Consider the following 51,705-nt stretch of genomic DNA (forward strand, 5'->3'; position numbering starts at 1 on the left):
TACAATCTGTGACATGTAAGTGTGCAATCTGTGAGACTCAGTCCTCTCTCATAACTCATCTATGGATATTCCTATTGGTGGAAATATGAATAACTTCATATCTCACATGTTTCATTCAGAACTATGAAGATTACTGGAACTCAGTCAGAAGTTGTTAAAGCCTTATCAAATTCTAAGAGGTATCATTTACTGGGCATTTATTCTTCATAGACTGGTTATAGTAATAAAAAGTTCAACCTTTGCTTAGTCAGGTTATTTTTTGTTTCTTTGTTTGTTTTTTAAAACTTACTGGTTGTTGCTTATCCTCTTCCAGCAGCCAATTGTTTGGGTCCTTGTCTTTGTAGCCTGCTGTCTGCTATCTTCTAGAGATCTTCACAAATGAAATGAACGCATAACTTCACTATATATTACAAAGAACTTATACAAGTAATGCCACAAAGCCTTGTTATTAATGAATAATTATTAAACATTATTGCACAATTTTGCTGAAATATTTTGACCCCCTTACTTTGCATTTAACAAGCAAGTAAGGCTTAGCTTTTGGACAAATCTAGAACAACCAGCTACCTGCAGGCAGTCAGTAACGTCACAGGCCGGGGGTCACGTGATCAGTCAGCTGGTCTTCAGCCAGTGAGCCTGACACGCTACTGTTTACAAATCAGCGGAGCCCCAGTGAGCAGAATGAGGCTTCCTGCGTGATCCGAACAGGTACGTGAATAAAAACTGCTAACGCATTGCTTTTTGGTGCTAGTTCCTGAGCGTGTGACGCAACATTGTCTCGTTTAAAGCAGAAGCTGTGTGTGTGTTGGAAGTAATAACAGGGCCCCGAGTTGGCTCGCTAGGCTAATGTCATATTAGCCTTCCTGCTTCCTGTCGCTTCAACTCTTCAATTCAATCAACATGAAGAGCTTCAGCTGCCAGAGTAAGTTTAGTTCATATTTAGCTTTGCTAGCCGACGGACGACACAAGCTAGCTTAGCTGCTGTTTGGCGTGTTATTTTGCTTTTTTAAGCCCCCTCTGCTTCGATAATCTTCCTGGCAGCCTCCATTCGTGCTGCATCCCAGACGGACCTTGTGTACGTTTTGCTTCAATTTGGACATACCTTGTCATTGATGTAAGTTACGATGTCAAAAAAATGTGGGGAAAACAGCTAATCGTGGGTTTGCTAAGTGGAGGACTAACTATGGGTGAAAGATTCAGTGACGAGTTCAGGGCAGTGCAGAGGTTTGGTAACGGCTAACACCACCTGCCTGTGTAGTTTCGTGTGGTTTCACACATACTTCTCCACACTGCCAAGATGAAGTTCAGTACAAATGTCCGTGTGGGAATCTTTCTGTAGGATACTGTGGACTGCAGAAAGGCCTTTTGGACTGGAAAGGGAGACCCAGGGCTAGAAAGGAGCGAGACCCGGGAACACAACGCCTGCTAATAATATTGGAGGAAATGTTCAGTACTTGCTGACTTGAGTGTTTCTGTGAATTCAGAGTTTCGTTCCCTTTAGTGCAATGCTTCCTAGCTGTTGTTGTTGTTTTTATTTTTTTTGTTTAACTTGTGATCTTTTATATGAGGTTACATGTAAATGTCACTGAGTAGTCCAGGCAAGATGTCCCCTTAGTTTTATCTGAATAGCTTTATCAGCCAAAAGGCACTTTAGAAATGCCCATTTTTAAATTTACCTTGCGACTCTTTGTGGATGTCCTCTTCCCCCATGTTACTAACGAGTTGTCCATTTCAGTACAGACAGATGTCTGTCAGATTTTATCTTTGGTAATTAAATCTTTCAGGACCCAACAAGTTCTTGGAATTTTGGTAAACTAAGGTTTCAGGCATGTTCTCAGTCTCTTGCAGAGCATGTGACCATAAAGGCTCTTGAGCTCTCACTGTGTGCTGAAGTAGAGGCATGTGAGTTTGTTTAGCTGGGGTGTTTCACAGTTGCTAAACTACAATCAGCCGTTTTGACTGAAGCTGCCAGTGACAGTTCCTACTAGCGCTGTTTGCTGGATCCTCTTTGAATATTCATCCTGTAAAAGCAGTTTCCCCCCACATGAAACTGCTGAGACTCTTGTGGATCAGCTGTTACTGTTTATTAGTACTTAAAAAAAAAAATCTGAATTTGAATGCAAAATGATAAAAAGCATATCCCCGAGCGGAGAGAAGAACTGTAGTTGCAGTTCAGTCAGATGTCTTCAAATGGAAATACTGCAGGCAGTTCAGCAAAACGTTTAATACAACTGACTAATCTGGGTTTCCTTTCCAGCTTCTTTAGCCTTTTGAACTTGTGTGTGTGTGTATATATATATATATATATATATATATATATATATATATATATATATATATATATATATATATATATATATATGTATATGTATATGTATATATATATATATATATATATATATATATATATATATATATATATATATATATATATATTAGACATCGGTCTGCAGAGTCAGCTTTACATCTTGAAGTTGCCACACAGCACCAAGCTCCTGGGTTTGAATCCAACCCAGTTGGCCTTTATAGAGTTTTCATGTTCTCCCCATCTCTCTGTGGGTTGTTTCCAGATACTCTGCCTTCTTCCCCCATAAATTAACCTAATTAATTTGGTTAACTAGTTAACATAGTTATTAAGTCAATTAACTAAGATCAATAAACTGGCAATCTGTTTAAGGTGTTAGGGTAATATGTCTCTGATTACCATTGCTAGCTTTGATCTTGTGTCTTATAGGGACAACCAGAAATCTTGTAAACCTTTTTTAAATTAAAACAAAAAAACAAACAAAAAAAAAAAGCAGCTTGGATGCTGCAACCATAGATGGTATAAAAGCGTACCATGAGGTCATCGATCAACTTCTGGGTTCTGGGTCCCTCTCACTGTTTTTCTTTTTCTTTTTTAAATTTACATGAAACACTTCATGTGTAACACCGAGGAGCCCTGCTCTCAAAAACTGACGTAGATGTAACACTGTCTGCAAAGCTGCATTTAAGAAATAAGCGCTTAAAGTTTTTAAAACCTATTTAGAGCCATGCCCGTACAGAACATGTTATCACCGGGTTGGTTGGTTGTGGTCAGTAGACTGTCTCTTTTGCAGTAATTTGCTCTTCGTTGTTTGGCTGTTATCAAGTTAGAGCCGTTTTCCCATAGATTTCTACAGCACCAAAAGTGTTTTTGTGACCACAGATATCGCCATCTGGTGGTCTGAAGTTTGAATGCAGGTTGAAGGCCCTTCAGAAGTTACGTCTGTCTTTTTAATTGTCCGTCACTGAAACGCAAACTCAGGAATCACTCATTGTTCTGGTTCTAATTTTAATTTAAACATGTTTAACTCTGGGGATTCATTAACACTTCACAGCTCTCTGAAAGACAACCCATGTGCTTCATAGAACAGTTGCTTTGCTGTTGCCCAACTATCAAAGCAGACAGGCTTTCCCTGGAGGACGGTAGTAAAGAGACCATCTAAAGTGAGGCATTTCACACAGCTGGTAAAAGGAGGTTCTGCAGAAGTGTACAGTATGGTATGAAAACATGCCAAGATGTGGAAATGTGTTCTAGCAGACCCCAAAGATAAAATCATGAACCTATAATTGAGCATACTGTGGGCTCTATTTAAAATGTGATGCTTCTTGGCTTAGATCAAATGGGAAGTGTTAGTCTGTGGTTTTTAAGCTCACTTTCAGACCGAATGTGTGTGATGGGAAATGAAAAGTGAACTGTTATGTTTCACGCGTTGTGGAAGACTATTAAGGATTGAGGTTTAGAGTGAGGCTGTATGCTTAATTTTGAAATCATTTCAGTGTGCTTCCCACAGTCCCGGGCATCAGCATAGCTCCTTTGAAATCCCATCTTGGGTAAGAACTTAAAGAAGCCAAATCCTAAAAAAATCTGCAAAACTAACACAGGATGATGTCACCGCTACAGTTTGAGTTTAGCTTTGCAAGCTTTTGTTAGCGATTCCCAGTAAGTGATCTTCTACCTCCGAACAGATGGACTCGCTGTTATTTGCCTGTTGATTTATTTATGCATTTCATTATGTATTGATTTGATTATTTCATGAAAGATTCGTGCTTTGAATTATTGAGGTGTCTCCAGGTGCCGTGGATTAAATTATGCAGAAGCTAATTTGCCTTGATTATTATGTAGTAAAGTTGGGATGTCATTTTACGTTCGACTCCGGGAAAAAGTAATGAAAGCAGCAGAAGGCTAAGAGAAGAGTCGCTTCAGGCAAGGCTGTGCTAACACGGCGAGGCCTCAAGACGAACACCCGCGTCATCTTTCACTCGCTCGGAAAGGCTTGCAGAGACACGCACATAAGATATGCCTATGCAAAGAACAAGTAGGGATGAGTGATCTTTAAAGTTTAGAGTCACTTTTTACTTTTGGAAAGAAGAGACAAAGCGACGAATGTGACTACAAGACTGTAGGGAAAAGAATTTTCAAAGTACTTTGCATGAGTAATTTTGGTCACAGTGATCATATGAATTAATATTCTATGCAAGATGACTACCGCTTGTATTTGTATTCACTCAGGAGAATTTAAATCTTTCATGCCAATCTTTGAAAGCAGAAGATGCTATTATTGGAAACACCTATTCACACCATTCTTCTGGAGGGGGGTTTGTTTTTTCCCATAGTTGTGGACTGGTGCCGATTATTTGATAGGATAATGTCCTTTTTAGGAGAGCGGGGGGGGCACACAGATTTAAGGAGAGCATTAGTCTTCGAGTAGAACAGATGTTCCCCGTGAAAACAGCCGCATACATTATGCATATAAAATAATTTCTATTTTGATGGCATGTGTAGCTAATTTATCAAGCAGTGTTTCATTCACATGGTTAATTGGTTTAAGAGATGCCTTTGTTGTGTTATTTCCACAATTATTAAATCGAAAGAAAACACAATGCTTTGTGGGCACGTGCTATTCTGTAGGCCTGCGCATTAGGCTAAACATATTCATAAACATGGAATAATCCCAAGCCGGATAAAGAACGAAGGCAGGATTGGTTAACCTAGATTGTGATGTCTCATGGAAAAAGTAAACTTCTCTCAGAAGTTGGCAGCGAGTACTTGGCTCACGATTTACCTGGTCGGGATATTAATAGTGGGGTTTTTTTCTTTGTGTTTTTTTGGAATTTATTTATTTATTTTTAATGAATCCATCTTTCTGTTCTGGTAAACCACTCAGTGTGGCATTAAATCATTGGGAAGTTTTTCTATTCATCTTCTCTTTTTAAGATGAATCAATTAATGTATTTGTATGTGAAAAATGAACATTGGGGGGGAACAAAGGAAAAGCTTCTCCTAACTTCTTCAAATTGTTTTCTTTGTATTATGTGTTTGGTCGTTAATACAAAGCTTAATTTACAGTGAAAACAGAGAAAAACAGTATTACATTATTATCACACGGAGATTAATTTGTGGTGTGATCAAAGAGGAAGGCACGGTGCCTATTAAAATTAGAGTCATATCCATCATCGCCTTGAAGGTTGTCTCTTTGTGAATCTCAGCACCACGTCCAACATTCCTCCTGCATTTGGATCGCTCCCCGGAAGTCCCGTCCTGACCGCTCGCCAGAGCTGATTTTTGTTTCAGAAACACTGCTGTCCGTGAGCCACGCGAAGACAAGTTTCTTCACATTAAACATCAGTAATTAATGCATTAATTTGCCTTCTTAATGACCTCATTAGCTTCACCAGTTATGTTCAATGTATCACAAAGAGCACCGTGGAACATCAGGCAGCTCAAGTGCTTCTTGTTAATTTCAGCCATTCTTCACTGACTGTAATCAATGTCAGTGTTTTATTTTATGTTAAGTTGAAAATAATAGATTTGAAGGGAGAAGATGCCGTAGCCCTTTGTGCGATTGTCACAGTGTAGGAAAAAAACCTAAAAATACAACCCTGCTTTTTTTTTTTTTTTTTTTTTTTTTTTAATTTTCTTTTTTTAAGCATTGCTTGAAACATTGACTTTTTCCTGACATACTACATTAATTTACTATATAAAGCATATTTCAGTAGTTTTACTTGCTAAAAATCAGTATCAAACTCCATCCATCCATCCATTCGCTTCCGCTTATCCTTTTCAGGGTCGCGGGGGGCGCTGGAGCCTATCCCAGCTGTCATAGGGCGAGAGGCGGGGTACACCCTGGACAGGTTGCCAGTCTGTCGCAGGGCCAACACACAGGGACAGACAACCATTCGCACTCGCACATTCACACCTAGTGGCAATTTGGATTTTCCAATTAACCTATCCCCACAAGCTGCATGTCTTTGGACGGTGGGAGGAAGCCGGAGTACCCGGAGGGAACCCACGCAAACACGGGGAGAACATGCAAACTCCACACAGAAAGACCCTGGCCTGATGTTGGAATTGAACTCAGGACCTTCTTGCTGTGCGACAACAGTGCTAACCACCGTGCCACCGTGCTGCCTGAAAATCAAACTCAAAAAAGCTAATTTTGATCAAGTCGCTTCTTCATGAAAATACCTTTTGAGAAATAAATTGTTGGATTTATTCATCGCTATGAAATGCATCTGCAGTCACTTTAGTCTAGGTCTTTAGTGCTGGGTATTTCTACAAAGCATTTCTTTTATCAATGTCTTTTAATTTTCTTCCTATGCTGCCTACTTCTGCTCTACTGTATTATATTTCACTGAGTCATTTTTGGCCCGTTAGCAGCTTTGTCCTTCATTTCCCCTTTATTATCAGTCCTTCTCCCTCTACTTGCAGAAACGATCCTTTCCTTCTGAGTCTCAACTGACGAGAAACACAAAGCTGTGACAGTAAGTACCGAGATCAAATGGTGTGCTTGGAGAAAGTTTGCTGATTGCGGTGGACTGATTTGCCAGCACTGTTATATAAAAAAGAGGTCAGAGGCTACAATGTTCATGAAAAGTTGGCAAAGTCAGAAAAGGTTCTGAAGGTGAAACTGAAGCTCTGTGTCCCTGATAAAAGAAATAAGTTTAGTTTGTGCTTTAACACCAGGACTTTTTGGGAGATCGTGTTCAGTTATCTTTCTTGTTTATATCTTTCTCTTTTTTGCTTTTACCTGCTACCTCATTCTCCAGGTCCAGCTGGGTCGCAGTCATGCAGCATCCCAATTTTGAGACCCGCCATCCACTCCAGAGTGAAGATCATCAGGAGACAGGTTTTGACGCGCTCCAGAGTTTCAACAAGAATGAAAACAGTATGTCAACTTTCAGTTAAGACTTCCAAACCTTTGTTATAGATAACACCTGTAACCATTCCCCCTTCCTTGGACCAAGACCCACATCATAATATACCAATGCTGCAGTCTTTTTGGGACTAACAGGCTCACAACAATGGAGATGATAAGTTTAGGTTCATTCTGGAGATGATTAAAAAGAAAATTTTGAGCTGACTGAAGTGTGAGTCACAGATGTGGCTTGCGACACCCCCCAGGCTGAGTGTGTTTTTTATGTTAACGTGTGACTGAAAGAAAACCTTGGTGGCTGGCATGTTGTGGAACTGATGAATATTCATACTGAGCGTCCCTGTGGAGCGATCCACTCCTGTAACTAATGCTGATAGACAGCTCTCCAACTTGAATGCATGTTCACCTGCAGGCCAAATTAGACTTATTACGGCCAATAAAGAAGAAACCGAGTATGTTACTTTACTTCCTTTAATCACCTTCTCTGCTCCCCTTATTGCTCTACTGCGTGCCTTGTAAAAGAATAACTGATGGGTTATTGTGATGCAGTAAAATTGTCTAAGTATGCATTTTTGTTGCTCTCTCATTGCCTCGTCTAAAAAATATATATAAATAAATACAAATTGATTTCTGCTTTGACGCCCTAGCACTTGTTGTTTACATCTCCCCCTTGTGGCTGTGTCTGTTCTCAGTAGGAGGATCTCTTGACAGCAGCACTTCGGAGTCTCATTCGACCTTTCTCTCATATAGGTGAGTTATTCCATTAATATCCCTTCATGGTGGTATCATGAACTCGTGGCCCACTTCTCTTAGCTTCTTATCTTGTTTGTTTACTGCTTGATGACACAAGTTGCCCAAGTTGAGTTGAAGCTGGTAAATCCCCTGATGCTTTGCCTCCACCACCCCCTCCCCAATGCAGGAAAGAATGGGACGACTTGTTTCTCAACAGTAATTACCTGGCCAGGATCCGGCAGGCAGGCATCAATGGACGGCTGAGGAGCAGCCGCTTTCGGAGTGTGTGCTGGAAGGTAACTGCCAGTTGGATCAAGCGGTCCTATCGAGTTTGATTAAGGGGGCTTTGGCAAATTCCCTGCCACAGAAAAGGGAAGTTCTGGTGGCTTACAGACTTTTTTTCCTCAGTGGATATAACAGCACGGCGTAGTTCTGATAGGGCTGATTTTTCTACATGTTAGTGATTTCTCAAAGATGAACTGTTGCATGGACTGATATGTGCATTGCATGTCTATAGCTGTACCTGGAGGTTCTTCCAGAGGATAAAGAGCAGTGGATAAACAAGACGAAGGAGCTCCGGGCCCAGTATGAAAAGATCAAGGAGATGGTGAGAGCACCCATCTGTGGCCAGTGTTTTTCTAAGATTGTTGTAACTAATTGTTGTGCATTATTGTTGTTTTGTTTTTGTTTTTTTTCTGTCACAGCACATTACCAACCCCCGCAAGGCCGCAGGCCAGCAGGACCTTGTGGTGAACAACCCACTGTCCCAGGATGAGGGGGTGAGTTTTCTCCACAAATGTTTGTGACATGTGACACTTTGACACTTTGTGACCTTCTAATAATTATTGATACTGTCAATGACGTATTGGTTTTTAACATATAGATTCACACATACTGTCATTGTAATGACAACAATCTCTTCCCTTGATTTTCTGAATGTAATTTTTTTTTTCTGTCACATCCAGAGTTTGTGGAATAAGTTCTTCCAGGATAAAGAGCTAAAGGGAATGGTCAAGCAGGATGTGTTGAGAACGTAAGTACCTCTGTTACTATTTGCTTATTTATTTCTTGTTTTCTGTTATTAACATGGCAGGAAAAAAAATCCATGCTCTTTTTGTATTTGGTTTAGATTCCCTGAGATCCGATACTTCCAGGATGAAGATGTGAGGACCAAGCTGACTGATATTCTCTTCTGTTATGCCAGAGAAAATGAGCAGTTACTGTACAAACAGGTAACGTTCAACAAGCTCACACAGAACAAAATGCCTTTGTAACCTAAGCATTACAAGTGTCTGTAACAGGTGCCAGCCTGTGAATAGATGGCGAGCGTAGCATCTTTTTTACAAACTGGAAGTGACACGTGGCTGAGCAGTGGCTAACAATATCTAAATTAAAGCTGTCATGACGGATTAGAAACCTCGTGCATCACTATTAAAGAAAGACTGACCACAAATGAACTGTATTTGTTTCCTCTCCCTTCTGCCTTTATGCATCTTACATTCTCTCTGCCTCTGTCTGCTTTTCTGTCTGTAGGGGATGCACGAGTTGCTGGCTCCCATAGTGTTTGTGCTGCACTGTGACCATCAAGCCTTTCAGCATGCCAGTGAGACGGCCAGTCCCAGGTCAGTTTGCATTTCACTGAAAAGCCATTAACACCTTCAGACCTGCTTCTCTGATGACAACATATTTTTGTATTTATTTGTCCAATGATTAAATTGAAAGATTCTTACTTTTTTTTTCAGTGAGGAGATGAAGTGTCTGTTAGACCCAGTGTACCTCGAGCACGATGCCTAGTGAGTATCAGCCGATCAAAAGGGTTCAGAATAAGAAATGTTTAAATCTCACTACATTTATCTTTGCCTCTCTCTGTAGTGCCATGTTCTCGCAGCTAATGGAGACAGCAGAGCCGTGGTTCTCCAGCTTTGAAAGGGAAGTGAGGAAGGTCGGTTCTAATTTGAAAAACTACTTTTGACACTGAAATTGATTGTGGATTGTAACACAATACCAGCTGATTGCACTGTCATGAAGACATGACATTATATTAACGCTCAAATACAATGTTGAAGAGCTCAGTCCTGGTTAATTTGACCACTCAGGTGGTTACCATGGTAGCAGCAATAGCATTTTTATTACTATAGTGAACATAGGACGAGAGGCTTCGTTGTCAGAAATGCAGACGAGCAGCTGGATCTGTTTGATGTACCCAAACGATTTGTGGCACAAGTGCAGGAACACACAGAACCCATGATTATCACTGACTGTCAGTCAAATTGTTACTTAAAACACTTCATGTTTTGAACTTTTTTTATTAGCTTTTTATCTTTTTCCACTCCAAATTAAGCAGACTGTAGAGGCTCTTCAAAGCTCTTAGAGACAAATTTGCAATATAATACAGTCACATATATCTAATCAGCCAATGACATGCCAGCAACTTGGTGCAATTAGGTTTGCAGACATTGTCAAGCTGACCTGCTGAATTTCAAACGGAGAATCAGAATGAGAAAGAAAGGGGATTTCAGTGACTTAGAACATGATGTCAAATGGGCTGGTTTGTGTTTCAGAAACGGCTGCTCTGCTGGGATTTTCCCACATGCCCATCTCTAGAGTTTATGGAGAATAGTCTGAAAAAGAGAAAATACCCAGTGAGCAGCATTTCTCTGGGCAATAATTTCTTGTTGACATCAGACATCAGAAGAGAATGGCCAGACTGCTTTCAGCTGATGGGAGGGGAACTGTAGCCTGGTTCGACAAGTCTCAATTTATGCTGCAACATTCAGATGGTATGCTCTTTCAAGTTGGTGTAAACAACTTGCAAACATGAATCTAATCCTACCATCTAAGAACAGTTTAGTTTGGGGAATTTTTGTGGGGAATTAGTTTTTTGGGGGTTTTTTTGTTGTTGCCTTTGGGCCACTGTCATTGCGAGCATCACTTAAAGTCCACAGCCTACCTCAGTATGGGCACAATGTGCCGATCTTCAGACGACTGCTTCCAGCAGCATAAGACATCATGTGACCTCAGCCCATCTCAAACTGATGTCATGGCCATGACAATGACTTCACTGTACTCAAATGCCCTCCAGTCACCAGATATCCTCCTAACCTGTCAATATGAATTAAAAGATCTAATAATTAAACTCCACCTTATTGAATTAAATAAAGTAAAGCAAGTATACTTAACAAAACTCAGAATAGCATATCCTCCCAAAAGGACACTGCAGCTCCTCATTGTTGTTGATGTTCCTCATTTATGTTTGCATGAAGATATTTGAGTTGTGATGGAACAATCTGCTTCCCCAGGGTAAAGAAGAAATGCTGACCACCATCCCATTCGCTCGACCCCAGGATGCAGGGCCATCTGTTGCCATAGTAACCAAAGTCAACCGCATCCAGGACCAGCTGGTGAAGAAGCACGATATCGAGCTGCACATGCATCTCAATCGGCTGGAGATCGCCCCGCAGATCTACGGGATGTCAGTATTTACATCTTTGGGCAGTCTGACTTTTTTTTTTTTTTTTTCCTGATCCACTGCTGGACACAAATGCAGTAAAGCTTTTTTTCTGTGTCTTTAGCCGGTGGGTTCGTCTGCTGTTTGGCCGGGAATTTCCTCTTCAGGACCTGCTGGTGGTGTGGGATGCTCTTTTTGCTGATTGTATCACTCTGGACCTTGTGGACTACATCTTTGTGGCCATGCTGCTCTATATCCGAGATGCTCGTACGCACCATTTATTACTTAAATAATTCAATAATGCCATGTGTTGTCTTTGTAGCGTGTAATTTCGTAAGACATACATAAGTGGAAGACTGTCTAACTAAATGAGCCGGAGTAAATCACAGAGTTATATTGCTTTGGACTACAATTGATCTTTTCATATACATAGCATAGACTGCAGTTCTGCTTGTATAAGTGCTACTGTTATGCCAATGAGCCAAGATAATGTAACACAATGTAATTTCAGTCTGCAGTTAATGAAGCTTGTCCATTCGCACTTTTTTTTTTTTTTAATATATGAAAATAAGTCTGCAGCTTCTTTTTTTTTTATTCTTATATTTTGTGGACTCTTTTTGTTTAGCTTTGTTTTTCTTGGAATGCAGAGTCTAGTCTGTGACAAATAAGTCAAATAGAAAACACTAAGGAAGTGAGACTACAGCTTGAAACACTCTTGGAGATTCACACTTGATTAAAGCAAAGCACAAGCTGTTACCAGATTTTTTTTTTTTTTTTTTTTATTTTAAGATTCTTCTTAAATCTGTTTTTCTTTTTTTAGTAATTGCTAGCAACTTCCAGACATGCCTGGGCCTCCTAATGCACTACCCCCCAATAGGAGACATCAACTCTCTGCTGCAAAAGGCTCTGTTCCTTCGAGATCCCAAAGTAAGTTATTATACCAGCGTAATTAACTAGAAAAATAATACATGTTGGTTTTGCTGATAGAATTAACAATTGGTGATGTAAGTCTCTATAAAAGTGCTGATGTGTGTTATGCGCTCATGTGTCTCTTTCACTGTCTAACTGGTCACATGTTAAAATGGGGAAGAGAGAAAGAGACTCATGATCAAAATCAGAACAAACTTACAGTTAAACAAGCTCTCTTCTAGCAGCTTTTATCAAGTACTTACTGTAAAGGCGATGCCTCACTCAAAACAAGTTGCCTTTTGTCCCCATTACAGAGGAAGTAGAAGTTTTGCAGAAGTGAAAGACTCATATGCACAGTGGGCTAAAATCCTCGAGCAACACACTTTTAGCAAGGACCAAAAAACTTTTTGTGGTGTTGTTGTACTCTCAGAAAGCACTTGGGTGTAAAAAGTGAAGTTAAAATTGGCAGAAAGTATTTTAGTTTCTCATGCTTGACAGGTTACATGTTAATTTAAGGGCACTTACAGTAAATACAGGAAACGCAGGTGTAGTCAATGAAGCGGTCACTGCAGTTAATGACAAGTAGTCGTAGCACAAATATAAGTGCATTTTAATCTTTGTGTGTAACAAATGGGCCTCTGTGTTTATGTTTGTATGTTTCATGTACAAATAAAACGCATTAATCTTAAACTAGCAACCCTTGCATATCAGAGTTTATGGTTGGGTTAGTTAATGTTCAGCTCAGCAGTGCATGTTTGATGGTCTTTGCAACAGCACTTCACTTGTTCCACATTTTGTCATGTTTACAACCTTATTTAAAATGGATTAAATTCATTTTTCACCTCAATATCCTAAACACAATATCCTCTAATGGCAAAGGGGAAAACATTTGCTTCAAATTCTTGCAAATTTATTAAAAACAAACATACAACATGTATATAAACAGTCACAGCCTTTGCTTAATATTTTGCTGAAGTACAGTTGTCAGCAATTACAGGCTCAAGTCATTTTTAGAATGGTGGTTTATTTTTGGACAGTTTCTCTCATTCTTCATTGCAGAAGCTTTCAAGGTCATGGTGGGGAGCACTGGTACTCAGCCATTTTCAGATCTCTCCAGAATGTTAAGTCGGTTCAAGTCTAGGTTCTGGCTGGAACATTAACAAAGGAAAGAGACCACCCTTCCCCCGCCAGTCTGAGGTCTAAAGTGCTCTTGAGCAGGATATCATCAAGGATGTCTCTGTACATCACTGCATTCCTCTTTTCCTTGACCTTGAGTAGCCTCCCAGCTCCTGAAAAACATCCCAATAACATGATGCTGCCACCACAGTGCTTCATTATAGTGATAGTATTGGTCAGCTAATGAACAGTCCCTGATTTCTTCTAGACATGACTTTTGGCATTCAGGGCAAAGAGTTCAAGCTTGGTTTCATTAGGCCAGAGAACCTTTTTGTTTCTTATGGTCTGAGAGTCTTTCAGGTGTTTTTTTGCCAACTTCAGGTGGGCTGTCATGTGCCTTTTACTGAAGAGAGGCTTCTGTATGGCCGCTCTGTTACAGGCTTGACTAGTGGAGTGCGGCCAGTTATAGGAAGAGACCTTGTGGTTCCAAACTTCTTCAATTTACATAATGGAGGCCACTCTGCTTACTGTGACTTTCATTGCTGCAGAAACTGTACTCTTTCCCCAGATCTGTGCCTCAATACAATCCTGTCTCTGAGGTCTACAGACTTGGACTTCATGGCTTGGTTTGTGCTCTGAAATGGACTGTCAACTATGGGACCTCATATAGACAAATGTGGGCCTTTCCACACTATGTCCAATCAACGGAATTTACCACAGGTGGACTCTAGTGAAGTTGTAGAAACATCTGGCAGATGATCAGTGGAAATGGGATGTACCTGAGCTCAACTTTGATGATAAATGCAGTGGGGAAAAAAACTTCCAATGTAAAATTCCTGTCCTGAGTTTGATTACGAAAATCCTAAAATGGCACAATGATGCAACTGCAAGACAGTTAAAGTAAAAACAGAAGTACTTGTGCACTTGGTAAATGTGAAACTATGTGAAGTGCAAAACTCTGGTTTAGTTTGGAAATCTGAAAAAGACCTGATACATTTTTGCCAGGATTTCTCCAGCCCTGACCATACCTGTCATACGCTTGTTTCTTTCCTCCTGCGGTCTTTCTGATTTTTGCTCACTTAACCAGAGGTCTGCTGTGCTGTTACTTCTCCCATGCAGAACGTTTGTAGTCGTCCCGTTTTATTTGCATGTAAGCTCGACATTGTTGTGTGAACAAGTTAAATCAGCACAGAGTCTTTGACCTTAGCGAACACCTCACCTAAATTATCTTTTGTTCCTCGTCCAAATTCATTGACCTGTATACTGAACAACTCCACCAAACTTCTGTTCACCACTCTCCTGAGATGAAATTTCAGGAAGGTGTTGATCTGACATGACAGTGTTACCCCCAGGTGAACAGCCATGTCACACCAGGTCAACATCAGATTTATACCTGGAGGGTTCATCCCTAATAACAGTGCAAGAAGGGGCATGGTGGAGGTTTGTTGCTCATAAGTACTGACTCAGAAACATATTGACTAATTTATGTAGTCATGCATGTGCACATATTTTCGGTTGACTTGTTTACTCTGAGATTACTTGTTTGTTGTGCACAGCAGAGGTTTTTAATCTGTCTTCTTAAAGTTGTTAACAATAACAGTTTAAGCTTAAGTCATTGTTTTTGTAGAACAACCCACGACCTGTGAACTACCACTTCCAGCAGAACCTGGATTACTACAAAACAAAGGGAGCTGACCTGATGAACAAGACACGGTAAAATAAGGCACAGCCTTGTCTTTGAATGGACCTGACATTGCACACACATGGATATAAACATATGGGACATGCATGCATACATACATGCGTTTCCTCCCTTGAGATGCTCTGCCAGGTTTTTACTGCAGTCTCCTTCAGTCGCTGCTTGTTTGTGGGTCTCCATTTAATTTTGTATTTAATAACTGAAAGGTTATTAGGTTGTGATGAGGTGACTGTCTTGGTATTCTTTAGATCATTATCCATTTGCATTGTAAAGCGCCATCTGATCAGTCATGCTGCTTTTATTTGAATCTTATCTGAGAGCATCGCCCTGTGGTGAAGTTCAGACCAAAGAAAATGAAAATTTTGTCTTTGTCCAGAAAATTATGGACTCAACTGTATTACATACAATATAGGTTACATTAGTGGCTGTTGATAAAAATTGCTTTAGTTTAGTTATGTGCAAGTAATCCCAGTGAGCCAAAGGTTCAGACTGCTGTTTCAAACTACCCTCCCCTCTATTCTGGGCTCTATATGATGCCCATGACAGCTTGCAGAACTTTGAACCTTCACACATAAATGACAGATGGGTCCATTTGACTCGAACATGGCTACAGTTTTCAGTATTTATCATTATTTATATATTCACATTAAAAATGTGTCTATATGTATAAAATAATAAAATCGCTCCTGCACTGATCCTTATGTTTTATTAAAGCATAACCTTACCTTGTAAGTCCACTCGCCATTAGTCATTTTATTTCCTGCTTTCTATTCAGACATATATTCTTGCTCATGAGCACATTCTTTAGGTCAGTGAAATTGTATAAAAGTAATATAAAATAGGCAGTGTTTGTAGGCTCCCTTGTGTGCATGAGACAAGAATGCGGTCATTAAAAAAACCTCAGATGAGCTATTAGAGATCAGACCTCCACTCGGAGCATTAAAGTTTTATAGGGTCTAAAACTACATTAAGATCTGCAGACGTTAATATTAAGAACCAGATGTCAATTTATGTTATTGTGCCGGGTAATCCAAGTTTTAAATTCTAGGATAACTGTTTTGTATTCAAGAATTGAGCGCCAAAAAAACCCTCTCATGAGCCATTTTATAGCATTTGTTTTGTCTTTGAGACTTCTCAGGCTAATCCCACATTTCTGGAAGCAGGGTTTAATTTTTATATCTTATAAAATATAAACCTCTGGATACCTTGAAGGTAGAACATTTGTTAAATAATGCTAAAAGTAGTAGTTTTTAATTTTCTGCTAAAGATAAGATCAGGTGAAGTGTCTCATATCCTTTTCTTTCTAGCTCTGGCTCTACAAAAGCTGCTCCACTCAACATCAACAAGGTCTCCAGCAGTCTGCTCAACTTCGGCAGGAAGCTCATTGCTCCAGCCATGTCTGGTGCGTCTATTTCACCAATCAACAGCGAGGTACACTCCTCCTCTTCCTCCTCCTCGTCCACCTCCCCGGCCTCGGCCCCTACGCCCATCTTACCACACCCGCTGGCAGATCCGTCAGCTCCGACGCAGACCCAGGGCCAGGCCCAGACTCAGCACTATCGCCTGCTCAAGTCTGAAAGCATGCCTGTCCACCTGAGCAAAGGTGAGCACAAGTAGTCAAAACAGAAATGTTCCAGATTTGTGGCAGGACAGATGTGACATCACATCCTCCTTACCATCTACTAGTTGGTGTATCATGTACCCGGTGAATTACCCTTACACCCTTTTTAACACTGGTTGTTGAAGTTTGTTCAGCCTTTTGGTTTGTGTGGTTATGGCAGCATCAGCTTTGACTCTCCTGTCTGTTAGATGGAGTTTCAGGTGGAGTGTCTCAGGTCTCAGCCCAGACTCACAGTGACACACAAGGTAACTGCTGTCATGGCAACTGCTTGTGTGACATGCCCGCCCTTATTTGTCCGTGCTTTCATCACTGCCAGCCCATTTCTAAGCATCCTGCATGTTGTACGCCGTTTGCTCACCTGTCCCTGCTGTTGGTGTGCCAAATGTTACCATAAACAGACATGAGTGTGTGCTGCATGTGATTTTCAACTGTGACCACCAGAGGGAGATCACAGCTCGCTGCATTAGTGCAGATGTTGGCATAGGCATCACTAGTGAGCTGCGACATCTCTCATCAGTAGTGCTAAGACTGTGTCCTTTAAAAAAACCAAACAAAAAACCTGTCAGCAAATTTCTGTTGTTGCATCACTGTAGCTGTAAACCCCTATTTGTCCTCTGTGTGTGTGTGTGTGTGTGTGTGTGTGTGTGTGTGTGTGTGTGCCAGCTTGCTGTTTAGTCTGCAGTGACAAAGAAAAATGCAAAGAAATGGTTTATCTAATGACTCATTATAGACCAACAGATTTGCAGTCAATTAATAACTGCAAAAGTCTGTTATTAATTGATTACTTACATTTGCATTTAATTGCTGCATTAATGAGCATCATTCTCTGAGCAGCAGGGGCTGCGCCTCTCCAATCAGCTCCTGCTTTGCTCTGTGGTGGGAGTGCACTGCTGCAGATTTGCATTATCTAAAAACAGATGATGACATGAAAGCTAAAAACTCTAGGAAAGGAAATATAACAGACAGACTCATTAGCACTACTAGACACTTTTATTTATTTATTTTCTAGATGCACTTGGGGGAAAAATCATTTATCATTTAAAACACAATGTATGTCTTTTCTGATTGTGAATACATGAATTCACAATTTCTACATCTCATTCAGCACTGGGGAAAAAATCTGCAATTCCAGCTTCACCGTCCAGATTTCAGAGTCTTGTCTTGCACTTAGCTGTTTAATATCTCTCTAAATTACAGATATTTATGAGATTCGGCCTCCATAAATAGAGTTCTTCATAGAGTTTAAAGGAACAATAGTTTCTTTCATGTTTATTTCCTGTGCAGGTTGTTCTTCTGAAATTCAAATAAGGTGACGTCCATAGGTTTTCAATTTCCTAGTGTTACTAATCAAAATGTCTGTCTGTGCTTCTTAGGCCAAAGCTCGAGGACGGTCAGCTCCTCTACAAGCATAGAAAGCCTCTCCGGTGGCCGTGGTCAATCCACCGCCTCCCCGCCTCTTCCCCCATCCAGAGGGAGTGATGTCAGCACTTCATCCCCGCCCCTCTCCGCCACCAAGAAGGAGTCCTTCTTTAACATCACTCGCTCACGCTCCCACAGCAAGACTATGGGCAAGAAAGAGATGGTAAGTCTTTTTAATTTTCTCTCACAGCTTTAACCATAATCCCTTCTTTGTAGGGTTTCCTTCAGTTTCCAATTTTCTCTGTTTGTGTTTGTGGGATCAACAGGAAGAAGACCTGGAAGCCCAAGTCTCTTTCCTGCAGGGCCAGATCAACGACCTGGAGGCCATGAGCAAATACTGTGCTAAGATGATGAACACACACATCTGTAAGTTCAGCCACACATGGTTACATGGCTTAAAAAAAAAAACATTCAGTCTAATTCCACTCGTGTGTCAGCGTCTGCTGCAGGTTATATTTGTTTAAGTTAAATTTCTAATTTTGCTAAAAATTTACTGACAATAATAATACTGTTTATGTTTTCGAATTGTAATATAGTGAAGCAGCAGCTGTTTCGATTTTTGTGGCCGATCAGTGCCTGACCACTCATTGTTCCTCTAGGTAAAATCCAGGAAGTGATTCTCCAAGAACACCTCGAGAAAGAGGATGAGGTCCTGGTCTCACTGGCTGGACTCAAACAGGTGACTGTGTGAGCAGATGCTATAAGTGTATATTCATTTTTGTGATGTCCCTTTTATAATCATATTCACTAACTCATCTCTGCGGCCTCATTCTCCCTGTCAGATTAAAGACATCCTAAAGGGAGCGCTGCGCTTCAACCAGAGCCAGCTGGAAGCTGAGGAGAATGAAGAAATCACCATTGCTGACGATCACTACACGTCCACAGCAGCAGCAGGTGAAACTGTTCTAAGCACCAGCAGCCTCCACAGTGGCCAGCAACAGCAGGCAAACATCAGGCCGAGCAGGGACTCCGAGCTGGAAGGGAGCGCGAGCATGGACGAGAAGGAGGAGGAGCAGGCCATGACACCATTTGATCAACAGGTCAGCGTTTTTCCTGTCTGCGTAAATTATTGCTCTGTACCTCTGCCAGCTGTATTGGCATCAAATATAGTTTAACGTTCACTCCATACAGGATTATGTTTCGTCGTCTGTTCTGCTGTTTGACCCTTTGATCCCAGGATTCATTCATTTTAAATCCTAATCCCTTTCATGTCTGCAAGTCTGTGTTCAGAGTGGTTTTGTATCTTTCCAGGATTATGGTGTGTCATGCTAAATCTGCTCTCCTAAGAATTATACCATTTCTGAATGATACCGCAGAGCACAGCAAGTTTATCTCAAAACACTCAGCTTTAGGCCAAGGCAAGCGTGATCTCACACTTTAGGCATTTATGCAGTTTTAAAAAAGATTTTTGCATGCAGGTGGCGTCTTCTCTGGGCTCGGAGGGCAAAAACTGGGACGATTACATCCTTATTTCCCAGGACGGAGACCTGCACGCTGAAACTGGAGGAAGGGCTGCATCCGAGCGCACTCCTCCAATCAGACGGGGACGTGGCATGGTGCGGATGGAGCCTGAGGGTGCGGCTGGAACTTTCCAAGACCCCCTAATGGCAGGCACCACCTCAGGTTCCTCCAGCCCAGATGAAGGCTCCACCCACAGCAAGGACTCTGACTTTACCATCGTTAACCCGAACGACCTGTGAAGGTGTTAAATCGCCGCCCTATTCCTTCACCTATACCCGTTCTGGCTCATATCCCATTCAGCGGGGTTTGATCAGAGAAAAGTGACCTGGAATTGGTGAGGGGGCTTTAGGTCGATGGTGGAGCGCCACTGAAACTGCTCTCAACATAGAAATTGAACACATGGACTGTGACACTTGTTTCACAAATGCCCGATACTCTCTCTTTAATCTGTGCCACTTCAGTCCTGTCTGAGCTGATGCTGTATGCTGTCTCATCTCCTTATTATGCTGGGCCTTTTTAGTGGGTACAATCTAACCTCATCCGTCACTCATGATGATTTGTAGTTCCCTGCTCTACAGAGAGAGGGCGCCATTGAACTGCTTACCCTGTCACTACAAGATGACTCTAAAGAGTTGGACCTCAAACTGCAGTACTGCAGTTTACCTTCAGGAGGGGACTCCTTTTCTCTTACTGTAATGATTGAGAGTGTGGTGCTGTTGTTCCTCATGAATGTGGAGCTCTGGCCATACCTCTGCCTGTGTTCTGTCTGCGTGTATGCCTCTAAAGAGGAAGCTCTCTGCTCTGATACTCGAAGGAAAGAAGGATGGTGTCGTCCTGTCACTTGTTGATGGCAGTTTTCTCCCCACTCATAAACCAGTGCCTCTGACCGTTATTCTTCTCAGCCAAACAAAACCTAACTCTGTGATCCTTTTTTTTTTTTCTTTTTTTTTTTTTTTTTAAGAAAACACTTTTAAAGAAAACTGTTTTCTTTTTGTTTTTAACCCTTTAGTGCTTTAATTTCCCTGGTGTATATGATTAAATTATGGAATAAATCTCCTTTACCTTTGTTTTAAAATTGATTCCAATGTGGACAATTCAGTGTCGGTTATCTTTGCTCACGTTTACAGGTAAGTTGTTCTCATGTTCTGTGGCAAAATTACGCAAAGCAGCACACAAAGAATGTTCCTCTATAGCTGCCTATTCAGCCTAATTAACTCTAGACCAATAAAACTACATTGCTCTTGCTAAAACACTGAACTTCTAGTGTCTTCTTTGGATTACTTGCTCTCAAGACTTTGAGTTAACACATTGTCCTGATTGGATAGCAGCAGTAAAAAGCAGACAGGAAGTGTGGGTAAATGGAGTAGGAGTGTAACAACTGAACCATGGATTCGCAGCTAATGGTATTTGTGTACGTATGCTGTGTACTTTGAAGATATGAGTCTTTGTGGTTTATTTAAAAGCTATTCGGGGGTTTTGGTTAAATAATGATCTTCATCTCCAGATATTATTCATTGTTGCAAGGAGCTGCTACAGATGTTTTGGATGTTTATAACATATTTAACTGCAAAACCATCCATACTTACAGCAGCAGCATGGTTAAGCCTATATTTCAGTGAAACTGAGAGATGATTATTTCCAGGATAGTAAAAACCTGGATCTCATACAAATAAAATGTGCATTTATATGTACAAACACTTACTAGGTTTACAACTGCTTGTTAATGCAAATATGTAATCAGCCAGTCACATAGCAACAACTCAATGTGCTTAGGCTCATAAATTAATCAAAATGACCTGCTGGAGTTCAAACCAAGCCTCTGAGTGGACAAGAAATGTGATTTGAGTTTGAACAGTTGTTGTGCCAGATGAGCTGATCTGAGTGTTTCAAAAACTGCTGAGCTGCTGGGATTTTTACTGCACAACCATCTCTACACTGTAGAAGGGGAAAATATCCAGTGAGCAGCAGTTTGGGCAAAAAATTGTTGATACCAGCCGTCAGAGGAGAATAGCCAGACTGCTTCGAAATCAACAACAACTCAAATGACTATTTATTACAACCACAGCAATTTTTAAATGCATGACACATTGAACTGTGATGGAGATGGGCTACACTAGCAGAAGGCCATACCACTGTTATTATGCTGTTAGCTAAGAAAAGGAAAGAGAAGCTACTTCTGTTCTCCAGTCAGAGTAGAAAATTGGAAAAATGTTGCCTGGTCTGATGCCATGATTTCTACTGCAACATGGTAGTGAGAGCATTTGCCATAAGTGACATGAAAGCATTGGTTCATCCTACTTCTTATCAATGGTTCAGGCTAGTGATGATGTAATGGTGAGGCTGATCTTGGCACAGTTTGAGCCCTTTAGTACCAGATCAGCATCATTTAAACTCCAGACTACCTGACTATTGTTGCTGACACAGCTATCCCTTTGACTACAGTGTGGCCATCCTCCGGCATGCTTCCAGAAGGATAACATGCCATGTCACAAAACTCTAATCATAGACTAGTTTCTTGAGCATGACAATGAGTTCGATGTACTCAAATGGCCTCCAGTCAGCAGCTCTCAATCCAATAGAGCACCTTTGGGATATATTGTAATGGGAGATTCACATAATGAATGTTCAGCTAATAAATCTGCGGAAACTGATCTCAATGAACCAAAATCTGTCGGTAAGATTTAAAGCAGTTGCTTGCAAGGTGTACCTAATAAAGTGGTCATTGGTGCATGTTTTGATGGTTGGAAATAGTCATTAATTGTGACCTTTCAACCGTGATGCACCGAAGCTTTATATGGAAGCTGTAATTAGTTTTTTTTTTCCACTGCTCATTGCAGCAGCATCACAGGTCTGTTTCCCCAGCTGTCATCGCAGCACTCCTCTTGCTTGTGTCATGCGTCACTATAGCTGAAAGCTCCATCAAGTCTTGCAGAAAAACAGAGGCATGCGCACAAGTCATTTAAAAACTAGTTTATTTTCATCCTGGCTGCTGAGGAAGGTAATCGTGAACTGACCTTTTACAGAACTGCTCGAGCCTCATTTATCCACACCAATAATATGTATCTGGAATGTTTTCATTCAGGATCAATAACTTATGTAAAATATTCTTTGCAGTAAAAGGATAGAATTACTTAATAAAATACTGTACAGCGTTTTAAAACACAAACATAACAGTATTAGTTCCCTCTAACCACATATTTACACTTCTGGAATTGATCGTTTTGGTAGGTAACACCAGGTTCATTAGCACAAGCCTTTTTTTTAATGTAAATACAAAAATATAGAATACTGTATGTAAGACCGTAGTAAGATGGCAAAGTGGTGGATTTTTAGTAAGACAAAGGACCTCAAGTTAATTGAATCAAAGTTGAGTGAAGAGCAGCGACTGGGGACCAAAAGACAGGTAATCAAAATCTAGAGAGACATAAAGAGACTGCGTTGGTCCACAAGTAACGACAGAAGACCTCAAACATCCACACATTCTTTGACAAACTGTTTCTTTTAACTCACACGCAAGCTGTCTTAATTCTTTGACAAACTGTTTCTTTTAACTCACACGCAAGCTGTCTTACACACCAATCTGAATTTAATCACTGTGGAGTAAAAGTCACCATTTTTTCAAAAAGGTTTTTTGTCTTCTGGTTTCAATCATCCCCTGACCTCAGAAAACATTGCACATAACAAGTGAACATTAAACATTTGGCTTATTTACAGTTTAATACAGTACAAACCGCTCAACCTTGGCTTCAGTAACTACATTCATCTCGGCAGCTTCGCCTTTCATTAGTCTTCCCTTGGCTGTGCGCCGCCTTCTCTGGCTCGAGGGTTCAGTAACAGGTGAGCTTACAGTGGCTGCGTTTTGAAGACTTGCATTCATCAGTTCTCCTGTTACTCTCTGTAATGCCTACAAAACACTTTGATAGCTTGCCCACTCTGGGAGACTAAGACAGTGTAACACACGCGCACACACAGACACACACACAAAAGTGAAAAGAGTTTTTCACAGCAGCTAGGTGCCCTCTTTTTTTTCTACTTGCTATGCCGACTGTCCTCTAGTACTCATTGCAAGTTTTTCATTGGGGCCTCTGCGTGTTTGGGAGCTTGCCCGTCTTAATCCGGCTCTCTCCTTGGTGAGGTTTCCAGCCAGAGCAGCATCATGGACCTGCTTCATGTTCTCCAGGACTTCAGCCTTAGCGTGTTTCAGCAGGTCAGCCTGGCCCTGGGTGTCAGGAAAGATGGGGAACACAAAAATCAGGAGGCAGGGGTTACAAAGAACGAGGGTGAGGACAGGGAGGTTGAAAGAACAAAGTATGAGCAACCAGCCAGAGGCTGAAACATGTTCTGATACTCTGCCCCGATTGGCTGTTGGGCTTTTTCAGCATGCATGAGTGTATAACTGACCTTAAGGATGGTGATGTTCCAGCTGAAACACTCAACTGCTCGGCTGACCTTGGAACCTTTCAGCCCCTCTTTCGTACCCAGGCTTTGCAATTTTTCGTGAAACTCCATGGCTAGAATGAAAAAGCAGATCAGACTTACAGTTCCAATCTCGTACATTTAAATTAAAATTAAAAAGTATATCATCCTTTACAGGAACATGGTGCACTTTTCTCCAAGGCAATCAACATGGCTAACAGGCCATACTAACATGACAACACCTGCTAAACATCTGCACAGTGCCACTGTTGTGAGCATGTTAACATTTACACAATTATCACTGACGCAGTAGCCTTCAGGTCTCCTACTTCCACACAGAGCTGTGTCCAATATGAGAACATTTCATCTGACCTTACTCTGACTTTCTAAGAATTTCATACATAATTTAGCTTACAAACAGAGACAAGCTCTTTTTTTCCCACATCATTGCTCCCCCCCCCCCCCCAAAAAAAAAAAAAAAAAAACCTGCTTCACAATCTGACTAAGATAGAAGAAAAAACTGGAATTACACGATTACTACGATTGAATGTTGTAGTGACCTTTTATATTAGATGCCAGCTCTATCCTTTCAAACATCCATCCGTTCATTTTCTTAAACCTTCGTTATTATTCATTTGGGGGTTATTGAGGGGCTGAAGTCTATCCCAGCTGGGCCAATATTGGTCATGGCAGATAGTTGCCCCTCCCTGAGCCTGGTCCTGCTGGAGGTTTCTTCCTGTTAAAAGGGAGTTTTTTCTTCCTATTTTCACCAAGTGCTTGGTCACAATGGGTTGTCTGGCTGTTGGGGTTTTCCCTGTATTACTGGAGGGTTTTTACTAGGGCTGGGTATCGTCACTCATTTCTAGAATGTTTCACAAGGTCCCGAATCAATTCAATCCACGATTCGATTCAATTTGATTCCATTTGAATTGGGGAAATTTTGCCTCAGACAGTCAGAAATATAATAATTCAGGTCATGCATCAGTACATTTCTATATTTTTATATCTATAAAAAGAAATCTGACACTTGCGAGACTTTATCAAAGGTGTGAGCATCACAGCAGATGCCTTTGTGTCAAAGTAGCTGAGGATAAAACACAGAAAAACATAAAAATATTCTGCAGTGGATCAAAAACGAAAGAAAACCATTAATGAACATATGAACATTACCTGATGCTACTGAAGTGAAGCAGAGCAAAGTTACAGAGGTTTGATTACAGACACAGCTGAGCATTTTGCAATTTTGCATAATTTTAAAAAGTTTACATTTGTTCAGTGTTGAATGGCAGAAATGAAGCTTTCTTTTCGGAAGTAAGTAAAAGAAAAAAAACAGCGGCAGACAGCGCTGTAAGAACGGTAGACTTGTGCATAACAAGCAAGCGAATAATGCAGAAAACAGATTTTTAGACGGGAAACTGTTCTTCAAGTACAGAGAGAGAGAGAGAGAGCTGTGCATGACGTTGGATTTTATCGTGGTGGCAGCAAAACAATCAGAGGGAATTCATGACGGTGTTTATGTGAAGCGTAGTTTGGATCTTCTTTTGCTGCTGGTTTACTCAATATTGTTTGGAGAGAGATAAAACCTGCAGCTTCAGAATCAGCGCAAAAAGGGCGTAAACACAAAGCGCGGACCCACCGAAACATCAGAATCAGCCAGCTGTCGGCTTTCAGCTCGTGTCCATGCCGTCAGGTGAGAAAGTCACATCTCACTGATTCTGTTTCGTCAGCGGCTCTGCGCTTTGTGTTTACGTCTTTGTGCAGAATCCGTGTTCCTGCTCTCATTTACCGTTTTAGCTGTTTGGTGGTTGTTGAAATTTTGGGAGGTTTAACCTGAGATTCTGGCGTTTTGGCCAAAATAAATTTATATTAAAAAAAATCGATTCAGGATTTTAATGAATCGATATTACATTATCCAAGCGAGAGTCGATTTTAATCAATAATCAAAACCCACCCCTAGTTTTTACCTCACAATATAAAAGCGCCTTGAGGCGACTGCTGCTGTGATTTGGTGTCATATGAATGTAGCTGAATTTTGGTTAAGATAATCTTCGGTCCACAGCTCGCACACGTTGCTGGCCGGGTTTTATCTTTCCAAAGTGATTGCTGCAGTCAGTTGCTTTGTGTGCTGCAAATTCAGAACTGTAAGTATGAGTCTAAACATCAAGCTTGCTTGAGTGCACCCTGCCTTTCTCTGATGGGTTTTTTCCCCCCTCAATCACTGACACTTGCAGCTACATTTTAACTTGTGCTGCATATTTAGCTTCTCACATCACCTTTGCTCGGCTGTCCCCACATTCAATGTTCATATCTGCCCAATGATCTTTGTGCTCTGGGTCAATCAGTGAGTTTCAATATTACATCTGCAAGCTTAAGCCCCAGAAGATTCTACGCTCACCTTTGGATTGCATTAAGGAGGTCTATTTGACCAACTCTGTTTCTGTTCAGTCAGTAAATACTGATAGCCATTTTTTATTATTCTCAAGCCTGAAGTCTTCTTCCAGGCTTCTCAAGCCTGGATTGATGATGTTTTTTTGTACTTTTTTAACAAACCAAATTCTAGAAGACACAGGTGGAGGATGTGTACCTGTGTAATCTTCAAACTTTTGGGGGAAATTAAGTCACATCATACACAACAGCCGATTACAAAATGAAACTGCCAGGCGTCTGAGAGACTGAGGGAGAAAGACGCAGAGAAATTAAGACAGCGTCACAGAAGTCAGGCCGGCAGCTAGTTAGCCTGTGTGCAATGAGTTGTGTTCCTGGCTTCCTCTGGCCGCTCCGGGCCACTGTCCCACTGTTACCATGGAAACCCGGAAGTGGGTTAACATGGGGCACACATCATTGTGAGCTATCAACAAGAACCCAGACGTTAGACATGCCAAAATGTGGACCACACACACACACACACACACACACACACACACACACACACACACACACACACACACACACACACACACACACACACGCGCAGAAGAGTGAACAGATTGGGTGCTAGTCTATTTCACCCATCCCTGACACATGACTCTTCCCGGTCAATAAACGTCTGCAAACATGGACACGCACCTGCACACACATACGCTGTCACTGCTCTACATTCACACACACCTACATAAGTTGCCTGAATAATAACCTTTACTGCGTGGTTGCTAGGCAACTCAAAGCCTACATGCCACTGTAGTGTGCGCGTGCGCCTGTGTGTCTATTTCCCTGTGAAATCAAGCGAAGTCGAGGGTGGGGAGGGGGGGTATTTTTCAAGCCAATATCGTTCAGTGTGTGCATACACAGGCAAACAACACTCCCAGATACAGGGTCTTGACCCAGAGATAAAATAGCCTTCAGGGCCAGCCAATCAGCATGTGACAGGTATTTGTCATCGTCACTTTATGTCCTCAGCCTGAACCGTGAAGCAACTGAGATGGAAATGATCCGACTTCCAGCAGAGCTCTCGTCAAGAAACCACCGGGCTGTGAGCATCTGATGAAGTGTAAAATCTATACTTCCAGATGTCACACAGAGGCCAGCACCCTGAGGGAAAAGCAGCTGATCATCTGGGGTTAATGACGGACAGGTTTTCCCAAAATTAGAAAAAAAGTGGGTATGACTCTGTACCCCTTGGTGGCGCTTTTCATCTGTGACCGACCTCTCCATACTGGAGGAACAAACTGTACTCCTCCAAATTTTATGCTCCCGCAATTAAGATAATTTTACTACCTAACAACCAATTTAAAGAGGCCCTCAAAGAAGGAAAAATGTTGCTGTTCTCCAATAGTCTTTTTTTCCTGACCCGTTTATCCTGCCGTCACCCTCTCAGAAGACATAAGGAGTGAGAGAATAAGTCCAGGACGAATGATCCTGTCCAGTTTGAAGACGGAAAGGAGAAACACGAGAAGAGCAGGTGATAAGACGCGCAAAGCTAGGACTACTGTGTGCAGGCTTCCCTATGAGCCAATCAAATTTTCTTCTGGATTATGCTGTTGTCTTGAGAACTTATTATTTAACACAAAGAAACATCAATGCAGGGAAAGGAGAAAAAAAAAGTGCCTTTTAAAATCTTAAACTGGGATCAGGATGCGATGAGAGGAAGGTTATTTCTCAGAAGCAGAAGTTTTATTGACGATTACTGAGATGGGATGGAAAACAAAAAGATAAAAACAATCCATGTCTGGGCTTTACACAAGCATCTGCTTAGAATGAACCTTTTTCTGTCCTTTGTTTAGATTTTTCATTTAGTTTTTAATCCCATTCATTTGAGCAAGCAAGCCTTACAGATTCATTTTACTGCTGGATTTGGGGCGATCGTGGCTCAAGAGTTGGCAGTTCGTCTCGTAATCGGAAGGTTGCCGGTTCGAGCCCTGGCTCGGACAGTCTCGGTCGTTGTGTCCTTGGGCAAGACACTTCACCCGTTGCCTACTGGTGGTGGTCAGAGGGCCCGGTGGCGCCAGTGTCCAGCAGCCTCGCCTCTGTCACTGCGCCCAGGGCAGCTGTGGCTACAATGTAGCTTGCCATCACCAGTGTGTGTGAATGGGTGGATGACTGAATGTGTAAAGCGCTTTGGGGTCCTTAGGGACTAGTAAAGAGCTATACAAATACAGGTCATTTACCATTTACACACATCCGAGAGACCAACTAGAATTATATGTGAGGTGTTCACAGCAGCAAAAATTATTCCCAGTGAAAATTGACAGTGCATTTGAATCAGAGTGATGAAGCATCATCTCTGACAGATGTGAAAATTAACACCCACAAGAATCTTGCTTTCGCTTTTTCTTTGAGGTTTAACTTCTCACCTTGCTGCCTGTGCACTTCAGGGTGTGACAGAAGTGAAACTAGTGTAGCTTGTGAGCAGGAACAGCAGCAAAGCAACAGCTTTTGAGGCTGGTGTTATAATAGTTTCACACTTAACAAAATGTAAGTTACAAAGCATCTAAATAAATATACATGTATACCACTAGTGACCACTGAGAATTCCCCTCCCCAGCACACCCATATACTGGAGTGGATTTCCTTTCTTCTCCCTTGGTGTTCTTGTCTTCCTCCCAGCATTCCTTCTAGCCATCCATCTCTCCCATTCATCTTCCCACGGCTTTTGTAATGGCTGATGTAACTTCCAGCCAAGTATCTCTGTCACCAATCGTCCCGTGCCCCCCCCCCCGACTGGTTTATGCCTTCTCGCTGCCAACTCCCTCTTCCCAGGCTTAGAGGTGGACCTCTGCCTTTGGGATCACTTGATCACCAGATTTCCTTTGTACACAGGAAAAGCTTTGCTCACAAGATCAGGCCTAAGGCTCTGCAGCAGCTCTTTATCAGATGAGTGCAGAAAACACACACTTTAGGGATCTCTCGGCACAGAGTGGCCATCGCTGTACTCGTAACTGCGAAAAAACAGATGAATATGTCAAATGCAGTTTGATCGCAGAGTCGAGCAGCGGCCCCGAAAACAGAAAAATAAAGTCCAGTGGAGGATGTGATGAGTTGTCTGGGAGCAGAGTGGAGGAGTCTGCAAAGTTGTAAACAACATTCATCTCAGTCAGATACTTTGTCTCTCCACTGGAGTGGCCCCAGCTGAACCATCATCTTTCTCTCCGAATATCATTTGACTTGGAGTTTAACTGGAGTTCTCCCTTGTGTGGGTTTTTTTTTCTATTCATATTTTGCTCAAGGGTGGCATTGGAAAAGCCAACAATTTTTTGCATCATTTCAAACTGCAACATTCTTACAAAGCTCATGGACGCTTTAATATTTAATGTGTACCAAGAGTTCTTTAGAAGGGAAAACAAAAGTGAGACATTTGTAAGCGCAGCTTGTGAAATTCACCGCCTTCAGATTCATACATATATACTGTGAATGTTTATCACTTTGTTTTTCCTTTGCACCAAACCGGTTAACAGGTCTAAATGTCAGTCAAGCTGTTTCCTGGGTGACAGCCAGACACTAAAACAGGGTGATGAACGTGATGTGCATAATGTGTTGTGTGCAGCAATGTGTTTGAGGGGGTTGTTTATGGCCTCTATGACAACAGTCCGGCTAACTAAAGTCAGATGACCCAAGGGATACTGCTGAAGTAAACAAACCTCTGCCAAAGATCACAGAAATGATACCGGCAGGTCAGATTTCATGCCCTTCACTTAACAGACAGATGGGTGATGGATGATGGGAGTTGCACCAATTTAAAATCTCCTCCAGCCAAAATATACACAGACAAACTGAGCCAGTATAAAGCCTCATCTAACCTTGTCTAACAGCGGTGATAAGACAGATAAAATATAGTGGGAGAGGAAAGGAAGGGAGCTGACAGTAATCAACCACTGCAGCCATCTATATAGCACTGCTAAAGAGGCTGTGTGGGAGTATGCTAGAAATATGGAGATAGATTGGTTTATACTCATTACACGCACTCTAGATAGGAGAATCTCATTTAAAACGCACACACGCCTACAAACCTGTTGTCTGTATATGCAGGATTTTGTCGTGGATTCCATCTGAGAGCTCCATCACTGCTCTGCTCGCCTGGACCATCTGCAGACAGGGAAGCATCAACATGATTCACATTAAAGAGCATGAAGGAGAAGAAATCACAGCGTTTAACTTTGAAGAAATGTGTCTAATCTGCTGAAGAGGAATATAGTGCACAGCACTGTGCAAAAGTGTTGAGCCACCGCTCAGATCATTATATTTTGCTTTCAAGTCCTCTTGAACAATAGTTCTCCAGATTTTCTTGGATTTTGGCTGCCTGTTCGTTTGTTAATTAATCTACTTAATCTACTGACCAAGAATTATTGCATTAAGCATCTAACTCAAGGGATGAACCTTGTATCTTTGCAACAACAAGATGATTCCCAAAAAGTGATTAGCCAAAAACTTTTCTCTGAGCATGCTCTGCAGTGTGTCCTTAAAAACTGTTAAGAGACTTGGAGACATTGAGGGCAAACAATGAACTGGCTTAAAGAAATATGAAAAAAAAAAAATCCAGCCCATCTGCTGTTCTCTGAAAGGATGGCTGTTAATAAGCCATTTTTACAGAAGGGAAACAGGGAGAAAAGGCTGAGGTATGCCAAAACACAGCGGAGGCTCAGTCATGGTTTGGGTCTGCATTTCAATAAGTGGTGTTAGACATCTTGTCAAAACTGATGGAGTTATAAACACAGAAAAGTATTGCTCCAACATGCAATACAATCTGGAAAGAGTTTGATTGTCATTCTGAAAAAGGAAATCGTTGCCAATCATCCCAAACACACTGCCAATACAACAAAGGCATACCTGGATTAAAAAAAACAAAAACAAAAAAACAAAAACAAACAAAAACACATAATGGAGGACTATCGGTCAAGGATTAGCCTCCCCAGACCTCAACATTATTGAATCAGTGTGGGATCATCTTGACAGAGAACAAAACAAGAAGGCAGCCAAAATCCACATAAGAGCTTTGAATGTGTCAAGAAACCTGGAGAACTATTCCTGAAGATTACTTAAAGTAATGACAGGAAAACTTACCTAAGAGAGGTCAGACTGTGTTAAAGAATACAGGTGGACATAATATATTTTGACTTTCAAGCGCATTATAATCATGGCCAAATATATTTCTCATTTTCCCAGCAAAATTTAAAGAAATGAGGGCTGACTCAAAGCTTCGGCACAGTACTGTCTGTACATACCACACTGTGCACTTCAACTTAAAGAATGTAGTAATAATAAATACAATAACAACAACAATAATAACGTGTTGTTCCCACATTTAACGGATGACTGGAAATTGACAGGTGCATGCAAATAAAGTCATCCCCAGACTAATATGGCAGCTCTTTGAACATGACCACACAAGACACACACACAAAGACAGATAAAACAAGTCGCTTCTTCCTGATCAACTCTCACAAACCCTTACAGGATCTGACCCTCACAATGTGCGGGGGGGGGGGGGGGGGGGGGGGGGGGGAATGCTATTCAACAAATACGGGATTAACCACACAACATTACTGTGACCAGATCTCGTTCAGCAGTACAAACAGACACAGAGACACACACACGCAGATTCATTCATTCAAACTTTGCTGTCTCTGTTGTTTACCGCTCTCGGCAGGCACCAGAATTGAGGTGTGGAATCCATTTATGTGAACAACATTCAAATCTATGCAAATAGTATTCAGCAACAGCGGGAGCTTTTTCAACTCTGATCTGCTCGGCTGGAAACAAGTGTGGCTAATCACACGCACGCACAGACACACACACACACACACACTTGCTTACATCCTAATTCACAAATAGACAGCCTGTGTCTGTGCAGTGGCTAGATGCATAGCATTGACAAGCTGTAGTTAAATTAAGGGGTTACAAATCATTCTGCTAAACATTAATCATGACTCAATAAGAAGAAACCCATTCATTTTTCTCCATGACAGCAAGTCTCTTTTTCTCATTCACACTTGCATAGCCTCATTTCATATACTCTCCCGATAGCGCTGCTAACTTTGCAATTCATACCGACTGTCCATCATCCTGCCCGAGAGATTCCCGGGAAACATCTAATATGAAACGGGAACAAGTGCACTTTGAGCAAATATCAATTTCAAGAAATAATGCTGCAGGCAGGCAGATGGTGGAAGGAGAAAGAAAAAAAACAGAGGCGTAGCATTCTTCACCACAGCAACACTTTAACACTGCAACACAGGCAAAGCAGTCCACTGAATGCTAGCCCACAGATGTACAAAACCCACTTATGCTGGACAGCCACATTCACAAAGAGACACCAGAGGGACCGAGAGAATGCATTAACTGCAAGAGATTAATCAGTGATAGAGGAAATATGGAAGGCATTGAAAGATGGCGGCAAAAACCAAAGGGAAAATGATTGAAAGTGTGATATAAAAGCGAGGATGGAAAGAAAGACTCATCCTTTCAGTTATGACACAGGAAAACCCACTCGAACACACTAACTCACCCTGCCTTATCGACTGAATGAAGAGTTAACTTGCAGACCAATTGACCCTGCTTGGTTTTTTTTCCCTCCTCTCATTGTGTTAGTTTCCACGGGGGAAGTTCTTCTTCAGTGACTGGATTTATTTTTAGACGCCGTTACATAAATTCAGTCAGTTAAACCACTTGGTGAATGAAACTCTGCAGTTCGTTTAGGATGGAAACACAAAGTAGATTTAGGTCAAGGTGAGGATGTCGCCAGCGTGTTTATGAGACTTGAACAAATGGGGATGCTGCTCGCTACATAACAATGAAAAGCTCATGTCGGGTTTCAGAAACTATTGGCTAAAAAGGAAGCTTTTGTTTGGGAGGGGAGCTTTCATTGTCAAGCCAAGCGGTCGGGGGATGACTGATACGTTGCCTTTGTTTGGTCTTTCCTTCCTTTTGATGAATTTCAGATTTATGAGTCACATAGAGCCCTTTATCTGGTGAGAAAACATACAGAATATTAACTGTCAGGTCTCTTCCTTTCTCACCATCTCATAAGTAGAGACAACCCGGCGGAGGACATCAGGCAAAGACCCCTGGGGCTCCAGGGTGGGGTACTGGTCCCGCAGGTCAAACAGTAGTAAAGGCATCCCCTCTGGTTCTGAAACTCTAGAGCTCAGAGCCAGTATGCACTGCATGAGGTTAGCCACAGCCGACACCCCACACAGCTCCCTGAACACTGCTACTGAGTTCTGTTTAAAAGAAAGAAAGAAAAAAGCAGGAAGGACACATTTAATCAGTAGATAAATATGAATACATGATCTTCTATTCATTTTCATAATTGACTATGTGCACGTTAGCATATGCTACTTCCGGTGCGGAAACTCCTGTGGGGAGCTTTGTTTCCGGTGTCCTATTCGCGCCCTGTTTACGGTCCAAAACAAGTTAAGCAAATGAATGAATCAAGCGGCGATTTACATTTCTATAGAAGTCTTGGGCATTTACCCAATATATCTTTAAATGATGTTCATCGACTTGTCGATATTTTTTCCCCCGCGCCTCAGAGCAAAAGAGAAAAGGGATTCAAATGTTATATTTCTCAGTATCTGTAAACAGCTGTCCCTCGTTATCGCAGGTGTTATGTTCTAAAAATAACCCGCGATAGGTGAAATCAAGTAGCCAATTTTATTTTTTGACGGTGCAAAACGTTTCGTGGACATACAGTACTGAGAGACGTTACGGAGGAGATCGTCTGCAGCGATCAGGACGCAGGACACAATGTGATGTAAAAAAAAAAAAAAGCATGCGAACTTGCACTAAAATATCTGCGAAACAGCGAGGTGAAAGGTGAACCGTGTTATAGTGAGGGACCGCTGTAATTTTGAAGGTAAGTCACAACATACCCTTCGTAAATACTAATGTATAGAAACCCTTACCAGCAATCATTCATTTTTTGTGTGGCTTTTTTCACGGTTTGTTAACATGCTGTGTAGGTGTGTACTTGACGAGCTGATCTGACATAACGGGGAAACATCTGGTTTGACTATTCTTCACCTGTAGTTTGAATGCTGAACATTTGCCTGTTTAAATCATAAGACCAGTCACTATACAGAGATGTGCTTCTGAATGTGGACGATGTGTCTTCTGCATGCAGTCATGCAGTTCTGCTTGTGTTGAGTGATGTAAACAACTGATCGATCTAAACTCTTTAAACGTCAAAATTGATCATTAGATTTTTTATGACACAACAGTGGTGAGTGTTCCCACCTTCTGCTCTTTTTAACTTAACGCGATCTTTCCGTTTTCCAGTTTTGGACATGATTTTGGAGTATATCTTCGCAGTAGCGATTGACCGCAAAGTAAAGCTACCGGAAATGTACAACCCCACATCCGGTCTCAAACCAGGAAGTTAGCATTTTCTCGTGCACGGGGTCAATTGGATGGGAAAAAAAAAAAACTAGTGAAATCTCTCCTACACTCTGTGACACAAGTCTGCGATTTGATTTCGTTTCATTCTCTGTCACACACATGCACACCCTACACCCCAAATCCTGCAACAGAGCTATTTGTATTTTCTTTCGCCCCTTGATTGCTCTCCTGCTGCTGTGCTGTGGCAGTAGTTCAGAGTGAGATGGAAGCAATCACAAGATGTGGATGGCCAACAGTCTCATATAAACTGACAGAACATGTAATTACTGTTTGGCATAGGGTAACAAAAGGACCCACACACAGAACTGCCGCTTGGTTCATAAAGGTTAATTCGACCATTAATGAAAGACAATGAATATATTTATATCAATATACAGTGTCTTCTTCACTCACTGCTTTGTACTCTCTGTTTTGCATTTAATTATTAGTTATTATTCTCGGACTCTCTTCCACAGCGTGTCTTTTATCCCATCTTCGTTCATTCACCCCCAACCGATCATGGCAGATGCCTGCCTCTCTCCGAGCCTGGTTCTGCCAAGGGTTTCTTCCTGTTAACAGGAAGTTTTTCCTTCCTGCTATCACCAAGTGCTTGCTCATAGCGGCTTGTTTGTTGGGATTTTCTCTGGGATTTTTACCTTACAGTATAAAGCGCCTTAAGGCAACTGTTATTGTTGTTACTTGGCACTATGAAAAATAAATAAATGGAATAAAAATGAAATATGGATCAACTTCTATCTATTAATCTTTAACTGTAATTTAATTTCCTCATGAAAAATACATCAATTTAGTCCTAAGGAATTCCTATGGTTAAAATGCAGAAATTTGCAGGTAAAATAAACAAGATTACAAATCGGCAGAAAAAAAAAAAAGAAGCCAACTTTACTTTGTATAGTCAGTTTCCTCCACCACAGCTGGGAGATGCATTTCTCAACAACAACAGTGCGTAAGATCTTACCACTAGATGTCAACTGATTTCTGTTTTCTTACCCCTCTCAATTCATGTGCCTAATCCTAGCTATGGTGGCTGCTTTAGGACAAATAACTCTGGACACCGTTCACCTGTAGTGAGTGTAGGCTGTCAGTTTGCAATAACAATAACAGCGATATTCAGGTGAGTTGTTGAGGATATCAAAAACTTTTCTCCACCCTTAGACTCTGATAGCTGCTGCCTCTGCAAGCTGCAATGGCTCTTAAGTTGATGGACTTGGACACTTAGCGAATAAACACTCATATGACTGACTCATATGTACTCAAACTGTTTATTAGAGAGAGCCTAACAATGGCTGGCATAATGTTAGATTATAACCAGCTGTTGTTTAGCTGGCTAATCCAGAGATGAGAGGGCTGCATGTCTAATCTGCTGACAGTAAGTAATCGTGACAATATCGGGAATCAATTAGCATGTTTAGGTACGTTTTCATGTGCTAGAGGCCTGACTAGGAGGAGGAAGGAGTGAGGAATGAGGAGGAAGAGGATGACATTTTATTAAGATTCTGATCAATCGGTTTTTCCTGTGTTTTCAGTTCTATGTTGAAAGACGACCCCTTCTCAATTTGTTGGAAGATGTAATTACACCAAGTAATGTATATTTACTATATATGCATGTTCTCGTTTTGTAGAATGACACGTTTTACTTTATTCTTGTTTTCTTCCTCAGCAAGTGTGAACAGATATCGTTTTACATTTCTAGTTCCAAATACCATGAAAATGGCCTAAAAAACACTAAAGCTGATCCCAAACTAAATGGTGACATTGTGCTGGCTGTGTCCAATAGTTTTCCTCACCTGCATGTTTCCCCTCAGATCGGTGGCTTCTCTCAGCAGAGGAGCAGCCATTTTGAAAACTTCATCCACTGCTCGAATTCCCAAGTCCCTCAGAGCTGTATAGTCCCTCCCCTTTCGGGCCTTGCGTACTGACAGACCCCTTTTGTGAGGTTTTCCTCCACCTCTGCGATTGGTAAGGGCCACGTGCACGAACAGCTTGGCGTGTGGGAGTTCCTCTCCTGTCAGAGACTGCAGGGGTACATGTCGGTAACCAGGCTGGAGGCACTCCAGAGGTATGGTATACTGACCTGTTGTGGTGGAGAAATCACATACGCATTGATTTCATGGTTGCTACACAGGACCTGTGGAGCTCATAAGTATAAAACTTGTGCGTACTGACCTATGAATTCATCCCCAATAAAGTCATCATCCAGCACCACAAAGCGAACCATAGCAAGCTCAGGCAGGTTGATCTGGAACTCAAAGCTCTCATCGAAGATTGGGTTGTCTCCATTCTGGCTCACAGTCCTAGTGCGGCGCTCTGTGCAGTCAGCTGGGATGCCATGGATCTCCACATATACATATGGGTCCACCACGTCCCCTTTAGCCCCAGAACCTTTGGGCTTTGGCAGATTCTGGCCGCTAATGACCTGCAAGCGAAAGGTAGATCATTTCATTAATACAACTTTGATCTTTGTCGTTTTGGCCATTGAAGTATGAAATTATTAAGAAAATGAAATGACTGAACTGTTTCAGTCATTATAAACTTCTTGTTTATAATAAACTAGTTAAGCTAGATTATATGACTTTGCTTGGAAGTAAAAGTAGAAGCATGCACTGTCCAACTTAATCCAAAGGTTCAGATGTTTAAATAAGCTTTGCTAGACTGGTGGCTTTTTTAATGCAATGTATGCCATTCTGTCATGTTATGGGGTTATATTGTTACCCAAAGGAATGAGGGCAAAACTTAAAAGGACAAAGTTCTAATAATAATACTTATTACTGCAATGTCAAACATTATAACAGAAATTTTAGAAAACTTAAACTGCAGTCTACACATTATTCTTGCACACCTTCACGTGGAGCAGCTGCGGAGACACACCAGGCACCGTGTCTCTGGTGTCAGCGCTGAAGTAAGACACCTCCTGCCGCATGATGGCCGGACGCAGAACGTAACCGCAGTTCCCATTCTGCCGGAACCAGGCTGTGTTTAGGTCCATCATCAGTCCTGCTGTCTGAAAATTCATTGACACTATCTGGCAACCGCACTTCCACAGGTCCTGGGGGTTCATGTTGCTCGAGTCAATACGCATAGGGTTCGGGTACACCCGTGACAAGAAGTGCTTGTTGTGGTTGACAAAGTCCCCGGGGTTCTCGCTAGCAAGACGCACTGCTAAAGACTCATGAAAAGAGCACACCTCCCAAGGTTTTTGGCTTTTGGACGAGGTTGGAAAGTCAATAAAGGTGACAGACTGGCAAAGATTTACTAAGTCCGAGAGCTCCTTCAACAGTTGGAAACGTTTGGGGGGAACGCTCGAAGGACTAGACGTGACAACGATTTTCTGCACAGTGTCCTTCTCACTTCCTCCAGGCGCTGCCCCTCCACTATTAACTGCCTTTATCTTCTGGCACATCTCTGCTCCTTCATCCTCCTCACTTACCTCTCCATCTTCCCCATCAGAACTCGGCACTAGCTTTTTACCCTTTAATAGTATTCGATGTCTTAGGGCATGCAGGGATGGGAGGTATGAAGCCTCTTCATCTGGAGGATCTGTGTACAGCCTCTCCCCTAAAATCCTCATGAGATGCTGCCACATCACTTTCTGCTGTCGAAGTGAACAGTGGTTTTCAACACACAGAATTAACGGGTACTCCGATGCTGCGAAGGCAAACCTTCCGATTGCTTCTAACACACAGTGTAGCAACAGCGGCGGGGAGAGGCTGTGGCCAGTACACACTAGCGGCTCCTCATCTGCACCATCCCAAACATCTAACTCCACGCACCGGCAGCCCATTTTGAGGGCACGAATATAGCCGGAGATATCCGAGGGGCCTCGAAACTGGTCTTCGATGAGGTAGGTGTTGTGGGACGAGTTGATATAATAGTGAGACAAAGGCTGAGTCATGTCCTGGCATATGATGCTATGCTCTTGGTCAAAGAGGTGGCACTCCGCCGAAGTGAGGTAGCTGGTGAAGCCGTCCAACGACAGGTATCCCTGCTCCCGCCCCTTCTCTGATGGCTCATGAGCCTGGATGAGTTTCAGGCTGGTTTCCTCACTCACCTACAGGGCAAGAAGAGTAAACAGACATTAGATAGACTAGGATTATATTTGTCCAAGTACTCCTGAATTTTCTGTGTGATTAAGCTAAGTTACCCACTTGAGCCATGCCCTGCTCAGCCTCAATGAACCTCGTCAGGTCTTTGGTGTCCAGGAACTCTTTGTTACTGGAGAACTGCACCAGGAGGAAATAGATCTCAGGACGTGTGCAAAAGTCGTGGAAGACCTCAACGAACTCCTGCTTGGTGACCCGCTCATTTCTTGCCGTTAGCTTTTTGTTTTCGCTGTAGTCTTCAAGTCCAGATCCGTTATCTATCGTAAGCTCGCACATCCTCTCTCTGAGTCTTTGAAGCTCCTTAAACCTGTGCTCCACTTTGCCACTGTTCACCCCGGGGTTCACGCCTTGTATTAGCTTTATAGCTAATTCCAAACGAATCCCTTCTGTCACGTCTCCCTGTGTGTCCTGGTTAGCAGCAGAGGAGAACAACTGCTCCAGCCAGCCAAGACGAAGACTGTTCTGACTGCTAGCAAGCATGTCGAGGGTATGTTTCCCATACTGCATCAGATACCTAAAGACAGAAAAATGTAGAAGCACTTAAAAAAAAGAAAAAAAGACTGAGCTATTGTAGGACACAATATTTTTGGTATGAATGATCAAATCTACAGCACAAACATTTCCATTTTAATTTATATTTCAGACATCTCGCACAGTGCTTGAAATATAAAATACAACTACTGTAGCAGTAAAATCAATTTAAAATCCGCCCATGTTTGACGGCACAAGCTTTCATGAAAAGAAAACTCAAAAGGACTACATAATAAAGGCAACCGAGCAAAATCCCACCGTTCATCTCAGTACAATCAATACCAGAAAAGAACAAGATAAAAGAAAAGTGACAAGACATGAAAGTGAACTGGCATGAAAGAAAAACACTTTATATCTGCTTAACCTTCCCTGCAAGACAAAAATCTCAGTTCAATCACACATTAAACCCTTCGTCACTTCTTGTTCACCGTAACGTCAGTCAGACCACCAGAGGATTGTTGGGCTTTATTAATAAAAGCAGCCCGACTAAAACATGGATGGAACACGGTGGCCGTCAACATGCACATTGTTTGCTGAGATGGCCAATATTACAGGGATGAGCTGTCTATTACCAAACGTTTGGCTTGCAATGAGTGTGAATTACAGGGCACATAGCTTTTGACCTATACTAGACTAGCTTTGCATGATTTAAAATCCAAAATAAGCCGTTTTTATCTTGTTAAACCTTCAATGTCTGAAACAAGCTCGCTTCTCATCTCTATATTGAGTGTAGGCATCTTTAATATGAACAAAGAATAAGGAGAAACGAGTTTGTTTGAACTAGTCCTTCAGACTAAACTGAGTAACTACAAAACAATAGGCTTAGGATGCTTTATGTAAATTTCACACACAGCTGGTTATTTATTTAGTCACATATTTGTGCTGTCATATGCTGCTTAAGAGGTGGAAAACACACAAGGATTAAAAGCTTAAGAATGAGTGTACAATGTAAAACTGCTCTTTCTTCTTTCTGTGTCTTACCTCAGGCCAATAACCCAAATGTTAGCCACCTCTGCAGAGTTGGCAACCAGGTCCAAGCTTTCATAAATGTCTCCATAGATGATGGAGAATGCACAGTCCTCTGAAATCTGGTCATAAACTCCACTGGTGCGGAAGGTCTCCGTGTTACGACCTGTCCGTACCTGGAGTTTGAGACACCCGAAGATGAGGAGAAAAAAAAGAAGAAGAAATTATGCCAGGTTTAATAAAATCAAATGAACTGTTATCCAGCGTATGGAAACCGTTACAAACTTGTACAGCTAATTCAAGACTTAAGAAGGCATTCGTGAAACAAATCCATGGTGGGCTGATTTAGAAAAGTCTTTCCCTTTTCTTGGACACCGACCTCACGTATAGAGGAGAGAGAGATCCGAGCTTTGTCTGACTCCTTCTTGGATGGCTCCCAGCATAGAGCCTGGAGGCCGGCATCAAGGAGATAGTATCGCTGATAAACACGGGAGTTGGGTCGGATTTTCTTCAGCTCGCTGCCCTCAACCTGGAAACCAGATATGGTTAATCACTCACTAACTTTCGGAGTAGAGCTCAGTCGACTTCAGCTATGTTGGAAAGTAAGACTTTGATCTACCCGAAACCCTTGATGCATGGATACTACCTTAGATATATTTCATGTACAGCTATGTAAAGCTTATATTTTATGTAAAGGCTCTCACGGTAGCTGACCCACCATCGAGTGGATGCAATCAGAAGCACTGCTGATCTTTTTCTCTGACAGACTGCTGCTGAAGGACACCGTCTTCTTCTTCTCCCGACCAGCACGTGATCCATCCTGAAAAGGAGGGGGAGAAGAAGGATGTGACAGATAAAGAGGAGGAGGAGGAGAAGAGGGTGTAATAATAATAAGAAAAATGACTCAGGCAGACAGCGATCCCTCTGAAGAGTACTCTTTGCTTAGTCATGACAACAGTTTTTCAGCGTTGAATGGATCACAAAGGATTAAAATACATATCAGCTTATATAACCAAACCTAAATGAGATTATTGGGTCTACCTCATAGAGCCACCTCCTCCCAATTTGTTATTGTTCTTCCTGATACCAGGCTAAAAGCCTTTGCTCGTTCTTGCCCTTCACCATTAATCACACCTGACTAGACGGAAGCAGCAGGCCCCAGCATTCTAATTCTGCCCCTCCACAATGACACAGGCCGACCCAATCGGTTTATCTGAGCACACCATCACAGCTCATCCATCTGATTTATTGACCAATCAGATATCGCCCCCGCAAAGAGCCTCATGCTTGCAGATAAGAGCATATATGTGGGCAAATATATTCAATAATGGATATACTAGTCCTGATTAAATGAAATCAGAGACTTAATTGACGCTCCAAAGAGGAGCAGGATAACTTAATTACAGCTGAATGGCCTGACTGAGAACACCCACAAACTCAACCTGCTGGTGACTCTCAGAAGCAAGGAGGCAAAATGTAATTGATGAGAAATAGAACATTGTAGGACTGCAATTACCCGTTAATTTTTAATTAGAGATTATTGTGCCAGTGACTGTTTCTTATTTTATTTAATCAATATTTTATGCCCTCAAAGTGGACCTACTATCCTTTGCCTTATTTATGTCTTATATATTATTATAATGATAAATGGACTGGAAGTTGTATAGATTTTTTTTCTACTGCAAGCCTCCTTCACCAGTTTATATGCACATTCACACAAGCACTTTTGTCTGTACCAGAGCATTTGTTCAAACACATATACGCCGATAGCTTCAGTACCTTGCCCACCATAGTGGGCATGTCAAAATACTGGAGTAGCCGAGGAAATCGATCCACCGTCTGCTTGGGTGGATGAACTGCTCTACCTCATGATCAGCAGCACTATGGTGGATAAACATGACCACAGTTCCAAATGGTGCGATCATCACATGTAGAAGTACTCCCTATAAGTAAAAAAAAAAGCTTCTTGATTTGGATGATGCCTCATGATCCACAATTAGAACTAATATCCTTAATATGGCACACAGCTCTGGCTGTTAGCACAGCAAACCTTCCGTTTGCAAGGGTCAGCCAATCATAAAGGTCATGTTAAAGGGAGGGGGTAAAATGGCTTGGTTTGGAAATTGGATGAACTGAGATGTACCTCCTCAGTTCATCCAGTTCATGTAGTAATGGTTACAAGGTTGGCTTTGCATGATTCACATTTCAAAGTGGAAACTGGAATTCTGCAAAATGACCAAAACGAAATAAAGAAATAAAATCAAATCAGTTAATTCATATCATTTTTAGCTGGTAACCAAGTAATTAACCAATTTAAGGTATGACGCTGCGGTGCACAAGAGCAATATCCCTGTCTGAAAGAGTGATACATTTGCGAGGGTTGTTTTGAAACAGTGAACAAATCAAAGCAGCACAGAGGAAGATCAAATCCAGCACCCTGTTGATCCATAGCTAACAAGCAAACAATCCTTAATTCATTTATTAATTTATTTATTTTTAAATACAAGCTTTTTAAATACAAGTCTAACAGATTGCTGCTTAGCAGCACAATGTTTTCGCATTCAGAGCAAATATATGTGAATATTGATCGGCGGCTGATGAATCCCTACTCATCTGCACAACTCTGGTTTCATTCAAATAAGACTTCATATGAACCTCGAGAGCACTTGTGTCTTTTATGAGGGGAGAGAGAGGCAGCACTTGATATGAAGGAAACCCAGTGGACATGAAAGGCAGAAAGAGATAAGAGAGAGAGAGGGCAAAAGGGGGGAGGGAGCTGTGTTTCATCTGAGGAATATGAATGAACACGTGATAAAGGGGGGTGGGCATAATTAACAGAGGACGAAGACGCTCCCCTCAGACGGAAAGAAGGGCACATAACCATCCCAAATCCTCACAGAATCAATCGCCTCATTAGGACAGGAAAGTGTTTCCAATCACAATAACTCTTATTTTTTGAGTCACTTTAATGAGGGAGTGCTCTAAAAATACCTCTGGTGCCTGCAGGGATGATACAGGGAGCGAGAGGGGGCGTGGAGGAGATGCCCTTCCAATATGAAAAATACAGAATGAAAAAGAAAAAATTAAAAACTCTGATTTCGTTTTCTCGTTAAAAATCCCACACCCCTGTGCACCGCTGCAGCAACACCTCTAAATTTAACTCAGTTAGAAAGACTCAGATGCATCAGCAGGGGGGAAATCTGAAAATCAAATCAAGATTCGGACTTGTTAAAATAATTCCTTTGGAAAAACTGGTATGGTCCCAGTGACCCAGAATGAGGCACGGCAAACAAAAATGGAGATGGATGCACCTTCGCACAGCAGTTTGGAGGACCACCCGATCATTCACGAATTTCTTATGATGGCCTCAATGTGCATCACTTCCTGTCTGTGGCATTACCAGTAAGGGTCTCTCTCTGTGGTTGGATCTGCACCCAATTGCAGTGCACATATTACCCATCATCATCATCTCTCTACTGACATTTGCACGTCACTTGACCACTAGCAAAACTCGAGATTACAACAAACTAAATCCTTGCCATGCTTTGCAAAAAGCTGTGATTGATCACCCCTGTTATCCTCTGACATAAATTACTGACAGAAAGAGACAAAGAGCTTAAACATCAAACCACCTAGCACTGACGTCAGGAGCTAAATAAATTATTTTGGCAAGATAAAACTGGAGGGCACATTTTAACCCCGCAAGTGGATAAACAACGGAATAAAAATGCAAATGCAAACACATCGATTTTTCTTACAAGAAAAATAAATAAATAAAAGAACATGCACGCTATTAAATCAGACTGGAACACCCAAGGACACGAAAAACAAACAAACAAAAAAAAAAAAAACAAGTTCTGCCTACTTCTATACTGTATGTCTCAGTCTGCTTTTTTTTCTCACACACAGAGATGAGCCTCTAAAACCACCAACTGCGCTTCAAAACAGGAAGCCTGTCAGCCCGTCACAGAGAGTTTCCTGTGGGCTCCACCAAGACTTGAGTAAAGTGACGATAGAGAGAGATAGAGCGGAAAAAAAAAATAACGTGTGAAACCCTTCTACTTGATATGGTTATTTTTAGCTTTAACAATGTGACCAACAAGTCATGAACATGACTATGAAGAAACTGATCTCTCATAATGTTGCAATACCAGCCATGCAGACTAACAGTCTTTGTTAATTGTTAAACTATTGACACGTTAACAGTCATTTGCAGTTCTCCTTCCACGCTGCACGAAAAGTAGAAAAAGGGTAGGGTTGCTCACATGGGCAAGATGCATGAAGTGAATATCTATTGTACCATATGGGCTTTAAAAGCATTGAAAGTGTTGGAGTTTCCTCCTGAAACCAAAAACAACTCTGATTTAAAAAAAAAAGTTTTTTAAAAAGGAGGCATGAGAACCAAAACTGCAAATTCACTGACATTTAATACCAAAGCACGCAGTGAAAAGATGCTAAAAACCCTTCTTCGTGGTTTTTATTTTTTAGATGACGGTTAGTTGGATAAAAGTTGTCTGCTACTATCAACAAACACTACTGATATGAAAAGGTTGAATATATAATAATCTAAAAGAAAAGTAAGTTGTTCTTTTTTTTTTAAAAAAAAAATGAGGCTTTGTCTGCAAGTTTTTAATTGTTCAAACTACACAAAAGATTACTGCAAATAGATTCGGATTATCGTGAGACTATGAGATTACTGATGTCCCTGTTAGGATTTCGACACTGACTGAACAGATGGAGAAATCCGGGATGGATGGATGGATACAGGGATAGATAGATGGATGGATGGAGAGTGAGAGAAATGGGAGGGACTGGGTGGCAGAGCACACTAGAGGCAGTTTTTAGGGAAGGACACAGAAAGTACGAGAGATGTTACAGCAAATTCTAGCTAACAGAGGAAAGAGGAAGCAGAAACCTCTGAAAAATAAGTGGAAAGAGAAATAGATAAAGATGTTCTCTAGCTTGATTGCTAAATATCTTCAGTGCACACGATCAGAGGATTTGCACTTGGTCTCCCGCAGGGTTCAGGACGCGGTGCAGCACGGTGTTTTCATTAGTCAGAAGAAGAAGAAAAAAAACGAGTGCACTGTGTCATGTATGAGCTTACGAGATGACATAGCTGGTACATCATACTAGCAGGATGAAGATGTAGGTCATCAAAGGAAGTTGCCTTTGATTTGTTAAATGAGACAGAAATAGAATGAAAGACGGCTGTTTAAGTGAGAGGAAAAGAATAGAGGAGTGAAAATTGGAAGGGGGTCCTGCCTCCGGACTGTTTGACAGTGGATTATGGACTCTTAATAGCATAGATTTGGAGCACCGTGCAACCAGGGGGGGCAAGGATGTGATTTAGAACCACATTAAAATGTGGTGAATAACAGCTGGTTTTCTAATGAAAGGTTTGTTTATATTTTTCATGTATATGGAGACGTTTTGTTGATTGGAAAAAAAAAAGAGAGACTGAACCGCTCTTGCCTTAACTGATGATTTAAACAGTTGCACATTGCTGCACTAATCAGGCCAATTCTTCATGCATTAAGGCAGGCTAATCGCACGCTGATCTCGTGTTCACATGCTCGGTATCTGTACATTGGGTGGGGTGATGGGTGTCGGGTGCACATGTGTGGCCGCAACAGAGCCCAGGACACTGGAGATAAATAGAGCAGATGAAGCAGCGTGTGGTCAGCTCTGTCTGAGGCTCCATGTATGGGAAAATGTGGCGAGCCTTCGCAGTAACTCAGCTGCTCGCTCTGACTATGAACGCCTGCCCTTGTGGCAAGAAGAGCAGCAGATGCTCTTTTACGCTTAGAACCTTTTGAAGTCCCATGTGCGCGCACACACACACACAAAGTGAAACAAGCAAAAGGTTGACTTGAAAAAGGTCACCTTGTCAGAGAGATAACCACAATTTCAGCTGACAAACGTCAGAGACGCATTTACTGAAGAAAGAGCGGGGCCGTTAATACCAAGAACAGGCTGCTGAGGACTAAGTTGGGCAACACCTGCAAGCGCATAGCCAAGTGAGTTTCTCACGTAACTCATCAGCACCTGTCGCTGCACTTATATGGGGTCCTTTTGCAACGAATTTAGAGTCCATGGGTGGACGGCTAAAGCTATGAGCTGTCAGCTATTAGGGAGACTGTCCTGCAGCTCCGTCACAGTCAGTAGGAAGCTTGATCCCCTCCTCGTGCTGTGCAGGGTCATGCTTATGCAGGCTGAAGCGGTACAAAGCTGACTAAAGATGTTGATGTGAACTGTGCTCGGGGGCTCACTCTCACTCCAGCTATCCTCCCCAGCTGTGTTCACCTCCAGCAAATGCTGCTCCCTCAGTTTGAAAAAACACGCAGTGACACGCACGTTCCAGGCACACACCCGAATCGCACTACTGAACGTGACCACAGTAGAAAATGCAAATAATGTGTACACACACACTCTATACACCAGCCAGCCACAACATTAAAAATCATTTTCAGGTGACATTTACAAAGCGATATGCTGCTGGGAAACCTTGGATCCTGGCAATAAAGCCAGATGTTACCGTGATACACACCACCCATCAAGACATTGGTGCAGATCAAGCAGAGTCCTCATGGTAATGATGCTCACTGATGGCAGCAGTCGCCGCCTACTACGAAGTGCCCATGTCATTAAACCAGCCTCCCAACTCCTCAAACCCACATGTACGAACATCCATACGTACAAACAGAAGCCACGGCATGCAGAAGCCACAATATCTGCTGCTAGAACATCCCCACTGGTCCTGTCTCCATGCACCCAAGAAGTCATCGATGCTTTGCCAACACATGGGGGTGGGGGGCTTCACAATATATCAGGTAGGTGGAACTAATTTATTGTCTTTATGAGAGCTACGCTACAAAAGCGATACCAACCTCCTACCTGACTGTTACAAATTACACCTGGAACCCGGGGAGCTGTTGCTTTTTGCTTTCAGTGTTTACACTAGGCCGAGACTACCATTATTCAGGCTTAATAGATATACAAGTACTGTCTGTCTTCTAATATAATGCTTGGCGAGAAAGTAAGAGTAATCCAAAATGTCAAATAACTCCTTTACTTACTCAGACAAGTTTAAGTGTTACAACACACTGCATAATTTATAAATGCAGAGGAAAAGCAGTTCATACAAAAAGAAAAAGGAAAAATCTTTGAAGATATACAGTTTGTACAGGACTGCAGTATCCACACATATGCCTTGTGTCATATTAAACAAACACTCTCACAAACATGCAGCAACACTTTCCGGGTGTTTTCTAAAGTTATGTTGGCATGAATAATGAGTGAAGTGGAAAGCAGATATCAGCTGTGCCAAGCTGTATTTTACTAGAAGGCAGGTCTGTGCAAGTGTGCGGTGTTTGAAACTCGGAGACTACCTGATGTTATCTACATCAAGATGAACTCAAAGCAGGCATAAACTCCTGATCATGAACATGAGAGCATGACAGGAAAAAAAGGGATTTGTAGGTGGAATAAAGCCCACACTGAGGAATTACAGTTGCCGAGACCTCCTGATACTGCAGCTGAAGCTAATGCGAACATACAAACGCAGGACATGAATCCCTGACTCCTGTTAAAACTGCTCTGGAATGTCATGCTTCCTGTTTATCTACCTACATACCACCCAGACTCCTGTTGTGAGCAATTCTGTGTTTTGCCATAGTCAAGCAAACAAGTGTTGTGTGGTGCTGTTGTGCTGACAGATGCACTCATAACCCCTCGCTTTTTTTTCTGCATCCCTCTGAACCCTATAAACGCGAGCGCCGAATCGTGATCGTTTTTTGCTTCGACACAAAGGAGGCATGTGATGCGTACAGCGAGCTTTCCCACGCTGTCCTTCATCACCATCCATTGTAGCAGTGGGTCAGAGGGATGTCCTGGAGCCATTAAACATCACACATCAAACATGGCGCTGTGTATCAGGTGCGGCCCTCGCCAGGAGGTATTTGGACAACATTTGCGACCCACAATGAAGCAAAGAGAATTTTTTTTAATGCTTTGTGTCAAGCTGGCCACAGCGTCCAGGGTAACAGAAGAAAGACAGGAGCCGGCCTGCGTGTGGGCGAGGAAGTGAGAAACATTTGCCTGTGTGTGTGTGCGTTGCAGTGAAAGTGACTTGTCATAACCAACTGTTCATGACTTAATAGCAATATTGCAAAACGAACTGTGTGAGGAAATTGGCCAACAGGCTGGCTTCCTGTCTTGCTGAGTTACAGCCAATGGTACTCGGACGATGGCATGTGCAAATAATCAAGTCCTTACAGGCAGCAGCTCTGGAGACAAGTAGCAACCGGAGATCAATACGAGACCTCCCACTTGTCTAGAGGGAGGCCTAAAACCATAAAAGGACAAACTCAGGGGATAAGTCATTAATTAGATGTTATTGATCTGGCAATATCTGAAACGCTGTTTCAGTGGGGTGGGGGTGGGTGTATGGGGGGGGTATGATTAAGTCTGGAGGCTTTCATTCAATAAATGTTTGCTCGCGTGGACACGCGGGTAAGCGTGGGCAGTGGTTAATTGAACATGGGGTGGGGGGTCTTGTAGTCCACTGTGAGCCACAGAGGATAGAGTGAATGTAATTTCCCATTTTAATCAAAGGCTGCAGCAGGTGGTTTCACCTATTAGCTCCTACTCTGGTCTTGCACTGACAGGATGCCTTTAGGTAACACTGCTTGAAGCTGTATGGCAAAGCAAGTTTTGGTTTGATGTCGTGGGCCCAAAGGGCAACACTTGTCCTCTAAATATGTGACACACACACACAACCATCTCCAGTGTGACAGGAACTAGCCTGATGTGCATCTTAATGCACAACATGCCTTCATCCAGCAGCACCGACACACGAGGTGAGATGAGGAGCCCGATTGTTGCCTATTTGGCACACACGGTCAGGAAGTTAACAGAATGTGTCACAATGCAGCGTAACAGTTTATTTCCAGATTACAACTTGATTTTATCGAGTAGTGTTGGCGAGATATTCTTTGGTGATATGTCGCCACATCTGCGCACGGCTCGGTGGAGCTTTTATTCTCACTTAAATCAACAACAACACAGTATCAGCATGGCGTTTCTGCACTGCTGGTCGTCTATATGAGACACGCTTTCGGTGTTTTCTGGAGTTGCAACAGTTTGCATCTCCCCCCTCCTCCTCCAATAAGGAAGATGAGCCGTTTTCTGCTGATGAAACTGGTGGCCTACCTTGATCAGACTGCTGCGTCGAGGGATTGGTTTAGCAGCTGAGTCTGGACCCGTGCTCTCCCACTTCGGAGACGCGCAGCTGGACTCGTTCTGGACCTTTTTGCCGGCGTTTGGCACGCTGCAGCTGCCGTTCGACACAGGGTCTCCTCGGTGCGTCTCCAGGTTCGTTCCGGTTCCCCCTGACGCAGCTTTACAGCCAGCAACCGGTGGACCGACGGCGCTCTTGTTTTCTCCAAATTCTGCCATGGTGTCACTTTCGGGGTTTTTTCCGTTTTCCTAGCTTTCATGAAAGCAGCCGAGCTTCCAACAGCGACAGCGATACACACTGACACAGCCGTGCCATCGTGTTACGTGAACGATCGGCGACCGTGCGCCTAAAGACAGCGGAAACTTCTCTCTCTCTCTCTGTTTCCCTCGTGCTCTCTTTCTTTTTCTCACAGCCGCCCGCGCGCTGAGGGGGGAGGCGACAGGAGGGACAGCAGTGACAGACACACCTTCAGACCTTCGCCGACTGCACCTCTCACATCTCGCCGACAGCTGGACGTGCGCTTGAGTTCAGGAAATTTTAGATGCAGCTGGGCCGGCCCGGTCCGCCCCACCTCTCCACCACGCCCACCACCATCTCCTCCCCTTACTCCTCCACGGAGTGCTAAATCTTAAATGAGAGCACTGTGTCACACAATTGTGCAAACCATTTATGATTTGTTTTTATTTCGTGTCCAGACTTGAGCCTTTGAAGCTAGATACGTGCGCGCGCTAATAAAGTCGTCACGTGTCGATAATCTCGGGGGCGGGTTTTTGTTTGTTTGTTTGTTTTGGGGGGTTTTATGCTTTTTTCGTCCTTCCCAAGAAACGAGGCTCACATAATGCGCTTTTTGTTTCATACTTGTTTTTTGTAAGCCAGGGCAGCTTGAAATAATCAGGTTTATGCGTATTCACAACTTCTGGGTTGTGAGAAACTCCCATTTTGCCATTTTGGACAACCTGTTACTGCAGTTACTGAACAGTTGCCACTGTTTTCAGTAGCCTTGTTATGAATTAATGTGCAAGCTCTATGTAACTGTCCGTGTGGCTGATAATGCATTAGCTTGACTTATGAAGAATCCATAATAATCTGTTTTAAGCATGCGTGTGTGTGTGGGGGGGGGGGGGGGTGCTGGAAATCAGTGATATTAAAATGCTATGAGGATTGATTTTAATACCTGAATGAAAAATCCTCTGCAGTGAATGACTGCTTGAAGTCTAGAAGCCACAGACATCACCAAATGCTGCATTTGTTCCCTTGAGACGCCAGCCTACTGCAGTCGCCTTCAGCTGCTGCTTGTTTGAGAGTCTTTTCATTCAGTTTTGTATTTAATAGCTAACAAGCTGATCTGCTGGGTAGAGATCAGGTGACTGTCTTTGACGCTGGGCTGTTTTTGCACTATGCTTTGGGTCGTTATCCATTATCACTGTGAAGTACTGTCTGATCAGTTTTGTAGCATTCGGTTGAATCTGAGCAGAGTGTCGTCTTGTATGATTCACAATTCGTCCTGCTGCTTCTATCAGCCGTTACATCATCTATAAACACTAATGGCCCATTCGCATGCCATAGCATTGCCTCCACCATGTTTGATAGATGATGATGATCAGCTGTTTCTCTCCTTTTCAATGCTTTTCTTTCCTATCATTCTGGTACAAGTTCGTCTTGGTTTCATCTGTCCAAAGATTTTGTTTTTTCTTTTTGTAGAACTGTACAGGCTTATTTAGGTGTTTTCTATTACACCCTGGTCTGAAATTCTTGCACTTGAGTGTAAACACTGGTTTGCACCTGTGTGTCTGTTTCCATCCACAAAGGTGTCTCTTAATTGGAGGCTTAATTGAAGTTGACAGTGATTCAACTACCAACTTGAGACTTTTCTTTACTTGGTTAGAAGTGTGAGCTGTTTTTCTTATTTGAGGAAATGATTCTGCGATCATGCACTGGCCTCAGTTGCCTTCAGGCCTTTTGGTCTTCAGTCTTTTTAAAAGTGAATCAGAATGCTCTTTGGACCTCATAAAACCGTCCAGTGAAAACTATCAAATGCAAG

At 42.1% G+C, this 51,705-nt stretch overlaps 2 protein-coding genes across 5 annotated transcripts; one reads left to right on the forward strand and one right to left on the reverse strand.

Annotated features, from left to right (window-relative positions):
- Positions 1-585: 585 nt before the first annotated feature.
- tbc1d5 (TBC1 domain family, member 5) lies at positions 586-20,539 on the forward strand. Of its 4 annotated transcripts, none has more exons than XM_085148037.1 (23): positions 586-708; positions 6,734-6,786; positions 7,072-7,190; positions 7,871-7,928; positions 8,098-8,206; positions 8,428-8,517; positions 8,615-8,689; positions 8,876-8,943; positions 9,040-9,142; positions 9,444-9,532; positions 9,653-9,703; positions 9,783-9,852; positions 11,210-11,382; positions 11,483-11,625; positions 12,179-12,285; positions 15,011-15,096; positions 16,390-16,685; positions 16,892-16,948; positions 18,077-18,285; positions 18,389-18,488; positions 18,722-18,801; positions 18,905-19,162; positions 19,541-20,539. In XM_085148037.1, exons 3-23 carry the CDS (start codon positions 7,091-7,093, stop codon positions 19,820-19,822), a joined length of 2,604 nt encoding a protein of 867 aa, XP_085004163.1. In that variant the 5' UTR covers positions 586-708; positions 6,734-6,786; positions 7,072-7,090; the 3' UTR covers positions 19,823-20,539. The 4 variants fall into 4 exon arrangements, with proteins under 4 accessions (XP_085004163.1, XP_085004166.1, XP_085004164.1 ...); XM_085148038.1 differs by lacking the exon at positions 586-708 and adding an exon at positions 715-1,114; XM_085148039.1 differs by lacking the exon at positions 586-708 and adding an exon at positions 715-922.
- A 1,997-nt stretch (positions 20,540-22,536) lies between these two features.
- On the reverse strand, positions 22,537-50,196 carry LOC146493470 (inactive phospholipase C-like protein 2). The gene is made up of 13 exons (XM_085148035.1): positions 49,637-50,196; positions 41,142-41,243; positions 40,803-40,952; positions 40,439-40,599; positions 38,972-39,440; positions 37,666-38,874; positions 36,993-37,242; positions 36,614-36,900; positions 33,449-33,652; positions 30,443-30,518; positions 23,985-24,094; positions 23,158-23,802; positions 22,537-23,111 (listed from the first exon to the last, which is right to left on the reverse strand). Exons 1-12 carry the CDS (start codon positions 49,880-49,882, stop codon positions 23,620-23,622), a joined length of 3,447 nt encoding a protein of 1,148 aa, XP_085004161.1. The 5' UTR covers positions 49,883-50,196; the 3' UTR covers positions 22,537-23,111; positions 23,158-23,619.
- Positions 50,197-51,705: the final 1,509 nt, after the last annotated feature.

This window comes from Neolamprologus multifasciatus, chromosome 22 (genome assembly GCF_963576455.1).
Source record: "Neolamprologus multifasciatus chromosome 22, fNeoMul1.2, whole genome shotgun sequence".
In the NCBI taxonomy this organism is placed as follows: domain Eukaryota; kingdom Metazoa; phylum Chordata; class Actinopteri; order Cichliformes; family Cichlidae; genus Neolamprologus; species Neolamprologus multifasciatus.

Bases quoted from the DNA above. Each gene is read 5' to 3' on its own strand.
- tbc1d5 (XM_085148037.1), top strand. From the start codon at position 7,091: ATGCAGCATCCCAATTTTGAGACCCGCCATCCACTCCAGAGTGAAGAT. The intron at 9,853-11,209 runs GTCGGTTCTAAT...CTGCTTCCCCAG, and splicing joins TTGAAAGGGAAGTGAGGAAG to GGTAAAGAAGAAATGCTGAC. The intron at 15,097-16,389 runs GTAAAATAAGGC...TTTTCTTTCTAG, and splicing joins GACCTGATGAACAAGACACG to CTCTGGCTCTACAAAAGCTG.
- LOC146493470 (XM_085148035.1), bottom strand. From the start codon at position 49,882: ATGGCAGAATTTGGAGAAAACAAGAGCGCCGTCGGTCCACCGGTTGCT. The intron at 39,441-40,438 runs GTAAGACACAGA...TTCTGTCTTTAG, and splicing joins ATTTGGGTTATTGGCCTGAG to GTATCTGATGCAGTATGGGA. The intron at 30,519-33,448 runs GTGAGAAAGGAA...CCCTGTCTGCAG, and splicing joins TTGTCTCTACTTATGAGATG to ATGGTCCAGGCGAGCAGAGC.